Below are 72,089 nucleotides of genomic sequence, written 5' to 3' on the forward strand. Positions count from 1 at the left end.
TCATCCAGAGCATCTGTGTACTGCAACCAGCAGCAGCGACATATTCTGCTTCTGTTGTTGAAAGAGCAATAGTTGCTTGCTTCTTGCTATACCAGGAGATCAAATGACTTCCAAGAAATTGGCAACTTCCTAAAGTACTCTTTCTTACAATTCTGTCTCCAGCATAGTCAGCATCGCAGAATCCTACTAAGTTGTATTCTTTAGATTTTCTGTAAACTAAGCCAACATTAGTAGTACCTTTCAGATACCTTAGAATTCTCTTAACAGCAGTTAAATGAGATTCTCTAGGATCTGATTGGAATCTAGCACACAAACAAACACTGAACAGAATGTCAGGTCTAGAAGCAGTCAAGTATAGAAGAGATCCAATCATACCTCTGTATAATTTCTGATCTACCTTCTTACTTACCTCATCCTTACCTAGGATGCATGTTGGATGCATAGGAGTTTTGGCTTCTTTGCAGTCCAGAAGATTAAACTTCTTCAGAAGTTCCTTCACATACTTGGTTTGGTGAACATACGTTCCTTCTGATGTTTGATTTATTTGTATTCCAAGGAAATACTTGAGTTCTCCCATCATGCTCATTTCAAACTCAGCCTGCATAGACTCAGCAAACTCCTTTCCAAGTGTAGCATTAGATGTTCCAAAAATAATATCATCTACATATATTTGACAAATTAGAATATCCCTTTTAAAGGTTTTACAAAAGAGAGTAGTGTCCACTTTTCCTCTAGTGAAACCATTATCCAGAAGGAAAGAACTTAAGCGTTCATACCAAGCTCTGGGAGCTTGTTTCAATCCATACAATGATTTCTTTAGTTTAAAAACATGATTCGGAGACATAGAGTCTTCAAAACCAGGAGGTTGATGGACATAAACTTCTTCATCTATATAACCATTTAAGAAGGCACTCTTAACATCCATCTGATAGAGAGTGATGTTATGTTGAGTGGCAAAAGAAATTAATAGACGAATAGATTCTAACCTGGCCACTGGTGCAAAGGTTTCTGTATAGTCAATCCCTTCTTGCTGACTATAACCCTGAGCCACCAGTCTGGCTTTGTTTCTTATCACTTCACCTTTCTCACTGAGCTTGTTTCTGAAGACCCATTTTGTACCGATTATATTGAATCCATCTGGTCTAGGAACAAGATCCCAAACATCATTCCTTGTAAACTGATTCAGTTCTTCTTGCATAGCAATTATCCAGTCTGGATCTTCTAGAGCATGATCAACAGAAGTTGGCTCGATCAAAGATACAAGACCTAATTGACAGTTTGCATTGTTCTTAAGGAATGCTCTTGTTCTGATTGGATCATCCTTCTTTCCAAGAATAACATCTTCTGAGTGACCAGAAATGAGTCTGGATGATTTTCTGACAGATGGTTCTTCAGAAATGCTTAGATTGTCCAGAGAAGCTGATATTTGATCTTCAGATTCTTTGCCTTTGAGAAGCTCTGCTTCTGATGCGTTGCTTCTTGGCTCAACAACTTCTGATATGTCAATATCACAATCTGCAAAATTATCAAACTGCTTTGGTTTTTCAGAACCAAGCTTATCATCAAACCTGATATTGATTGATTCTTCCACAATCAATGTTTCAGTATTGTATACTCTGTAGCCTTTTGAGCGTTCAGAATATCCAAGAAGGAAACATTTTTGAGCTTTGGAATCAAACTTACCAAGATGATCTTTAGTGTTCAGAATAAAGCATACACATCCAAAAGGATGGAAATATGAAATGTTGGGCTTTTTATTCTTCCACAATTCATAGGGAGTCTTATTTAGAATAGGTCTGATAGAGATTCTATTCTGAATATAGCATGCAGTGTTTATTGCTTCTGCCCAGAAATGCTTAGCCATATTGGTTTCATTGATCATGGTTCTGGCCATTTCTTGCAGAGTCCTATTCTTTCGCTCTACAACTCCATTTTGCTGTGGAGTTCTAGGACAAGAGAAATCATGGGCAATACCATTTTCTTTGAAGAATTCTTCAAAGGATCTGTTCTCAAATTCACCACCATGATCACTTCTGACCTTTATGATTTTACACTCTTTTTCAGATTGAATCTGAATGCAGAAATCAAAGAACACTGAATGAGTCTCATCCTTGTGTTTCAAGAATTTTACCCACGTCCAGCGACTATAATCATCTACGATGACTAATCCATATTTCTTCCCTCTGACAGATGCTGTTTTGACTGGGCCAAACAGATCAATGTGCAAGAGTTCTAATGGCCTTGAGGTAGAAACAACATTCTTGGACTTGAATGCAGGTTTGGAGAACTTGCCCTTCTGACATGCTTCACAAAGAGCATCTGATTTGAATTTCAGATTAGGGAGTCCTCTGACAAGATCCAGTTTGTTAATCTGAGAAATCTTTCTCAAACTAGCATGACCTAATCTCCTGTGCCAGACCCACTGCTCTTCAGAAACAGACATAAGACAAGTCACCTTCTGACTCATAAGATCTTGCAGATCTGTCTTATAAATGTTATTCTTCCTCTTGCCTGTAAATAGGATTGAGCCATCCTTCTGATTTACAGCCTTGCAAGACTTTTGATTGAAGATTATATCATAACCATTGTCACTTAATTGACTGATAGATAAGAGGTTATATGTTAATCCTTCTACAAGAAGTACATTAGAAATGGAAGGAGAGTTACCAGACTTTATAGTTCCCGAGCCAATTATCTTGCCCTTCTGATCTCCTCCAAACTTGACTTCTCCTCCAGACTTAAGCACCAGGTCTTGGAACATAGACCTTCTTCCTGTCATGTGTCGTGAGCATCCAGAGTCCAGGTACCATGACATGTTGTGCTTTGTCCTTTTTGCAGCCAAGGATATCTGCAATAGGAATAATCTTATCCTTAGGTACCCACATTTTCTTGGGTCCTTTCTTGTTAGATTTTCTCAAGTTCTGATTGAACTTGGGTTTGACATTATAAGCAATAGGAGGAACAGCATGATAATTTTTAATGTGAGTTTCATGATATTTCCTAGGTTGTGTCACATGCTTTTTGGTGTGTGTTATGTGAAAACTTTGAGCATGTGAAGTGTGCCTAATATCATGAGAGTGGCCATACTTGAACTGATCATACAATGGCTTGTATGTGAATTTCATTTCATCAACAGGTTCAAGTTTGTATGGGGTTTCACCCTCAAAACCAATGCCAACTCTTTTGTTTCCTGACACAGCGTATATCATAGAAGCTAGCTGACTTCTGCCAATACTTCTAGATAAGAACTTCCTGAAACTTAAATCATATTCTTTCAGAATATGGTTTAGACTAGGAGTGGATTTTTTCTGAATCAGAGGGAGATCCAACATTATTGGATAATTTTAAAAGTTTTTCTTTTAATTCAGAATTCTCCAACTCAAGCTTCTTTGTTTCAAATTCAAATAGCTTTTTCAGCTTTTTGTATTTGATACAAATCTGAGACTTGGATTCCAGAAGTTCAGTTAACCCGGAAACTAACTCATCTCTAGTAAGTTCAGAAAATACCTCTTCAGAATCTGATTCTGATGTAGATTCTGATCCGTCATCTTCTGTCGCCATCAGCGCACAGTTAGCCTGCTCATCTTCAGAGTCTGAATCATCTTCTGACTCATCCCAGGTTGCCATAAGACCTTTCTTCTTATGAAACTTCTTCTTGGGATTTTCCTTCTGAAGTTCTGGACATTCATTCCTGAAGTGTCCTGGCTCATTGCATTCATAGCACATGACCTTCTTTTTGTCAGATCTTCTGTCATCAGAAGATTCTCCATGTTCAAATTTCTTTGAACTTCTGACGCCTCTGAACTTCCTTTGCTTGTTCTTCCAGAGTTGATTTAGCCTTCTGGAGATCAAGGACAGTTCATCTTCTTCTTCAGATTCTGATTCTTCAGGATCTTCTTCTCTAGCCTGAAAAGCGTTAGTGCATTTCTTGATATTTGATTTTAATGCAATAGACTTACCTTTCTTTTGAGGCTCATTTGCGTCCAGCTCTATTTCATGACTCCTCAGGGCACTGATCAGCTCTTCCAGAGAAACTTCATTCAGATTCTTTGCAATCTTGAATGCAGTCACCATAGGACCCCATCTTCTGGGTAAGCTTCTGATGATCTTCTTTACGTGATCAGCCTTGGTGTATCCCTTGTCAAGAACTCTCAATCCAGCAGTAAGAGTTTGAAATCTTGAAAACATCTTTTCAATGTCTTCATCATCCTCCATCTTGAAGGCTTCATACTTCTGGATTAAAGCGAGAGCTTTAGTCTCCTTGACTTGAGCATTTCCTTCATGAGTCATTTTCAAGGACTCATATATGTCATAGGCCGTTTCCCTGTTAGATATCTTCTCATACTCAGCATGAGAGATAGCGTTCAGCAAAACAGTTCTGCATTTATGATGATTCCTGAAAAGCTTTTTCTGATCATCACTCATTTCTTGCCTTGTCAGCTTTACGCCATTTGCATTTACTGGATGTTCGTAACCATCCATCAGAAGATCCCATAGATCACCATCTAGACCAAGAAAGTAACTTTCCAGTTTATCTTTCCAGTATTCAAAGTTTTCACCATCAAATACCGGCGGTCTTGTATAACCATTGTTACCGTTGTGTTGCTCAGCAGAGCCAGATGTAGATGTAGGTGGATTTGTTGGAATTTCACCAGCCATCTTTTAAAAGAAGCGTTTTTCTCTTCCTGAATCTTTTCTAAACACGGTTAAGTGCTTGCACCTTAGAACCGGCGCTCTGATACCAATTGAAGGATAGAAAAACACTTAGAAAGGGGGGGTTTGAATAAGTGTAGCTTTAAAACTTGACAGATAAAAATAAATTGCACAGTTATTTTTATCCTGGTTCGTTGTTAACTAAACTACTCCAGTCCACCCCCGCAGAGATGATTTACCTCAACTGAGGATTTAATCCACTAATCGCACGGATTACAATGGTTCTCCACTTAGTCAGCAACTAAGTCTTCCAGAGTCTTCTGATCACACACTGATCACTCCAGGAACAACTGCTTAGATACCCTCTAAGACTTTCTAGAGTATACAGATCAACACGATCACTCTAGTTACAACCTGCTTAGAAAACTTCTAAGACTTCCTAGAGTATACAGATCAACACGATCACTCTAGTTCCTTACAACTTAATGTAATCAATTCTAAGAGTATTACAATTGCTTCTTGAAAGCTATAATCACAAACTGTGATATTTCTCTTAACGTTTAAGCTTAATCTCACTAATATATTACAATAGCAATGTAGTGAGCTTTGATGAAGATGAAGATTCTGAGCTTTGAGTTTAACAGCGTTTCAGCAAGTCTTTTTGAATAATCTTGTGCAGAGTTATTAACCTTGCTTCTCATCAGAACTTCATATTTATAGGCGTTGAGAAGATGACCGTTGAGTGCATTTAATGCTTTGCGTGTTCCGTACAGCATCGCATTTAATGTTATACGCTTTTGTCAACTACCTCGAGCCTTGTTCACGCTGTGTCTACTGACGTTGCCTTTAATAGCTTTTAACGTTCCTTTTGTCAGTCAGCGTAGCCTGCCACTTGTACTTCCTTCTGATCTGATGTTTGTGAATACAACGTTTGAATATCATCAGAGTCAAACAGCTTGGTGCATAGCATCTTCTGATCTTCTGACCTTGAAGTGCTTCTGAGCGTGATACCATCAGAACTTCAGTGCTTCTGTTCTCATGTTCTTCTGATGCTTCCATAGACCCATGTTCTGATTCTGCTTCGACCATCTTCTGATGTCTTGCCAGACCATGTTCTGATGTTGCATGCTGAACCCTTTGAGACAAAGCTTCTGAGCGCTGAATTATGCATACTCTTTATATATTTCCTGAAAAGGAAATTGCATTGGATTAGAGTACCATATTATCTTAAGCAAAATTCATATTATTGTTATCATCAAAACTAAGATAATTGATCAGAACAAATCTTGTTCTAACATTAACACCCAAAACATAATAATTACACACATGGAAAGTAATAAGTAAAATATTAACATAATTAATATTTACCGACTGACTCGACTCAAAAACGGTAAAATTAGGGAAATGTAGCAAACATCACAATTAATCAGAAAAACACATTTACGGGCGTTACAACCCTCCCCCACTTAAAAGATTTTCGTCCTCGAAAATAAAGGTTACCAGCTACAAACAACTCAGGATAGGAGTCTCGCATCTTACTCTCCAACTCCCAGGTCAAACTCTCCCCTACTGCACTTAACCATACGACTTTCACCCAGGCGATCTCCTTGCCTCGCAGAGTCTTAGTCTCACGATCCTCAATACGCACCGGTATCATCTCAACCGCCAGGTTCTCACGCACTTGTACATCATCCATTTGAATCACATGGGATGGATCCGCAATGTATCTCCTCAACTGAGACACATGGAATACATCGTGCAGATTAGCAAGACTTGGCGGTAACGCCACCCGATACGCAACTTTGCCAACTCGCTCCGATATCTGATAAGGACCAATAAAACGCGGAGTAAGCTTCCTTGATTTCAAAGCTCGTCCAACACCAGTCATAGGCGTAACTCTTAAGAATACATGATCACCAGCTTGGAATTCCAAATCTTTCCTTCGCTTGTCATGATAACTCTTTTGCCTACTCTGTGAACTTCTCATCTTCTCACAAATAAATTTCACCTTCTCTGTAGTCTCTCTTACCATCTCAGGTCCGAGTATCACACTCTCGCCTGATTCGAACCAACACAATGGAGTTCTACACTTACGACCATATAGCGCTTCAAAAGGTGCCATTCCGATACTAGAATGAAAACTGTTGTTGTAAGTGAATTCTATCAATGGAAGATAAGTATCCCACGAACCTCCCTTCTCTAGAACACATGCCCTCAACAAGTCTTCTAACGATTGAATAGTCCTTTCGGTCTGACCGTCTGTCTGAGGATGATAAGTCTTCTAACAATTTTCTTTTGATATAATTTGGTTCATATTTGTTGGTTTTTGCTTTGAAACTCGTTTATGATGTGATCATATGACTAATCATGCGAAGTAAACTTGTTATACACGTAAATATAACTTCGACAGAAATGTGAAAGAAATGTAAATTGCAGAAATGTAAAATACAAGAATGTAAAGTGCAAGAATGTGAAATACAGGAATGTAAAGTGCTTCGAATGAAAATTACACAAAAGATAAAGAAATTAGAAAGATGCTTGAATAAAGGAAAATACAAATGTATTTAAAGTGGTGTTGGTGTCATACGTACATTTCTCAGCGAACTCTTTCTCTTAACACTTGATACTTGAGTAATTTTGTGAGTGATTTGTACAAAATTAGCACACTGGAATCTGATACTAAGACCCTTATTTATACTAATTCGACCCTAACGGTCCTACGCTAATGAAATGCCACATTTCTTCACATGCATACGCTTCGAATCTTTGGGCGCCATCTGTCCTCATGCGGTTATTCAGAGTGTTTAGAATTTCAAATCCTCCCGCCTGAATTCTATTACGATACGTGGCAACGTGATCTCTAATGAGAATGCCGCGAAATACACCAAGTTTCAGTACTCTTTGTATTTCGAAAAAACGCTTAAGTCCTAAAGACAACCTATCTCGATTCAGCTTCGATTTCAATCATCTTCATCTTGACTTAAATGACATCCTCGAACCTGGCCATCAGGAGCCATTTTTATTCTCGCGAATGGCCATCAGAAGCCACTCTTCTCCGAACTCTAATTGCTTCAAAGAACATTTTCTTCAATCGAAATCTCAAGCTAACACCCCTCCCCCTCATTTGAACCAAACAGGCCCTTATAGTTTTGGGTCATGACATGAAAAATCTAAAATCTAAACAGGGCATGAGTAACCAGGAGAGTTTAACCACCATAGACATGACCAAATCCTAAGAAAATGCTTTAAATCCATATTCACTTAATTGATTTTCTGATTACAACACAGATGCTTGTGTTGATAATCCTGTTTTTTTAACTTACTCTCTCTAAACTGAAATCAATATAACTGCAACAAAACACCGATAATAACAAGTGCACCTACTTGTTAACAATGATAAATTTCATTCTCATGAAAACCCTAGTTACAAATCATCCTCGAATCTCACGCATCATAGTTTCAACCCTAATTCAATACTAACTTCCCTCTAATCTAAACCAAACTGAAATTGATGAAATAAAAAACAAAGTTAAGAAAACGAACCGTCTTCCCCTTCTTCTTCCTCCTCTTCATCACTTGTATCAACTTCAACCTCTTCATTGAAGAAATTCGAAGCAAAAACTTTCTTGTATTGGCGCTTGCGGCTAGCTTTTCCGCCGCCATCGTAATCGTCGACCCCATCATCCACTTCTTCCTCGTCTTCATCAACCGCTTCCTCTTCATCGAAATCCTCATTGTCTTCGTCGTCGAGGTCCATTCTTCAATAATGATATATATTAATATAATAATATTTTTAATCATATAAATTAAAGTTAATGATAATTGACACACATTTTTGTATTTTATCCAATAACACACCTTTTTAATTATATTTTTAAATTCATTTTAATTGAAATAATTTTTTTAAAATAATAATTATTTTCTTAAAAAATATTGTATTTTAAAATAAATTTATTTCAAATTATATTTCTTCGCTATTAATATTCAATTACTAAAGTTAATTTTTAAAAATTAAATACTATTTTAAATGTAAATTAACAATCATTTAAAATGATCATAATAATTTTTTTATTAAAAAATTATTTATTATAATATTTTGATTAATAATTTATTAGAAATAATAATAATAATAGTAATAATAACAAAGTTAAGAAAACGATCTGTCTTCCCCTTCTTCCTCCTCTTTATCACTTGTATCAACTTCAACCTCTTCATTGAAGAAATTCGAAGCAAAAACTTTCTTATATTGGCGCTTGCGGCTAGCTTTTCCGCCGCCATCGTAACCATCGACCCCATCATCCACTTCTTCCTCATCTTCATCAACCGCTTCCTCTTCATCGAAATCCTCATTGTCTTCGTCGTCGAGGTCCATTCTTCATTAATGATATATATTAATATAATAATGTTTTAAATCAAATAAATTAAAGTTAATGATAATTGACACCCATTTTTGTATTTTATCCAATAACACACCTTTTTAAGTATATTTTTAAATTCATTTTAATTGAAATGATTTTTTTTAAATAATAATTATTTTCTTAAAAAATATTGTATTTTAAAATAAAATTATTTCAAATTATATTTCTTCGTTATTAATATTCAATTACTAAAGTTAATTTTTAAAAATTAAATACTATTTTAAATGTAAATTAACAATCATTTAAAATGATCATAATAATCTTTTTCTTAAAAAATAATTTATTAGAATATTTTGATTAATAATTTATTAGAAATAATAATAATAAAAATAATAATAATAATAATAATAATAATAATAATAATAATAATAATAATAAAGTAATAAAAAGTCAAAAGTCAAAAGTGAAAAAGTAAAAAGTGAAAGTGAAAAGTGAAAAAGGGAAAAAGTGAAAAGTGAGTTGGAAAAAACCAACAGAAGACATTTTTTGCCCTCAAATTATTAATTTATACTAAGATAACACAAGGGTATTTTTGTGATTTTTAGAAGGGGGATTGAATAGATCCCTCGTTTCCTTTTCATGTTTTAAAGAGTTTAATGCGAAAGCTACCCGGATTTGCGAAATCGTCTAAAAAAGACCCTTTATTGGAAGGACCGGATATGCATAAACCAAAGTGACGAAAAAGTGAACTAACGCGTTGTATTATCAGTTGAATTATTAGTGTTACTTTAGAATATTACTTCCAATGCTTTATAGACAATTAACAACAATAATTTATGTATGAGTGATTTTATCAAACACGTGGTGTGCAGTAGTTACCAAACTCTAACGGTTCACACAAACACAAATTATGCTAGACGAAAGTAAAAAGCGATAAAATAAAAGAGACACACAATTTGTTTATGCAGTTCCCCTTGTCGTCCTCGCGTAGGGTACGTCTGCCCCTAATTCTAAACTTAGAATTAGGATATTCAATATTGAATGCAAAGTGTTTACAAGAGAAGAAATGATACCAATTAACAACTACAAATGCAGGAAAAATTAAAACAATGTTCTTCTCTTCCCTTGATTCGTGATAAACCAAGTGTGCCACGAATCTTTGATAAACCTCTGGTTGTAGCTACCTTGTTGAGAATCCAATTCGATTCTCAAACCCTCTGCTCGGCTGATTTAATCCCAAAGATCGTGACCCCGATTCTTCCTTCTCTATCCTTTGATTGTTGCTACCTTGTTGAGCGAACCCATGATTCCTCAATCCCTTAAGCACGACTGAATATTGATGAAGCGAAGAATCGTCAAAAACCCCCAAATCCCAATGATCTTGGAAGATAAAACCCTAAGATTTTATTCAAGAAAAACCCACAATCCCTTAACTCGAACAAGAATTGAATCTACCATCGAACGTTATCAACACACGCTCCTCACCTAGATTGACAAAAATTGTTTTGTGTAATTGTCGATCGATGAGCGAGAGGTTCAAGATGATAAGAGCTTTGCGTATATCTTTCACTTTTCTTGTTGTTACCAAATGAATTAACCAATGAACCTTTTATATGTTATCTACAGTTAAAGCAATAAGGAAACAGCAAAAAACAGCTTTTCACGGCGACAGGTCGACCTGAGCAACTGAAAGGGTCGACTTGAGCAAACTCGTGGGTGCAGCAAAGGAGTTTTGTCCATCAATGCATTGACCTGAATAAATCATGCTCGATCTGAACACTTTGTGAGTCGACCTGAGGGTCGACCTGAGCAAACCTGTGGCTCACTCAAAGTTCCTTGGGTCGACCTAAATAGGACCATGCGTCAACGCATGCTGTCCCAACATGACTTCCATGATGCGTCGACCCGAGGGTCGACCTGAGCAAACCCATGGCTCACTCAAAGTTCCATGCGTCGACTTGAAGAATCCATGCATCGACTTGAAGAATCTATAGGTCGACCTGAAGAATCTATAGGTCAACCTGAACTTCTGAAACATCCAAAATTGTCACTTTTTGCATTATGAGTCGACCTGTGTAGGTCGACCTACACTTCAAAAACAACCAAAAATATGATTCCACCACCAACAGGATACGGCTACTTCCACTCACTAATTCCACACAATGGAAATTAGCTACCGCTGATCCAACACCACCAGGATACAGCCACAAATATGATTCTGAATGCATGCACCACCTTAAGCATGCTAATCATCAACACCAATTAATTATGAATAATCATTATCATATTTCAACTCACCGAAGCAACACCAAGATAATGCATTTATATTTCAACAACATTCAGAAATTTCATTATGCATAATCAACATCCAAATACAACATCCACAAGCAATTACATTACCACAATTCCACCATAGTGTTACACTTCAATGACTTGGCAGTCTATTTTAGATTTAATTTATAATAGGCACGTGAAATTTATTTAATTTTTTACTTTCTTTTATTAATAATTTTTAGAAATTATTTTTTAAAATTATTAAAATATTACATCTGAGCTTAGGCCCATTTACATTTCAACAATTGTCCACTTACTCTCACATCATTTTTAATTCATAAGTCTATATGTTTGATGGGTATATAAACACAAATTCTGATTTATTGCCAAACGACGTGGGACTAAAGACACCAAAACAGTAGCTACAATGGGAATGAAGATAACTTATTATTTTCAATACTGCATGCATGAAAATAGTCATATATGAAAGAGTTGTTATTTTCAACTTATTATTTTCAAAGCTCTAAACATTCCTCTATGCTCCTGAACGATTCTCCGGTATATATACCGCTAATCACTGCATTTTGAGATTCTATTGTTAAATAAGCAAAGAAGATGATGAACTGAACAAATATATTGTAACAGTACATGCAATTGTTTTGCATGCAATTGTTTTTGCATCAGTACCATGTGTTCACTCTATTATTTACTTTAAGTTAAAAAGCTAAGCAAAATTATTCATAGGATCTAAAATGGATGTACCAAATTTAGGAGAGGAATGAACCATTTCGTTTGCTTTTAAGTGGTTGAACTTGAAAGTGAATCTGTTAAAGTTATTTTAGGAACCATTTAAGCGAATTCTTGCAATGGAAAGTGTTGATTCTCACTTTTGTTTAATCATTTGCAAGTGACATGCATCGTCTCATTGCAAGTAAATCTGCTATTTTTAATTGTACGAAATCATGACATTAATTAAATATCTATGATTAATAATGGTTCCATTTAATTTCGTAATTAGTCAAAACAAGTATTATATATATATATATATATATATATATATATATATATATATATATATATATATATATATATATATATATATATATATATATATATATATATATATATATATATATATATATATATATGGGACAACTCAAGTGAGAACACTTGGTTATTATGAGAAATGAGAACAATGAATCACGACCATTAGATTTGATTTTAATGGACTGGATTGGTTTCTCTTTCCATGATTTAAAATCAAATCTAATGGTCGTGATTCATTGTTCTCATTTCTCATAATAACCAAGTGTTCTCACTTGAGTCGTCCCCTATATACATATATATATATATATATATATATATATATATATATATATATATATATATATATATATATATATATATATATCTTGAAAACTCTTATCATATAAAGCAGGATAGATATAAATAAAAAATTTCTTTACCCACCTCCCTATGGGGGGTCACCCCCAGCGAAATTCCCAAACTACCCCTGCTTCGGAAATGAACTTCCGAAGCGCTTTTTTTTTAAAAAAATTTCCTTGATTCGGAAGTTCATCTCCGAAAACACCTCATGGGGGGTGCGTTCGGAGATGAACATCCGAAAACACCTCATGGGGGGTGAATTCGGAAGTTCATTTCCGAATTATGCAGAAACTGTGTTTTTTTTTTATGTTTTTTCTTAAACGCAACCGCATTTTAATTAAACGTTACCGGCAAATAAAATAAACAATAGATAGACTGAAAACACTAATATGATAAATAAACAAAAAAAAAATACTAATATGAAAATATTATATACAAACCGAAATAAATAAAAATAGTGTGCTAAATATACAATCCAAAATCAAAAAATGAATAAACCCCGCCACTACTGGGTGTGCCTAACCCGCTCACCCTGGGCCCTCCTCTGCCGCCTGTACCCCGCCGCACGGCCCGCATCAGTGACGATGATCTCCATCACGGCGACTGCCTCTGGTCCGCCCTGATGAATGACACCTCGATCCAACGCGTCCCGTCCAAGCATCTCTATCCGCTGGCAGATCGGAAGGAGATCAATGGCGTGGTCATCCTCCGCCTGCCGGTTCTCCAGGATCTCCTCGTGTGCTGGCCTAGGAGCGCCGGGAACGTCGGGTCTCAAGAGAGGATGGGACACCCGGTAGAACCATGTGACGTACCCCTCTACACTGTGCCAGTCCTGGGTGACCCGCATGCGACGGTACTCCTCCGGTACCACATGATGCTGCCACTCCTCCCATATGGCAGTGAGCTGCACTCTGGTCACTGTGTCAGGAGCAGCCTCGAAGGGTGACCTGGGTATGATCTGCACGAACCCAAACTGCCGCATGCACCGCTCCGGGAGATACCGGACCATGATGCCGGTCCCGCATGCCAACCAGCCTGAATATAGAGCAACCCCGTCGAAGGGGACAACCTGAGCATAGTCGGCGAACGGCCTCCAGGTGACGTCGTCGTGCATCGTGCGGTCCAGGTACAGGCGGTATGGTCCCGCCGCATCGTTCCCCCTCTGGAGGGCGTATCTGGCGGCCCTGGGCATGGCGTCAACGTACGCATAATCCATGTGGAAGCCGTGGATGCGGGAGAAGTAGGAGATGATCCAGCTCTGAAACACAAATACGATAATGTATTAAAAATAAATACGAAACATAAATAAATAAATAAATACGAGAATGTGTTAAAATCAAACGTACCGTAAGCAGAGTGCAGGATCCGACCAGCTGCCTCGTCCTCCAGTTGGAGGCCTCATTCAGCTTCTGGTAGAGATATGCCAGAGTAGCTGCCCCCCAGTTCCACTGGTGAACGGTATCCAGGTCCATGAAATAGCGGAGGTAGGTCACGTCGACGTACCTGGCGCTCTTGTCCACAAAGCATGCAGCGCCTACCACATGCATGTACCAGCACCGGAGAGCGCAGCCGCGGTGGTACTCCCTGAATATGTCGTTATCCTCCTGCTCGGCCTCGGCCGCCGCGTCCAGGTGGAACTCAAAATAGATCTTCAGTGTAGTGAACCAGACATGAGGCCCAGATGTCGTGGCGCACTCAAAGTGAACAACCTCCTCCTCCATGCCCAGATAGAGCGTCATCCACTCGATGGCCTCGACCCTCTGGATCCGGGAGTGGTCCAACAGCGGCCCCCTAATCGGCAGGTGGAGAAGACACTGCACGTCGTGCAAGGTGATCGTCATCTCCCCAACCGGCAGGTGGAAAGATGACGTCTCCTTGTGCCAGCGCTCCACAAATGCCCCTGCATGCCGGTGCTGATGGTGGTGTACCCGGTCATGCAGAGCCCGCTAAGCCCTGAACCTCGCACATGGTCGTTAAACCACTGAGCTGCTGGTTTAAACAGACCGAAAAATCTTCCTGGAGTGGTTCACCATTTTCAATGGCTCTCTCTCCTGTTAAAAAAAACAAATAAGCGAGAAATAAACGGTAAAATTATAAAAAATGGTGACAAATAAACGGCTAAGTTAAAAAAAATACCTCTCCCTCCCAGATCCGCCGAGCGACGTGATCCTGGTAGTGAATCAGCAGGGAAGTGTCAAAAGGCCCTCCCGGAAAGCTATCCACCTCCTGCTCCTCCTGCTCCTCCTCCTCCCCGACTGGAGGGTCAACATCCGGTATGACCTCCTCCTCCTCCTCATCCTCATCCTCCTCCTCTCATTGGCGGGAAGAAAATACCCGAGCCAGCCTACTCCTAGAGCCTGAAGCAGATGAACTCTCCACCAAGTCCTGTGGAACGCGGACACAGCGTCCCCGTCCCTGCCCCCGTCCCTGGGTCGACGCCAGCTGCGCCGCCGCCCGCTCGCGTCTAGCCGACGCAGTCTGGGACTCTCTCCCCTGTCTGATGCGTGCTGGCTGGTCTGACATGATCCTGTAAACAATCGAAACCGATTAATATGCGAGACAAATGAAAAAACAAAAAAAAAATGAACTTCTGGTACAGTTCGGAAGTTCATTTCCGAAAACTGGGATGGAGGTGTTTTCGGAAATGAACTTCCGAAACACCCCCACGCAGAGCTTCTCTGCAACCTCCAATGGCAAACCCAAAAACCTAAACCAAATCCATTTTTTTGCCTACTAAACATCCTAATATCAGTATTAAGCTATCTTAATGTCATTTTTTCAGATTCTAAACACCCTAATATAGTTTAATCAAATAGATCTAAAACTTGAAAAAACAATGATAAACTTACCAATTAGTGTTTAATGATGAGTTTGGTTGAGTTTGGAAGAAGAGTTTGGCTACTTCACACTTGCTTCTGCAGAAATTTCGCCTATGGAAGTGTTTGATGATGATTAGGGTAAATGATTTGGGGGAGGGGGAGAGTTCTGCTTAATCTGCAGAACGCGTTTTATTTCGGAAGTTCATTTCCGAAATTGTAGTTTCGGAAATGAACTTCCGAAATAAGACATTTTTTTCAAAAAAAAAGGCGCTTTCGGAGATGAACTTCCGAAAACACCTTTTTCATGCATTTCGGAAGTTCATTTCCGAAGTCAGGGGTATAATGGGGTTTTCACCAGAGGTGGACTAGAAGATAGGGAGGTGGCCAAAGAATTTCTCTGTAAATATACATGTGATAAACCATACCATGCATGTGAAGCAAACAACTGCGATATTGGTAAGTATTGAATTAAGTAGCAGAGAACTTGGGGTTTGTTCATTTGTTGGGTTGACCATGTTGGATGAATGGGATTATGAAGAGAGTAATTAAACTTCCAAAAAAATTCATTTTACAAAGAATAAACTTCAGTTTTTGTAGAAAGCGTGTGAGAAGAAAAAACTGCAGTTATGGTTGAAATAGAGTCCCACATCGAATGTTTCAGAGAAAGTTTTAGTGTTTATAAGCCTACCACACATTAAATTAAATGAATTGAAAACAAACTGTGTAAAATGGACTTGTCTTTAATCAAAATTTGGAATTGGCCCAAAATGTAAAGTTTTTATAATTTAAAAAATAATAATTAAAATAAAAAATACTAATTATATTAATATAAGAAAACATAAAAAAATAAAAATACTAATTAAATTAATATAAGAAAACAAAAAAAATTAATATAAATAAGTAAAAAAAATAAAAAATAAAGAAAATATACATACCACGTGGACTGCCTCGTATGCAAACGAGGGGCTAAAACCTGAATTCACCAGGGGGTTTTATATTTAACCCTTATATAACGCCTTTACGTCAATGTATTCGCTATTTTCAAAATGTGTCTGTAATCGATTACAACATGGTGGGTAACCGATTACAGTAATCAAAATTGCCCAGATTATTCATTTTTCCATGCGGTAACCAGTTACAGCAGGGCTGCTACTTGGTTACAGCGTGCACAGAACCAAAAACATTCCTCATTCCAACTCCAACCCAAATCATTCCCACATCAGTAATTCACCAATACAATCCCAATTCAAACGTTCTAACATCATTCTAACATATTTAGGGGTCCATTAAAATCAAGCATCATTCCAATTCATCCAATTTCATCACAATCCAACAATTGTCCCACATTTTTCAAAAACCCCAAACCTAACATATACTATCAATTGATTCAACAATCTACATACTCAATCCTACCAATATTAAACCGATAATAGAGAGTAAACGGATTAGTCACCCCTTACCTTAGCAAAATTCTTGAGATTCTTCCTCTTCTCCTCTTCTGCTATTTCACGTACTTGTTCTTATCCTCTTCTGGCTCTTTTGCTTTCTATTTTTCATTTTTCCTTCTTTTCTTATTTTATGACAAATAGAGCCATTAGTTAGTAAGGTCTACTCAACTTAACACCTCCCTTCTACTAACTACTACAACAAGCCTATTAACATTATTTTCTAAAATTCTCCATTAATTAAATAAAAGCCAAATTAATCTCAACAATTAATTTAAATCTCAATTAAATTAATAAATGGAAAATATGGGGTGTTACAAGTGAGACATGATTCATCTCTACAGAAGAGAATTTTCTCCTATTACACCACATTCAAACAAACATTATCAATCATTTTAAAATCATTTTTCCATTTAGGTGATGTAAGTGGCATGTTCTGTTGATTTCAAATTCAGACTTGTTGTCCTTCCCCGATGGTTGAAAAACTGTCTTTTCATTCAAGAGATTGTGACTGGCATACTTGCTTCATACAAGTAAGGTCCCTCTCTTATGAAAAGAACCTCCTTTTTGTCACTTCAAAAAAATATTTATGGTGGAATAGTAGAGATATCTCTCTATTAAGATGACAACTTGTCTCTTTTCTGTAAACAGAGCTCACTTTTCAGCTTCAACCTCGAGCTTTGAACAAGGCACACAAAATTCAATCCATTTCTCTATTAGTTCCCCGAACTACAAAAGCTCTGACTAGGGATATGTAGGCATGAGATTCACAAGGAATCTTTGCGAGCAAACAAAACACCAAGGAGAAAATTTCCAACAATCAAGTAGCAAACAAACCAAAGTCAAACACAAACAGCAAAGGGTTCCCGTAGAGTACTACGTATGCGTAGGGTGCTAATACCTTCCCTATGTATCACCAAAATCCCGGACCCCAGATCTCTATTAGGTGATATCCCCACACCTAAGTACCCAGGGTAAATTTATATTTCCCCTTCGTCCTCGTTAGGATAAATTAAAAGCTCTACTGTACCGTGAAAAATGTGGCAACACCAGAAGAAAAAAGGCACGAACACCGAGGTTAAATGTTTTTCGCATTCGAGATTAAATGTGTTTTTTTTAATAGTAATGACACAACTATTGAACCAAAGACTTATAAAAAAGCCTCTCAAATTGATTGTTGATATCGAATAATATTTAAAATAATACTAGTTAATTTGTTATCAATTTAAAAAAATATATATTAAAATGTAACTTATGACAATAAGTTGTAGCATGTTTTTTAGCATAATTTATACTAGTTTTAAGAGCTTTTACTTCTAATCGTTTATGTTTTTACAACTTATACTCCCTCCGTTTTTTATTATAAATCATTTTAGACTTTTCACACAGATTAAAAAAAAAAATAATTGTTGTATGAAAATGAGAAATTATGAGAGTTTTTACAAAATTATCCTTCATTAATGACATGTGGAAGATAAATTTATATAATTGAAAGGAGAGAGAATAATAAATATTTAAGAATATAATAGGAAAAATAGCATTAATTATTCATTGGAATTGTAAAGCGACTTATATTAAAATATAATTTTTTTTCCAAAACGACTTATAATAAAAAACGGAGGAAATATTATATATATATATATATATATATATATATATATATATATATATATATATATATATATATATATATACATATATATATATATATGTATATATATATATATATATATATATATATATATATATATATATATATATATACATATATATATATATATATATATATATATATATATATATACATATATATATACATACATATATATATACATACATATATATATATATACATATATATATATATATATATATATACATATATATATATATATATATATATATATATATATATATATATATATATATATATATATATATATATATATATATATATTAAAATAGACTCCAAATTATTTTTGCCACATAATCCTATTTCTTCCACATCAACAAAATCCTACGTGTAAATCTCTTAATTCATCTTTCTCTTTTTCCTCATATCTACCATTAATCATCAATCATCAATATATCATAAATTAGTGAAAAATAACCATTACTATTTCATTAATATATATGTAAATATATATGACAATATATATCTCACTAATTTATATATGTAAATATACACGGCAATATATATCTGAAAAATATTAATATACATTTAAAAAAAATATTGATTTTATTATATGCAAATATGAAATATTATAATTATAATGAAATATAAAAGTTAGAAAATATTGATTTTATTTTTTTTGCAAACATGTGAATAAAGGTAGCAAATAAAAATTATAAATTAATTAAATAAAAACATAATTTCAAAATTTTCTTATAAATTTTTTTCTTTTTTAAGTTTGCAAAATTGAAACTACTATCATAGTATCAAAATTGCCTTATTTTTTTTCTTTTTTATTTATGCATAATTAAAATCATCGAATAATATATTTTTCAAATATAAAATGAATAAAAGAATTTCATTTTTTTATTATGTGTTATCCACACAACACATTGTATTTTTTTAGTTTATATTGTTATATTTTTTAAAGAATTAGTTAAAATTTATGTTAGCTTAAAATTGACTAAAAATTATGGTAAATAAATAGTAAAGATAGTGTCATGGTAATGAATATGAATAAATATCATAAATGAGGGAAATAATATTTTTGAGATTTTTTTTATCGAGTAAACAAAAATTAATATTATTTTAATTAAAAGTTATCATATCACACCAATTTTTTAACTACAATTGCCAGTATTCTTCAATTAGGAATGCCATGCGGTTTTTTTAAAAATTTAATAGTTATTGTATTCTTTCCGTTTCTTCTTTCTCTTCCTTTATCAATTCTTTGTTTTATTTAGTTTACATCTTTTCATTTTAGTCATATTTATAAATGTCCTATTTCAATTACAAATTATAAATTTATGCAGTCTGGATGTACATGTACCATATACTTATATCATTTCTTCTAAATCACATGTTTGTTGTGTTTGTGTGTGAGTTTCAAAACAAGATTTGTTGAAAGATTGACTCTTCAATATAAAATATTGTATTGTATTTATATTATAATTTCAGTTTTCTTCCATTATTTCTTATTTTAATATGTTAACATTGTGTCACTCTCATCTTTTTATTATAGTATGATAAAGTATTATTTTTGGGAGACTATATTTTTCACCCTCTAAAATCACATACTACAATCTTTTTATGTCAATTCATTTTACGTAATAGGTATGTCACTGCCAAACACTCACTACAAGAAAAAAGCCATATTGTGACACTCATTTACAGTGATGGCTCAATATTTGTCACTAAATATCACTTTTACCTACAGTTTTACTCTATCACTAGTATTTGTCACTGAATACAACTTTTACCTACAACTTTACTCTATCACTATTGTCATACTAGACAAATAAACACCACTTTTACCTACAGTTTTACTCTACACTAATGTTTGTCATTAAATACCACTAGTAGGAAACCCGTGCTGTCGCACGGGTCTGGTCGGGATTTCACATTACATGTATCTAGTTTTGACTTGTAAAGTTTTGAGTTGTAAAGTTCCTTTATATCTATAAAAAATTTATGCAATAGCTAGTATCTCATAAATACGTTCACATCTACCCGTTAATTCAGATAAGCTAAAAACTCAGTCGAATCCAAATGACAGATCTCGTTAAACTTATGAATTTTACAAATCTAAAATGTATAACAGGAATTAAGAAATAAATAATAATTATGAGGAATTATTTAGTTTTCAATTCAATAATAATTATTTTATTCAATAATAAAATTTTGTAAAGTCTATATTAAATGATATAATTTTGACCATTATTATTGTAATTATCATTTAATTGTCTCTAAGATGATAATAAAAATATTGAATTGAAATCTCCAAAAATTGGACTCTCCGTATCTGCATTAAAAGTCACCCGTATTTTTTATGTTAGATGAAAGTAAAAGTCATTTAAAAAAACTCTTTTTGACTTTTAAAATTATGAAATTAAGAAATAAATAATAATTATGAGTAATTTAGTTTTCAATTCAATAATAATTATTTCATTAAATAATAATTTATTAAATGATAATTTGACCAGTATTCTTGTAATTATAATTTAATTGCCTTTAAGATGTATGAGAATAAAATATTTGAATTGAAAGCTAAAAAAAATTGGGTGTCTAGAAGACTTTTCATCTCCCCATGTGAACTTTTAGATTAGTTGCAACATATAAAAGAATTGAATTTGCATTTAAAAGTTAAAAATATGAGTTTTAATAGATATGGTCATTTGCATTTTTATTGTTTCAAAAATGCTATATTATTAATATAGGACAACTAAAAGTTAGGAAAAACAAATAAAAACAGTCACCCATATTTTTTATATAACATGAAAGCAAAAGTATCATTGTTAAATTAGTAAAATAAATTTGAGATCAATTGTTCGTATACAAAACTTAACATAGGGGCTATTGAAATAACTACATATTGTAAATACAACAATAAATTAACAATACATTTTTTTCATTTATAAAAAAAAAATCAAATGATTAATTTAAATATATTTGTATCAACAATAAAAAAAATTCGTTTATAAAAATATTTGCATAAAAATAAACTTTTTTCCATTTTAAAAAATATCTATATCAAAGATACATTTTTTTACGTATTTAAAAAGAATGTCGTTTTAAAAAAAATATTGGACCAACAATAAACTTTATAAAACATAGAGTAACACTTACTTATGCACCAACTATAATTTATAAAATGCTCTGCTAAGGAATGTCGTTTTATAATTTAATATTTTATTCTTGGCACCCACTATAATTTATAAAATAGTCTAGTAATTGAGGCCAAGTTTTTTTAAATAGATGGTATTAGACACATAAGGACAAAAATATATTAAAATAAATAAGTAATAAATTGTAATTACAATATTATGTTAAATGATAATTTAACCTTTATTATATTTGTTAGCATTTAATTGCATTTAAGAAATAAAAAATTAAAAATTGAAATTGAAACTTAGAAAACTGCATTAAAAATTTGTATTTATTATATAATTTGATCATTATTACAATATTAACTATTTCAATTTGAATTGAAAAGTAAGCGCACTATTCATAAATATGGTAATTTGCATTTATTATTACTTTAAAAATGCTATAATATTAATAACTTTAATAAAGTTTTAATGATATACATTTTTTCCATTTTAAAATAAATAATTTTTAATATTTTTATAAGCATTTAAAAATAGAGTAGGTAATATTACGAATTATATATTAATTGTTTTATTTTCACAAAATAAAATTTTTAAAAAAGTTGAGGGTAGAAATAAAAATTTATATTTAAATTATCAAATTTTTAATTATAATTTTAGTAGAGATGTTTTCGATATATCTGCAAAAGAACAAAATAAATTAATCAAATATTGTCTTTATAAGACTATTTTTTATATGATTAAGTACATATATAAAAATTAAAAATCATATTGTATAATGCAACAAATGAAGTCATATAAAATATATAAATTTATTACGTAGAATGCATTTATAAATAAAAGTGACAAATTTAAATTAAAAAATAATGAAACAGATTTTAAAAAATTAATAATTTTATGATATAAATTTATTCTATAATCATATCATGTAATTATAAAATATGTTCTATTTGTTTCATATTTTTAATAGATATCAACACTAATTTTAATTTATCTTTTACTTATACTATATCAACAAATTCTTTTGAAACCCTCTTTGATAAAAATAGAGTAAATAAAAAATATAATTTTAGTTAAAGTCATTCAGCGAATTTAATTATTGCATTAACCAACATTAATATTCACTAATCCTAGTAGATATTTCCAAAGTGTCGATGAAGTAGCATTTAAATAGAAATTAAAATTAGAATAAAAAAAGAGGAGTTTGTTTTTGTAAGGATTCTAAAGGCACTTTCAGAGAAAAAAAATCAATTCTTCCCCAAAAAAGGCCATCCAAACATTTATGAGTAAGTTCCAATAAAATCATCCCAAAGCTGAATCTTCAAAAATCATCACATTAGAGATAGCATCACACCGCTTTTCTTTTTCCTCTCTAAATTATAATTCAACTACCTTCTATAAAATCAATTTCAACAATTTATAAACCAAAACAAAACCAATGTCGCTGCCACCGTGGCACCAGTATGTCAAACATTGTCTATTCTGAAGTTGCATTTTTCTTGTTGTTACATTCGCTTCCAGTTTTCTGTGGAGCTTGAGCTTTCAATCGAGACCTTCAACTCTTCGATCGCTACTGCAGTATAGTCGCATCCAATTAATTCCTGCCACGACAAAATTACTAACATTAATGCTCATAGAAATTACAGTAACTGGTCCATCAGTTCACAACAGCAAATGCAAGTTTAAACATTCATTGATCATGGAATTCAAATGAAGGTCCAAAGAGGGAATCACATAGCCAGTTTCAAAATCCAAACATTCAAGAGCCAAGGGCCATGCACGTTTAAGCTTTTACACATTGCATACATTTAACTTACACACAATCTTGAGTCATTTTCTAACCTACATAACTTAACAAAACCATTCAGAACAATAAACTATCACCATTCATCATTCATGTCAATTCACCATGCAACATCAAAGGAAATTCAATTTTGATACAAAACAGTCCCAAAGCTAACATACTAACCGTTGATTGCAGATTCTCTAATGTTTTTCAAACTACTTCAATTAGTATAACATTTCTAACTAACAGGAAATAGTATTCAAAATACACATCCAAACCCAAGCATTAATCAAACATCCTCTTATTTGAAGTCAATATGCAGAGGCAGCGCAATCTGGTGTTATATTCAGAGTACCTCAATGGTTCACATAAAACCAAAGGGGCATACGGTTCAGAGATCTATGCATATTAAACATGTACCAAACTTGCTGCAACATACCTATTGTGCCAATGAACCTACTCCAGTTTTGAGCCATGCTCCAGTCCAAAAACCGACTTGCCACGACTCTGCAAAACAAAATAACCAAATAACATGAAAAAATAATAAGCACTCAACCTCATCAATTTACTTCATCATATACTTTCCCAAACAAATCAAAACCATATTGTTTAGAGAAACTCACTATGACAAAACTTACATTTAGAGAAACTCAACAACGTCTAAAATTCACTATTTATGAGCAGCATCATATTTTCAAGGAAATAAAAACAAAAATACATGAAATAGAATACCAGATTCATCCATGTTCGAAGTCTGAGGTCTTGAGGTGAAATTAGAATCAAACTCTTCTTATTATTTCCTCTTCTTCTCCACACCTAATAGCATGCTCCTCAATTTCCTGGCGAAAAACATTAAGGAACAGAGAAGAAAATTAAAGAAAGAAAGATGTAGATCTTCACCTCCCTTTCAACCAGCACCGTCATCGGCATCAACCATCTCAAACAGCCAAACAATGCCCTAAAATTTACTACCCATTACAAAACAAAAACAAAAACAAAAGAAATATAGAAAACAACAGAATATATTAAGCATAATTTGAAAATTGAAAATTGAAAATTCAAAACATCTATTAATATGGTTTAGGCAAGATTCAAATGAATGAATCTCGGGAAAGGATTTTTTGCAATGTAAATAGTGATTTTCTCAAGAATAAAATATTTATGCTGAATGTTCAATTTTGTCTGCCACCATAAATGCATCCATACATCCCTTATTCGTTCAATTCAAGTTATTTGTTAATGGAATATAAATGGAATATAAAAAATAAAAAATATATATAAAATGCAACAAAAATTCTTGGTGTGCCACATCAGCGGTATTAAATACCAAATCAATATAAATCAAGTAATGTGCAGTTAGTCTGTTTTACCCTTGTAATTAGATTAGATTAAGCTTTTAATCAGTTGGATTAACTTGTAATTATCAGGTACTTTACATTTTATATATTTATATTAGACTTTTACCTTCAACTTTACTCTATCACTATTGTCCAATTAGACAAAAAACATAGAATTGACTTTTACTCTTAAGCAAACAAAATTAACTTTATATTTTTAAAAAATATTACTATTTTCATTAAAAACAATTTAATTATTTATGATAACAAAAATTAAAATAACTTTTTTATTTAAACAAAAATTTTTTTTGACAAAAATAAATCATAGATTGTAAAACAATTATTATAGATAAAAAATTATTATACTTTATTCTCACCATAACAATTTTTATTTATTATTAAAATATCTTTCTATTGAATACCCTTTTTCCTTTTATTTATACTCGTACCCTTTTTCCTTTCTGGGGTAGATCTAGTAATCAGGCCCAATGAGGTTTTTTGTTTGATCCACTATGATTATTCAATTTTAATATCAGATTTTAATTCAATTAATATCAATTAACTCAATTAATTAGAAACTAAACCTTATATTATATTCCAATTATCGATTAATCAAAATAATAACATTAATAATTAATAATAATAAAAAGAAATGAAAAGGGGATTAGAGTTGCTGTGTCGTTTCACATTCCTCGTGCTTCACCCTATCCTCTCTCACGAACGGCGCTTTCTCACCGTCTCCAATCAACCTGCAGCGCCGCCGTGAGATTATTCCGGCCACCGTCTCCAATCAACCTGCCGCGCCGCCGTGAGATTCTTCCGGCCACCGTCTCCTCCTTCTTCAAATCATCTACCTCACACTATAAACCTTCTCAATTTCAGTCTACCTCGCTTCCTAACATCTACTACGAACACTAACCCTAGCAGCGACCAAAGCCAAATTACATGAGATTAGGGACGAGTCCGGCTACGATTGCTTAGGGTTTTCGTTCATAGGAACCTGTTCTACACAACGGTATGAAGAAAAGCGGGAATCAGAACTTACCGGAGTCACAAGATGATGCAGATCGTTGAGGAAAACCAGAGGTGAAATATTAAGCGTCCGAAGACGATGACGCACGCGAAATAAACGCGCGGAAGGGGAGGGCTTCAATGTCAGGTAACTTCGATCTTTTCTCGTCTTCGACTCTTCTTCTTCTTCTCTTAACTTGCGCGAATGCTGTTGTTCAACTGAAGATGATGATGGTGTCGAAGTCTGAATGAAGATTGAAGATTGTTGTTTTGTGAGGGAGAAGGATTATCATGCGAAGGAGAAGGATGAAGATTGGTCGTGGTTGGTGATTGAATGAAGATGATGAAGCAGAGAGATCCAGAATGATGAAGAATGGTGAGGAGTGATGAATGTTGAAGTGTGGAGATGGATGAAGATGGTGATGGAAATAGGCTCAGTTAAAAGCTCAGTGAGTCATCCATAACTTTTGACTGTTGCAACATTTCCTGCCTTACAATATATTACAAGTTATAATCAAATAGTAGTCAGCCTTGATTGGGTTACCTTTCTGGGGGTTAAATATTTATCTTTCGATCAAATTTACATAGACCTTTGCCACGAGAACTCTCACCCACCCCACCTGATGCAGTGGTTGGTTCAGAAGGTTCAAAACTTGTAAGCTCTCTTCAACACTACTTGCCATGTGATTGTGATTGATCTCGCCTTCTTAATGTTTTTTAATTAATCATATATGTGGATAGTTGATTTTGTATACTTTCAGGAACCTCCTAAAGGTTTGCCATAGTTCCTAGACTATGTTTCATGTATGGCTCACTTAGCTGTTTTTGGAATTCTTGGGGTAATAATATGATAACTTTTCACTTACCTTGAATTTTTAATTATATTGATATTGATATTGATGATGGTACTTATATGCTAATACAGAAATTGTCACAATAACTATGCAGGTCCTCACGAGATATTTACTGCAAAAGTTATTTGGCCCTCGGGTTGCTAATTTGACAAGCAATCATAGTATTCTTTACCTTGACCTTCCTTCTAATATGGTATGTCCTCTTAAACAATATGGTAATAACATTCTTAAAAGCGCAATATATATCAAATTCACCATATCTATTGCTTTTTTTAACAATACAGTTAATGATTAACGCCTTCGGTTGATGGGTCCATATTGGAATTTTCTAAATTTTGAGGTTGAAGTAGTTAGGTATTCTTTTTCTCATGGGTAAGGACAGAAAAATATTGGCTGCATTTGCACAACTTAAATCCATGATCTACAGGATAAGCAATAGAAAGGAATTGTTTTGCATCTTTGTAAAATAGTCTTTCGGAATCAATCAGACCAACACATTGCACGAAACATGCTTTGTTTACTAGTAGAACACAGTTGTAAATTAGTTATGTATCTTGTTTAATATAATCAATTTAGAAGTTTTAAATTGCTGTTATATGAATGTGAAACTTGTTAAGTCCACTTTAAAGTGCACAAAAAAGGAACCTGATTCAGGTAACATGATGTTAATGTGTTTTGTTTATTTTTTTACATATCATTTCAGATTGGTTCATTTCTTATGGGATGGTTTGGTGTTGAATTCAAAAAAGACATATCTTTTTAAATAGGAATTGAGATTTCAATAATGATTATAATAACTCTTGAATTAATTGAAGTAATAATGATTGAATTTTGGTTAAAAATAACATAGGAATGGAATCCAGCAGAGAAGGAACTCATATGAAGACGGTGTGTTTGGAACAACATGTCCCATTCCTCCTGGACAGAACTTCACATACATACTTCAAGTCAAAGATCAAATTGGTAGTTTCTATTATTTTCCATCTCTTTCATTCCACAAAGCTGCTGGTGCTTTTGGAGGTATTAGGATCCTAAGCAGGCCAAGAATTCCAGTTCCATTGATGATCCTGCTGGTGATTACACTGTTCTTATTGGAGATTGGTACAAATCCAATCACACTGTAAGTAACTAATCATTCTGCTATATATTTAATTTGGTACAAGAGGTTTAAGTCTTCTATACTGCTATACATCATAATAAATATTGTTTTTATTTTTATCTTATTATAGGATTTGAAGGTTCAACTTGATAATGGTAAGAAGTTGCCTTTCCCTGATGGAATCCTTATCAATGGTCGTGGCTCTGGAGGATCATCTTTCAATGTCGAGCAAGGTACTCATTTTAAATCACATTCAATAATAATTAGGAAAATGGTCCATGCTATTCTTATTTGTTACTCAATTGGCTGAGACAACCCAGTGTTATCAATATGCTCGCTTTGTACAATGTCCTTAATCATACTCAACCTGCTGGTCCACCACATGGCTATCCAGCTCTCGGTTATTAGATTCATAAAAGCCATGTAGCACCAGTGTCTATTACGATTCGGCCGAGAACCTTCACCACAAATGACGGGCCTCCGGCGAAAATCACGGTGCATCTGCTTGTAAAGTGGACATCAACAATATGTTTCAGTTTAATAAAGTATGTTTCATTTCTTCTCTCCTTGTACTCCCTTCCTAGTAATTTGGATTGTCTTGCTGCATGATTTATTATAAGAGTTTCTATTGTGTTGTTCATCATTCAGTCTGGTGCATGATTTTTCTTCAATCTTCATAACACATTGAGTACATAGTTTGGTGGTTCATAGCTTTGTCATTTTTGTTTTATAAAAAGGATGGTTTAAGGTTTAAGTCTTATATGACTGATTGGTTCATATTCAACATGTTGTGCATGTCTAGTACTAGACACTTATAAAGGATGCGTTTGATAATCATTGATGATAAGATGTCACATATTGAATTTTAGAGATAAATCACTAAAGGTCCATATTAGTTTTTCTCTTTTGATATCTTGCATCTATGGAGAATGGATATATTTGGTAAAGTTGAAAACCTTAATGCAGAAAATGATAGATCTTATTTTCTGATACATATTATGCTCTATGATTCAGGTGGATGACAGCAACTTTGATTGATTTCTATATCAATGTTATAATTTTGAGTGTAAGTGTAACTAATTAACTATTATCATCTTCACTAGTTACAAATACTGTTTACTATTTGGTGTTTCAAATGTATAAAAAACAGCTTAGTTGGAATTAATTATATTCACAAGATGTGAAGTAAGAGGGGTTATTCTGTCAAATCAGGCCTGGGTTGTGTACAAGGAAGCAAATTGGGTCAGCTCCATTCTATGGATGATTTTACTTATCTCCACTGGAAGGTTTCATTTTTCCTCATGATTTGATGTTCATTAATGTTCGCGTTATTGCCTCAATTCCTCAAATATCATGATTTTACTTATAAAGCCTATCTATAATCTAACCATTGAGAGGAATCTCTCTTTCTTTTTTTGTTTTGTTTCAGCATTGCTACATCTGCTTATATTGTGTTGCAATTTTTGAAGCTGCCATCTCAAGAATCTTTAGAGGACCCTATGAGCTATGTTCTTTTACGCCATCTACACAAGTATGTCTAAAAAAACAACTAGAGTAATTTTCTCTCTATATCTGATTCACTATAGTATAGAGTAATGTTCCATAAATATATATTATATGAAAAGGCGCAGGATTATATTATAAGAATTCAATTTCATGTTTTAGTATTTTAGTTTTCCATATGATTTTTAATGTTATGATTTTCATAATCGGTTCTAATGTAATGTGATGTTTTCTATACAGTAGTGGCACAGAACCAAAAACAAAGTGTTCTGTTGTTGCAACTCTAAGAATCCTTTTCAGCGTTTTGGGTGTTGTCATGCTTGGAACCTTGGTATACACTCTTGTCACTGATGGTTCTCCTTTCCGTGGGGAGATATTGACTCCGTAAGTGCTTACTATTTTTACTGATGGTTCAATCTTTATATAGTTTAATAATTTATGAAAACACTGCATTTATATGAATACATTTTCACTCTTTTATAATGACATTTTGATGTCCGCATTTATATGAATACATTTTCACTCTTTTATAATGACATTTTGATGTCCTGTTTTTCAGGCATTTATGTAAGAGAGGACTTATATAACACTCTAGTGGTTGATTTTATGGAGGGTGCAAGTGAGGTAGATATATGAAAGTGAAGATATAAGAATGTTAAAATACATATATATGTGATTTCTTTTGTAAGATTCATATATTTGATTTCTTTTGTAAAATTCTTAGTATATTGAATGAAACTTTCTATGTTGAAATATTTAAATTTAATATAAAATGGGATAATTTTTTAATTTTAGTGATTTAACTTTGTTATGGTTCTTAATGTATTTTAAAATAATCAGTCATTTAATTTTAATATTAGTAATATTTGTCAATGTAAAATTATAAATTTATTATATTTTCATATAATAAAAATTTTGTTCATTGAAGTTTTAGTGGCAGCAAAAAGAAAATTTATATTTAAAAAAAATTAAATTTATATATGTTTTAGTGACACCTAAAAAGTCGTAGGTATAAGTTTTATTAATTATAATATTAGGATAACCTATTGTGACAGTCACATAGCTGTAGGTAAAATTTTGTCTGTAACTTGACATCCAATTTAGCGTCACACTACACCCCCTTAAAGTTGACGCCAAAGATGGGTGTCACTAAAAGTTTTGCAAACATTTAGCTACAGATTATTGACTTTTAGTGACAACTTTTGAGTGTCACGGAAAGTCAATTTTTTTGTACTGACTCTCAATGGTAGAAAGTTTATTATCTTTATATTTTCCGATCATATTATTTGATATGTGCTCTCATAGTTCTCATGATTTTAGACTTTGTCTTTTGTGCAGGAGGAATATATTTTGGAATTATTATATGTCAACGTGTATTGTAAAACATTCTTTTCAAGAATATGAATTTAACTCACAATTTTTACATGTATTTTGATCTATAAAATTAAAATAATTATTTTTATTGAACTATTGATATTTTTCATCCAATGCTAATTAATTTTATTGTGACTAATATAATAATTGAACGATTAAAAATTTAAATGGTACTACCTCCGTTCCTTTATGTAAGAGACAATTCACTTTTTAGATTCATTAAATAATTAATGTATCTAGTCTGTAAATTGTCCAAATACATTGATTATTTAATGAACCTAAAAAATGAGTTGTCTCTTATATAAAGGAACGGAGGTAGTATATCTTAAGATAAAGGAATTGGAAACCTAGCAGAGAGGCGATTTGGGGGCAATGGGAAGAATGTGCGGCCGACCGAGGAAACAGGAGGTGGCGCACACACCACCGGTGAGTGTAAGAGTTTTTACACCACAATCTGAACCAAGGAGCTTCGGTACTCAGCTAGAAGGCACGAGCACAGCAAAATTAGAAACGGTTGAAGAAGAGAAGGCAGCAGAGACTGAAGAGGATATACCACAAGCACAAAATCAACCATGGGTAGAAATTATACGAGGTAATCGTTTAAATACAAATGGACTTGAAATTGCATACACAGCTCCAACGGTCGTAGATGGAGAAATTGAGGTTACTATTGAAGAACAGGATATACAATCGGAATTGAAATTTTGGGAGAACTCCTTAATTATGTATGTTTTGGAAGGGGAGCTAACGATGACCGCCGTGAAGAAGTTCATGATGAACGCGTGGAACTTTGTGTCACTACCAGAATTATACTATAATGAGGAAGGATTCTTCATCATTAGGTTGAAATCGCAGGAAGATAAGGAGGCAATTCTAATGAGAGGTCCTTACACAATCTACCGTAAACCGATGTTCTTGCAAGAATGGAAATCGGATTTCACGTTTAAGGAAGATGCCATTAGAGTGATGCCAATTTGGGTTATTTTCCATCAGCTCCCTTTTATTTACTGGGGAGAACGCAACCTTGGGAAAATAGCAAGCGGTATTGGTAAACCTATGATGACGGATGAATGTACCGCGAAGAAATTGCGAGTGTCCTATGCGCGAGTTCTCATTGAGGTTGATATCACTATGAAACTGAAGGAACACATCACAATTAAAGATCCCCATGACAAGAAATTCACTCAACCAGTTGAGTATGAATGGAGGCCAAGGTTTTGTCTAGAATGCAACTAAGTTGGACATGATTGTGCAATGAAACAAAAAGTAGCAAATCCACCAAAACGATGGGCAGTGAAAGCTAATCAAGTGCAACTGCAGGAGAAACCAGAAGAGAATAAAGAGCCTAATTAGGAAAGTGAAGTAGAACAACCTGACTGGATATAGATTGACACAACTAGCAGGATTAAAGGCAGAGGAAGTTCCACTGATGTCAACTTGAAGGGCATTAGTGTTGGATGTCAAAATGGATTTGAAATTCTGGGAAATGTGGAGGAATATCTCCCCCCATGATACTTGCTTGGAACATTAGGGGCTTAAATAAAAGGGCAAGACACATTGAGATTGCAGCCCATCTCAAAGCCTTGAATGTGTCTTGTGTGGCTTTATTGGAGACTCGTGTTAAAAGAAATAATGCATCTAGGGTGAGACAAGTTTTTGGTAGTATTTGGAACTGGTGTGATAATTATGAGGAACACCTAAATGGAAGGATTTGGGTTTTGTGGAAGAAGGATAGCATGGAACTGATCAAACATATGTGTTCAGATCAATTTCTGTATTGTGAAATCCAAAATAAATCAGGGCAACAAGTCTGTTGGATGACTGTGGTTTATGCCTAAAACCAATTACTAAACCGCAGGAAACTGTGGAAAGACATTATGAAATTAGCAGATAATATAAAGGAGCCATGGATGGTGATAGGTGATTACAATAATGTACGCACGACGGAAGATAGAATTGGAGGGAAGATGGTGCAAAAAAATGAATATGAAGATCTTGAAGAGATGATGAACACAGCTAGTCTGTTTGAACATGACACTCTTGGACCTCACTTTACATGGACAAACAAACATGTGAATGGAGTCATTTACTCTCGAATCGATCGGATGATTTGCAACAAAGAATGGTATACAACTTTTGAGGAGTGTGTTGTTGAAATTTTGAATGCTCACATCTCAGATCATAATCCCCTCAGAGTAAAGATACAAGGAGAAAAAATTGAATTCACTCATAGCAATAACCGCGATTCAAATTTCTAAACATTGTGGTTGAGAAACCTGCATTTCTGGCTGTAGTGCAAAGAAATTGGAAAACTGAGGAGACAGGTAAGCCTATGTACATATTGTGCAGAAAATTGAAGCAACTGCAACCTATCCTTAGAGGTTTGAACAGACAGGTGTCTTCCGGAGCCAAGAGAATCGAGGAGTATTGCACAAACTTCATGACTGCCCAATAGAAACTAGCATATGATTGCCTCAACCGAAACTTGATTCAAGAAGTTAAAAACTGGACTGAAATGGTATTGCGAGCGATTGATGAAGAAGAAAGCTTGCTGATGCAGAAGGAAAAAGTAACTTGGTTACAGCTCGGCGACGGAAACAAAGCATATTTTCATGCGGTGGTCAAAGGTAGGAACAAACAAAATGGTATACACAAAATTGTAGATAGTAATGGTGACACAATGACTGAATTCAAAGAAATGGAGAAGGCAGTGTTGAATTTCTATGGTGACTTAATTGGCCCACAACTTCATGAGAGGTTCCACCAGGACCTAATACATCCTATCACTGAGACAAAGGTATGGCAAGCCTTGAAGAGTATTGGAGACACAAAAGCACCGGGAATGGGTGGCTTCAATGCTAAATTTTTTAAAGCTACTCGGAGAATTACTAAGGATGATCTGATGAAGGTTTTGAAGGATTTCATTGAGAAAAACAAAATTTATGCTGCAGTCAATTGTGCTTTGGTGACATTGATCCCGAAAACACCGGATGCAAAAACCATGAAAGAAATGCGCCTGATTTCCTGTTGTACAACAATTTACAAAATCATTTCAAAAATCCTTACGAGAATACTTAGTTGAGTGATCAATGAAGTAGTGGATGATAGTCAGTCGACATTTCTTCCCGGGAAGGTGATTCATGATAATATATTGATGACGCATGAGCTTTTGCGGGGCTACAATAGAAAACATATATCACCAAGATGTGCGATACAAATGGATATCCAGAAGGCGTATGATACGAAGGAATGGACGGATTTAGAAACAATTATGCGTGAACTTAATTTCCCAGTGAGATTTATAAATTGGATTATGGTTTGCGTAACAACTATGTCTTATCGTTATTCCATTAATGGGAAAGTTACGGACCTGCTGAAAGCCAAACGAGGACTACGACAAGGCGATCCTATATCACCAATGCTATTTGTTCTCATTATGGAGTATCTACATCGCTGCCTGAAGAGTTTGCATCGTGTTCCTGATTTCAATTATCACCCGCGATGCAAAAAACTGCAAATTGTTAATATTAGTTTTGCTGATGACTTAATGTTATTTACAAGAGGAGATGTCATGTCTGTTAGAATTCTGATGTAGGTGTTCCAAAATTTCTCAAAGGCAACCGGTTTGAAAGCGCATCCGGCTAAGTGCAAGCTCTATTTCGGGGGTGTCAAACCAGAAGTGAAATAGGAGATTCTTGCTGCCACTGGTTTCTCAGAAGGAAAACTTCCTTTCAAGTAGCTTGGTGTGCCGCTATCAAGTAGGAAAGTGACAATACAACAATGTCAACCCCTTGTGAATCGGATAGTGGAAAAAATCAAACACTGGACAGCAAAACTGGTGAATTATGCAGGGTGCTGCCAATTGATTCAGAGTGTGTTTTTCGCCGTAACAGCGTATTGGATGCAAGTTTTCCATTGCCTCAAAAAGTAATAAAACAAATAGAAGCGGTTTGTAGGAGTTACTTGTGGAGTGGTTCAGAAGAAGTGAGTAAAAAAGCCCCAATTGCCTGGCAAAATGTTTGTGAACCCAAAAATGTTGGTGGATTGAATTTGATTGCGTTACAGATTTAGAACAAATTAAAGCTATAATTGCTAAATTGTTGTGGAACATCCAAGCCAAAGCGGACAAACTTTGGATCCGATGGATGGACACATACTATTTCAAAGGAGAGGACATCATGGAATGGCATGTAAAATATAATAGCTCTTGGATATTGAAGAAAATAATGAAGATAAGAGATCAAATTGAAAACCAATAGATATTGGAATGAGGCTATTCAAGATGGAAAATATAATACAAGGAGCATGTATAAAGACCTTCTTGGAGAGAGAGAAAAAGTGGAGTGGAGGAAGATCATGTATACAAACTATGCTAGACCAAAAGCCCAATTCACTGTATGGATGACTCTTAAAGAAATACTGCCAATGAAAGACCGTTTGAATCGTTTTGGTATACCCACGGATGGAAGATGTGCCTTTTGTGATAAAAATGAGTCGTTGGAACATCTCTTCTTTGAATGTCAAAAAGCTCAACAAATTTGAAAAGATGTGCTTGAATGGCTCAAAATCCATAGGACACCCATGGGATGGAAAGAAGAGGAACAATGGAACATTAAGGAAACTAATAAAAAAGGGTGGCGGAGACATATGTTGAAGATTGCTGTGACCGAAACTATATATAAGGTCTGGAGAGGTAGAAATGGGATCATCTTTGCTCAAAAGAACTTGAACCCCATATTGAAAGAGGTGATTACAAACAATATCATAGCTAGATGTAGTTTGAACAACAAACTTAAATCCCATGTAATAGCTAGCTAATTAGTTGTCATAGTGAGATATGACTTAGGGTATGTTTGGTAAAAATAGCGGTTGACTGATAAGCTAGCTGATAGCTTATAGCTTATGACTGATGGCTGATGACTTATAGCTTATAGCGGATGGTTGAGACTGATAGCTTATAAGCTAATTGAAGTGTTTGATAAAATTAGCGGTTCAATCAACTTATAAATGTAAAATGACAAAAGATAGTTAATATATAATTATTTGATTTTAAATTAAAATAAATTATAAGGTTAAAAATTGATTTTAATTAAAATAATAAGGATAAAAAAGGAAGAAAAAATAATAAGCTATAAGACATAAGCTAAAACGCTATTTGAAATAGCGTCTGGAAAATAAGCTATAAGCTAGTAAAATAAGCTATAAGCTCGTGATGAAAAGACCGTTACCAAACGAGTCTAAATTATCATATGAGCTTATAAGACATAAGACATAAGTTATAAGCTCGAATACATGTCTTACCAAACAGAGCCTAGATCTTCGGATGTACTTATTGTTTTTTGGATAAATAAGAAAGTAATGCTTTGACTCCAACAACAAAAAAATTAAATGGTATATATTATGATAAAAGAAAAATCTTATAATCTCCATACATTAATATTAAATATAATTAAATAATTATATTTTAAAATGCATTCCACCATAACTATATGATTAACTTACCAATTTTTTTTAAATATTTGTATGGTCTAAATAGTTTTAAAAAGCTTTTCTATATAAAAAGTAAAGATAGCTCGTTATTATATTTAAACTATGCATAAATGTTTCTTCTAAACAATAATTCTTAGAGCTTAAAGGTAGTGCACGGTGTGAAAAGAAATACTTTTATTGTGATTTAAAGAAAAATTCAAATGTTTATAAAAATTAACGGTTATAATTTTACTGACGGTGTAAAACTGTTTTATATTATCGGTGTATTTCCATTAAATTATATTTCTTATAATATTTTCTTTAATAATTATAGTAACTTATATAAATTTTAATATTTTCCCGCTCCTCCTTTGTAATTGGGTTGGAGAACCCTTAATTCTCCGTTTAATATAATTTTTTGATTAAAAAAATAAATAAAATAGTTAAAACACAACGTTGAATAAATTTAAACTAATTTGTATCCTTGCATCGACAAAAGTTGAATTATCTTCGTATGTGTTCTAACTCTAATCATTTAAAAATGTTTGAAATACTTATAAAACAGTGGTTCATTAACAATTCTAACTTCGATCCATTTAATTTTCATTTGATTTAAATAAATTTTCTACCAACAAGAATAAAGAAAACTTGGACACAGACATGGAAGAAAATAATACAAATTAACAAAGTAACGAAAGTCCATGAGGCTGAAATTCCTAGTGACACTTCCTAGAATAAAAACAGGCAGTACCCTTCATGGCACCGCAAAATGTAATTGATAAAACGCACTTAGTAGATATGACAGTGCAACCGTTTTACTCTGAAAGTTCGAAAATCTCTATAAATAACAAAAACTCATTCAATTCATTAAAATAAAATTCAATTAGCTGATCTAAACATATGATAAAAATATTGGTTTTGATAATAAATAAAAAAACCTGCCATGAAAACAAAAACTTAAAGTAATTACAAATGTAACGATTAAACTTTTTTCATTAAATTAAAAAAAAAAACAAAAAAAACTCTTCCAAAACCACGTAAAACAAGATGATATAGAAATGTTTTAACAAGAATCTTATCTTAGGCTAAAGTTAAAAAGCATAAAATAACCTTCTTTTACTTACTTAAATTGGAAGTAAGGTAAAAATTTGTTGTATATATTCATGATGTTTATTGAATTGTAGCAATCATAATACTATATATTCTTAACTTGTAGATTTTAGAAACAAACTTTCCTTTAGAATCTATATTTTTCTTTTTCTTTTACTTTACTAGTTCGGTTCTTCTATATTTTATGGAATAATATCTTTTCTTTTTCTCTTATCCTTCAAATTCACTTATAACAAGAACTACAAGCTGCATGCATTGGAATATATATATATATATATATATATATATATATATATATATATATATATATATATATATATATATATATATATATATATATATATATATATATATAGGGAGCATATCAAGTGAAAGCATTTTAAAATGAGAGATGAGAGGAATAAATATCAATTATTGGATTCATCAAGAGAGAGAAGGTTAATGCATTAATGTGGCTATTACTTTCTTTCTCTTGATGAATCGAATGGTTCATATTTATTCCTCTCATCTCTCATTTTAAAATGCTCTCACTTGATATGCTCCCTATATATATATATATATATATATATATATATATATATATATATATATATATATATATATATATATATATATATATATATATATATATATATATATATATAACATAAGAGTTAAACTTCTCTTCCTCAACTCACATTGTTCTTTCACTCTTCAATTCAACATTATTGAAATGCGCAACTATATTGATATGCTAGACTATATTTATGACACATTATACTTATCGGATTCGGAAGGTAACATCGAAGGTAAACCTCTAATTTCATTGGCAATTTTATTTCCAGTAGTAAATTAGATTGCAACCAATTATTAACTCTATGAAATGTGTGTATCTAGCGGACACGCTACGACGGTATACAATAGAAGGAAATTGGAAAGAAGTTGAGAATCTATACAATTCAGATCCAAAATTCAGCACAATAAAAATCAACAAAAGTAGAGGAACAGCACTACATGTGGCAGTAAATGAGGACAATGAAGAATCTGTTAGAAATCTTGTTGCTTCAATCATAAGTCACGAAATTGAGGAGGCCCTTGAATGTGTGAATGAAAAGGGGGACACTCCATTGCACCTTGCAGCATCAAGAGGATTCAAAGATATATGCAAATGTATTATAGGAGAAAATGGTGAAAGGAAGCATTTGATTGATATCTATAACAACGATGGAGAGACTCCTTTATTTCTTGCTGCATTGTCTTGCCAAAAACAAACTTTTGTTTATCTTTTCAAATTGTATGATTATCATAATCCTTATAATTATTATAAATTTATTAGATGCAATGGAGATAGTATTCTTCACTGTGCCATCAGGAGAGAAGTTTTCGGTAATTAATTTTTATACTTAATTTGCATGTTTGCTTCTTCTTATATTGGATTTTGCATCCATTCATGAGAATCTAAATCTGCATGTGAATCTAGAGCGTTAGAAAAACAGTATCTAGAATACTAATATTTGTGTATAATGCAACAGATTTGGCGCTTATAATAATCAATAACTATTCGTTTCTTACTGTCATTCCGAACGAAGAAGGATTTAGCCCTCTCAAACTTCTTGCTACTAGGCCCTCAGCATTCAAAAGTGGATGCAAGATGATATGGTGGAAGTGGATTCTGTACCATTGTAAGTGTGCAATATATCAATATTGTGTACATTAATATCCATTATTCGTTGTTTTAATACATTTATGCATTACAAGGTATACCCGTGGGAACCCTAAATGTGGAAGACGCTATGGAATATTATGGCATGAAACAAGATAAGTCAAGCTCCCCCAACAATTGTCCAGCGAACTATGACACGTGTTATCTCTTTTTTCAAAAATGTAAAGAGAAACTGAAGGGAGTGCTGACGAAACAAACTAATTGTACTGCTGAATATGGTATGTGTGAATTACATCTTACAGTAGTATAGTAAGCACGTAACCCAAAAATGAAACGGTTATTGAATTGCAGGATCTAAAGATATGGGAGAGAAACCCAAACCCAAAATTCTTCGAGAATACTATGCTACATGTCTTTTGTTTATGAAGTTAGCATTCAGCTACATCCTTGGTGTTTTAGGAATAGGTAATTAAATGTCTCATCTTAGTTGATTATATGAATATTCAATGTTTGTTTTATTGTTCTATGGATTATGTGTTAAAAATTTCTTAAAAGGGGTTGAAGAAATTAAAAAGATGAAGCAAAAACACAAATGGAGTGGTCAACTATTGAACAGATTTATGGAGTCGCCTTATCAATCGTATTCGCCAATCGGCACCAAACAAGTACAATATGTTAAATCTGCTTGCGAGAATAGCCCAGGTAAGTTAAATCTGCATTAAACCAAGTGGGTTTTAAGATATTACTGAAAATAACTAATGAAACAGCGTTTTTGACAAGAATTTTTAATACACCAGAAAGGGAGACACTTTGTAATAGATTCAGAAATTTATATAATGTGAATCTGTTTTTGATTGATTTTGAAATGGAGCATGGTGCTCTATTTATACAAGAAAAGTTTGATCATTCAAATTCTACATTTAAGGATGACCATCCTTATTCTATTAGTTTAAAGCCCAACCTCCACTAGTGGAAGTTTAATGCAAAACATGACTTTTCTTATTCTATGATATTAAAGCCTAACATCCACTAGTGGAAGTGTAGTGAAAAACAGGACTCATCATATTCTCTATTACTCCCCCCACAAACTCAGTGGTGTTTGACACTCTGAGTTTGTCTCGAAGGAAACAAAATTGAGGACGAGCCAAAGATTTTGTGAGAATATCTGCAATTTGAAACTGTGCAGGAACATGTTCAACTAATAGCGATTTGTTGAGTACTTTTTCCCTGACAAAGAATATGTCTAACTCCATATGCTTTGTCCTTGAATGCAACACCGGATTGTGGCTAAGAGCAACTGTACTTTGATTATCACAATAGATGACAGGAGTAGGAATAGGCAAACACAATTCGTGAAGCAACGAATGAACCCAAAGAATTTCAGAGGCAGCAAGAGCAAGGCTGCGATATTCTGCTTCAACAGAAGACTTGGCAACAAGAGTTTGCTTTTTAGACCACCAAGAGATGAGGTTAGGTCCCAAAAATACACAAGCACCAGAAGTTGAGCGTCTGTCATCCATATCTGATGCCCAATCAACATCACAGTAGGCCCTGAGATGAATAGGAGCAACAGAACTAGCTGGTTTGAACACCAATCCATAATCACTTGTACCTTTAAGATACCTTAAGATTCTCTTTACGGCAGACCAATGAGAAACCAGAGGTTGAGACATAAATTGACACACCTTATTCACAGAGTAACCGAGCTCTGGTCTGGTAATGGTAACATATTGTAGAGCACCTACAATGCTCCTGTAAAGTGCTGGATCTTCAAAGAAATCAGTACCAGCTTTAGAGAGTTTAAGTGCAGCTGGGAGAGGTGTAGTAATACTTTTGCAACCATCCATCTCTGCTCTCTGCAGGAGATCTCTCACATAATTTCCTTGAGACAACAGTAAATTACCATTGAAAGTGCGCTTAACCTCAATTCCAAGAAAATAGTCTAGATCACCCAGTTGTTTGAGAGAGAAAACACTGTCTAGTTTGGTAATGAGTTGTTGAATCATAATAGGTGAGGAACCAGTGAGGATAATATCATCGACATAGATAAGCATGTAGATGCAACAACCTTTGTTGTTGAATATGAGCAAAGAAGGATCACACTTGCATTGTTGGAAACCAAAACTAATTAATGTTTTTGTGAGTCGATCATACCATGTCCTTGGGGCTTGTTTTAACCCATAAATTGCTTTGTTAAGTTTACAAACCAGAGAGGCATCACTGGAGACAAAACCAGGAGGTTGAGTCATGTATACATCCTCATCAAGATAGCCATTAAGAAAAGCATTATTTACATCAACTTGCTTGAGAGGCCAACTGTTTGTGAGGGCAATGGTTAGAATAATTCTAACAGTGACGGGCTTGACAACTGGAGAGAAGGTTTCTGTGTAATCACACCCATACTTTTGAAGGTAACCCTTAGCTACAAGTCTTGCCTTGTATTTGTCCAGTGGGTAGAGAAGTTAGAGTCCAAGTGTTGTTTCTCATAAGAGCATTATATTCAGTTTCCATTGCTTGAGTCCATTGAGGTGAGGTAAGGGCTTGTTTCACAGTGGTAGGTTCTACAGTGGTTAAAAGAAGGGTAGGAAACTGACGGGGTCTAGGATTTCCAGTTTTGGAACGGGTCATCATAGGATGGTGATTAATAGTAGCGGGTGGTGAGGGGCTTAGGGTAGGGGAATTAGGATCAATTGTGCTAGAGGCTGTAGATGGTAGAGAGGTGGAGCTGTGACTAGTAGTGATGTGAATAGGGCTCTGGTGAGATGGAACAGGGGAGTATAGTTGAGGTGTGGTAGCTGGGGTAGGAGAATTGGGATCAATGGTGCTGGAGGCTGTAGATGGAAGAGAGGTGGAGTTGTGGCTATTAGTGAGGTGAACAGGGCTCTGGTGGGATGAAACAGGTGAGTATATTTGAGGCGTGGTAGCTGGGATTGTGTTTGGGCTAGTGGGTGGGATAGATGATATAGGAACAGGAGACACGACTCCAAGAGGAGAGGTGGAGGGTGTGGAGGAGGGTACAGGGTTGGACGGTAAAGGTAGTTTAAGATAATTAAAGGGAAATACATACTCATTGAATAACACATCTTTAGAGATGAATAACCTTCCAGATGCATCAAGACATTTGTAGCCTTTATGCGATGGTGAATAGCCAAGAAAAGTACACTCCGAGGACCTGAAATGCAGTTTATTATTGTTGTAGGGTCTAAGTAATGGAAAACAGGCACAACCAAATACTTTGAGGAAAGCGTAGTTTGGCGGTGTTTTAAACAAAACTTGGACAGGGATCAGATTAGTGTGTGAGGCAGGCAACCTGTTAATTAGATAAACTGCAGTATGGAATGCATGATCCCAAAAATGATAGGGAAGAGAAGCTTGAGACAACAAGGACAAACCTTTCTCAACAATATCTCTATGTTTTCTTTCAACAACCCCATTCTGATGGTGAGTGTGAGGGCAAATAAGTCGGTGGACAATGCCTAGATCAGCTAGGAACTGTTTGAAAGGTCTAAACTCACCCCCCCCAATCTGTTTGTATGGCCTTTAGCTTAGTGTTTAATTGAAGCTCAACTAGATTCTTAAATTCCTTAAATTTAGACAATGTTTCATCCTTTGTTTTTAGAAAGTATATCCATGTATGACGACTGAAGGCATCAATAAAGGACACATAGTACTTATACCCCATAGAAGACAACATTGGTGCTGGACCCCACAAATCACAATATACAAGTTGAAGAGGCTCAGTATAAACAGTGTTAGAAGCTTGGGAAGGTAACCTGTGAGACTTTCCCATGCAACAAGCAACACAAAAGTCAATATTATTTCGTGGAATAGTAGTGAGATTACACATCTTCAAAACAGAATTTAGAGTAACAGAACTAGGATGTCCTAGTCGATTATGCCAAAGTGTGTGAGGTGATACAGTGTAGTTCACTTGGGAAGGGGAAACATTATTCAAAGATGAAACAGACTTGAAACTGGAATTATCTAGAGGATATAGGCCACTGGTAGCTACGGGACCTTGAAGGAGAGGAGCATTGTCAGCCTGTGATTTCACAACATAGTGAAATGGGTGAATTTGAAAATAACAATTATTATCATAAGCAAATTTGTGAACACTAATTAGATCTTTAGTGATTGAAGGAACATGTAGAATATCTTTGAGATGCAGTTGAATTTTAGGATTAATGGGAGATGGAAAGGACTTAGAGCTAATGGAATGAACACGCAAACCTTGGCCATTTCCTAGAAAAACGTTTTCTAGGTGAGGAGGGGGAGGCACTCCAGTATTGTTAGGTGCTGGCTGAGAACTCACATTGTTTGTGGCACCTGTATCAAAGAAAGGAATGGGCGCAGCAGGATTAGTAGCATTGGTAAACATAGCCTGAGGAACCAAGGCAGGAGGACCTAAAGGCACAGGCATGGTCCAAGCAGCTGGTTGTTGTAGTTGAGATGTAGCATTAGTAGTGTAATTGACAGCAGTAGCAGGTCTCATATTTCCATAGTTACCATAAGCAGGAGCAGCGGGATACTGACCATAGTTACCATAAGCAGGAGCAACGGGATACTGACCTTGTGGAGCGTATTGAGTATTGAAGCGATGGTAACAAATGGATGCATCATGACCATACCTGTAGCAGACTTGGCACTAAATATTCCCACGGCCAAAGCCACGGCCACGACCACGACCGAAACGACCGCTGCCTCGGCCACCACGACCACCATAAAAATTACGACCAGAATTGGCATTTTCAGATTTAGAGCTGTCATTTGACTGAGTGGCAGCAGTGTAGTTTGCTTGAGGAATGACATTCTGGTTGCTTGAAGTTGCTACTTGAGTTACATTCAACGAAGCAACTTCTTCAACAATTTTCTGTTTGATGACTCGTTGTTCATGCGCAAGTAATAATGGTTTGATCTCATCAAAATCAAACCAATCAACCTTACTGTTAATGAGCGTAACTAAATATTCATATTCTGAAGGTAGTCCTTCAAGAATAACATCCAATTGCTCAGTCGTATAAACTGTTTCACCGATTGACATTAGAGAATCGGAGATTGCCTTGATTTTGTCAAGAAATTCAGTAACACTATTTGTACCTTTCTTGAGTGTCCGCAACTCAGTTCTCAGCTGCCGTGCTTGTGCCTTGACTTTAGAATGAAAATTCTTGTGAATCCGATCCCAAAGCTGCCACGTATGCCGGCAGCCAATGACGCTAGGGAGAAGCGAAGTGGAAAGTGATGATTGAAGCCACGAGAGGAGCAATTGATCTTGCACTTCCCACGCAGTGAATGCAGGATTCACGTTACCAGCAAGACGATCTGCTTCGGATAAGTACTGCTCAGGAATTCGCGGAGCAACACAATAATGATGAAGACGGTGCGCTTGGAGCACCGGTTCAACCTGCTGCAGCCACACTAGATAATTCTTATCATCTAGTTTTTCTGTAAATTTGTAGTTGAAAGTAGCAAAAGGAATACTCGATGCCGTAGATGAGAGCGTCGGTGATGACGGACTCGCCATTAGAGAAACACAACAAGTTTGTAGCGGAAGACGGAAAGATAGGATCTATGAAGCCACGGTGGTGGCGAAAAAAGCTCTGAATACCAAAATAGATTCAGAAATTTATATAATGTGAATCTGTTTTTGATTGATTTTGAAATGGATCATGGTGCTCTATTTATACAAGAAAAGTTTGATCATTCAAATTCTACATTTAAGGATGACCATCCTTATTCTATTAGTTTAAAGCCCAACCTCCACTAGTGGAAGTTTAATGCAAAACATGACTTTTCTTATTCTATGAAATTAAAGCCTAACATCCACTAGTGGAAGTGTAGTGAAAAACAGGACTCATCATATTTTCTATTACTTTGAAGCAGGGGTACTCCATATTTGGTGAAGTACCGGTACCGGGTACATACCCGGAAACAGTACGCGTACGGTACTCACCCGATACGCACCGAAGGAGTACCAATTTTTTTTTTTTTTAAGTTGCTACATCAACCGGTACATATTTGGTACCACATACCAAACTTTTTAAAAATTTTCGGATGATATAATTTGAGCTTTTTTTACTCAGAGAAAGAGTAAGGTCTATAACAAAGGAGCAACAAAATGTAGCATATTGGTGGAGATGAATGAGATCTATTTGATGGAGTTGATAGTTTTGAAATTATTAGTCTTTTTCTTGATGAAACTTGAATTAGAAGTCATTTTTTTAATGATATTGGAGAGAAAAATATTAATATTCATTCATGATTTCATGATTTATTGATACTTTTTAAGTGTAAGATTTATTGATACTTTTTAAGTGTAATTTATTTATGTTGTTGTGTAGATATTAAATTTTTTGAAACAAATTATTTTTTAATTTTAATGTTTTGTTATTATTTATATAATATAGGGGAGACAGAGTTTTTGACAAGAGCGGAACGTGGAAAAGCAGTTTATAAGAAACTGGAAAGTGAGACAGCAATTTTGACAGCAGCAAAAAATGGCATAGTTGAAATAGTGAATGAGCTTATAACAAAAATACCAAGTTCAATATACGATGTTAACTTGGAAAATAAAAATGTATTACTTCTAGCAGTTGAGAACAGAAGAACCAATGTTGTTGAGGCATTAAGAAAACGGTTTAAAGAGGGTAAAACAGAGGCAATATTTGATAACTTAATCCAAGGTGTGGACAAGGAAGAGAACACTGTGTTACATTTAGCAGCTACAATGTATGATGACTATAATCAAGATGGTTACATTTCTGGATCTGCCTTTAAAATGATGTGGAATATCAAATGGTTTGAGGTATTTATATTTTTATAGACATAAGTTCAACTCCAAGTTAGTTTGAAACGACTTATTTGAGCTTATTTTTTGACACAAGCACTTGTGGTGTTGTTTGGAGAGTTTATAAATGTTTTTCATAATCCGTGATGCATTATGAAAATATAGGTTATAACTAGCTTAATATAAGCACTTAAAAAATTAATGTTTATCCTATAAACTCTGAATTAAAACTATTTGTTCAAATAGGGTCATATTGTGTTTGGTTTGGATTAACTTATGAAGAACTTATTTAGAAGCTTATTTAACGAGTCCTATTTTTAAAATCAAAATGTTTTTCATTGATAAAACTTTTCTACTTAATTTAATATAATATAATATTCTAACAACTTTTGTATCATGAAGCAGTACACTAATGGACTAGTGCCAGAACATTTCACAGTTAGAACAAACAAAAAGAACAAAACAGCAGGAGAAATATTCAAGAAAACACATGCAACGCTGGAAGAATATGGTAATGCATGGTTCAAAGATATTTCTGAGTCTTGTTCTGTAGTAGCAGTACTCCTGGCCGGCGTTGCCTTTGCTACGTCAAGCACAGTGCCGGGCGGCAACAAAAGTGATACAGGCGAGCCAACATTGAAAGGAAAGCCTGCATTTGATACATTTGCCATGTCTTCACTAATTGGTCTTTGTTTCTCTGTCGCTGCACTCATAATGTTCCTTGCTATAATCACCTCTAAAAAAGAAGCCAAAGATTTCAGAGTTGATTTGCCAAGGAAGCTTCTTTTAGGATTGAGTTCTCTTTTCTTGTCGATGGTTGCATTGTTTGTTGCTTTCTGTTCTACTCATTTCTTTTTGATTGACGACAAGTTCAAACACATTGTGTTTCTGATTTATTCAGTCACGTGCTTCCCTTTGACTTTGTATGCAGTATCACAACTTCCACTTTACATTGAACTTCTGAGAAATATTTTCATCAAAGTTCCAAAGACAGGTGATAAGGAGAAGGACGTTTAACGGAGAAATGCAATGAAAATGTGTTTGGCTTGAGTACTACTTACTACATATGTTAAGAGCAGTATAAATATTTATTTGTATGCTTAATGTTGGATTGTGGTTTTTTTGTGAGACTCTTATACTATGTATTATGTCTAAAATAGCAGGAGTAATGAGAATTTCAAATTTCAACATAGGGTGGCCTTGAATTCATGAATGTTACATATCAAAGTAAATTTTACCATTCTTTTTTTGACGAAAATATGGTTCCATTAAAAAGCACCAGGCATCTGGTTTGAAACAGAAAGAACACCGATACTAGAGTCCACACAAGGTAAACAACCCACCCAAGTCCTACATCCTAACCTCTTCCCCATCCCAACTAAACCGTGGGCATCACGATTAAACAATCCGCTAACAAACAAAAGAGAGGCATCCCTACACGGTTCTGTCAAGGGCCAACAATGTTGGGGCCATTAGAGTATCTTCACTCGTCACACGCCGAGCATCTTTCAAACTTTGCCATTGTATATAATTTAGAACTTTTGGATGTTGCATGCCACACGGTTCACATATAGTGAATAATGTCTGCATCAATCCGGCACAATGCATTAAAATAGGCAGTATGTTACAAGACCATAGGTAGCGGTAACTATATTTTTTGTTTAAATAAAGAAAACAAAATACTATGAATGAAAGAAATCTATTAACAATATATAAAATTTAAAGTACCTGGAAATTCCACGTATATCTTAATTGAGTTTAACTTAAACTAATTTAATAATTAAGGGCAAATTAGTTTATTTGTTAAATACTGCAATATGGTTGATTGTAATCTTAATTTTGCTGACATGACATCACTACAAAAAACTGCACGATTAATTTTTCCCACTCTTCACTTTTCCTTTTTTTATTATTCCACATTATTCCACATTGCATGCATTGAGAATTACAAAAAATAATGATTAAAGATACTAACGTGATTTGTTTTGTATTTGAGCAATGAGCACCCTAATTAATTAAATTTTTTTTATTGGAATATGAAAAAACTTGCAACACGTTTTATGTTGCCCAATGCATTTCATTTATTTAATAAATTTTATTTAATTATTTGAAGATTTTAAATAATTTTCATTGGTCCATTGGTTTCCCACATACACTCTTTCACGTTTTTTTTAAACCCATTCATTTACCTTAATCATTCCCAGCATTGGGAATTATCACAGATTTTTTACCGTAAAAAGTAAAACCTTTGTGTTCCAAGCATGCTTCATATCAATTTTCTACGAATGCTTTCTCTTTCCCATGTGAATATTTCAACTTTTTGTTTTCCAACATCATCCGATACCACCACTATAAGAATGGTCTTTCTAGGTAATGAACATCATATCACCAATTTTTTCTTTTGCACACCACTAAGTATAATCTCACCAAGAGATTTTATTTTTCTACAATAGATTTTACCTCAGATCTTAATAACTTCATTTGTTTTCTATTTTTTGTTACGATGTTTTGTGTTAATGTTGTTGTTTATATGTTCTTCTTCATTGTTCATCCTTTTACACGTTTAAAATATTCCTATTTCATTGCAAAAAAAAATTGTTTCCATGCAATTGGTTTCACCTCAGTCCTCAGATCTTATTTATGTTTTTTGTTTCGTGTTAATAGATTGGGATCTGTCCATCGCAACAAAGTCTCCCTAAAACAAAATACAAAAATGCAGCAACTATAGCATCTGGAAAAAAAATTAGCTTTGAAGCTCCTCTAAGAAAGGAGAACAGATTTACATAAATAGTGATAAGCACACTATTGATAGGTGGTTCATTGATGTTGTTGGTTATTGTTTTCGTTTTGATGATTTTTTTTCTTCATTTTTTTCTTCTGTTCCTATGTTTTTAAGATAATTATTAAGATAATGGTATTATTTTTACCACTGTTTGATTTTGGATAGTTATCAGTATATTATCAATATATTTGAATTATATTTAGAAATATTTCTCTTTCTTCACAACAATATTTGATTATTTCGGTCTGCAATATAATCTCTTCATATTTATCTCATACCGAAACCCTATAATATACCATTTCAAATCCAAAAGCTGAAGCAATATCCTTTTCTGCAACAAAGACTTCCAACTCGAACAAAATTTTCAACTTCACCGACAAGGCCATCTTCATCTGTTACTCCTTTTTTAATTCACTTTTTTCAATCGTTTCGTTACTGCAGCATATCTCATTAACACTCTGTTGATTATAGGCATTGAAAAAGTTATTTATTTAATTTTATGTTTATTTAACAAGGATGTTTCGTTTCAGTATTGAGTCTTATATTATTTGTTTTTTTTTATTTATATAGTTATATTAATGAATTATGTATAAATCCTAGAATATCTTTAATTTTAAATAGATAATTTTTTTTGACGTCTATATAATTGGAACTAATAACCTACTATTTCTCTGCATTCTACGAAAAAAATTATAGCTATTATTTGCTGACTGTATGCATTCCAATATATTCAAAATAAATAGTAGGTTCTATTTCGATTCAAAACGGAATACAGGAAGTAAAAATTGACCTAAACCTTTCTAATTAAGATAATTCATTTTTATTTTAAATCTAATAAATAAATAAAAATATTGATTTAATTTTGAATTCAAATTATTTTAAATAATCGAGATAATGTTAATTTAAAAAACGTTGAATTTAATATTTTGTTTTGCAATAATTTATGTGATATATCTTTCAATAATAGATTATTTTATGATCTCTCCTTCAATAATTAATTTATCTTTTAATATATATATTTTGTTGACTTAAAAAAATAATTTTTTGATATTTATAAAAACGAAAAAAATATTTTATGAGAAAGGGAAACTTAATTGAACGACAATAATAATCTTATTTTCTTATAAAATATAATTAGTTATACAAAAAAATATTACAAATTTTTATTTTTGATAAAAAAAACACGGGACGATAAAAATTTGCCAAGATAATTTTGGTACTATAAAAATTGATTCATTCAATTAGTTATGACTTTTCTTATAAAATATTTATTTAAACCAATGTGATAAACAAATTATATCTAATATTATGACATAATACAAGAAAAAAAAAACTTAACTCATTATGATTTGAAACAATAAAAAATAGAAATTCCTATAGCTATCAATGCTATCTTTCTCACTTTTCAATATAAATTTAATTTTTTTCAATATAAATTTAATTTTTCGCTGTTTAAAGCAATTTAATTGGGAAGACGGAAAGACTTAAAACTAAGACAGGGATCCAATTTTTATTTCTATTCGTATTTTGATTTTTATATATATTAAAGGCAATTAAATAATAATTACAATAATTATGGTTAAATTACATTTATGGTAGACTTTATAAAATTTTATTATTAAATTGAAAACCATTTTATGACTATAAAATAAATTAAAATTCCCACGTTATACTTTTCTATGCATAAATCAATCACTTTATACTTTTTCTATGCATAAATCAATCACTTTATGATATTTGTACATATCCCTTATTACTACAATAAATATTTTATTCATTTATTGAGGAAATTTAAATTTTTCCATATAACCACTTATTTGAACCATAACTATTGTGATGCTAATGTAATGTTTATTAGACTAGAATATCATTATCACCGTACATTTGCATCGTTGGAAAAATTCAATTTAATAGTTTATATATATATACAAAATTATTTTTATACATAATATAAGTTAATACAAAAATAATTTAATGTGAAAAGATAACATTTCAGTATTATTGATAAATATAATCAAATGTAATTATTTGCTCTTGCATACGTTTTACTTTGAACAGATATTGATAAATTAGTAGCAACTTCTTTTCTTTTTTTCAGCCCAAATTACGCATTTAAACTAAATTTTTTATAGTTTAGAAGTTAAAAAATTATTTTATCATAAATTAAAAGTAAGTGTTACTTTATTTTTTAATGTATATTGTTGATTCAATTTTTTTAAAGCGACATTCTTTTTAAATATGGGAAAAGATGTATCTTGGATATAAACATTTTTATAAACGAAAAAGATCTATTTTTGATGCAAATATTTTTATAAAGGAAAAGTTATTGTTGATACAAATATTTCTAAATTAATGATTAGGTTACAAATATTTTCAAATAAGTTACAAATATTTTATAAATTTGAATAAGTTACAAATATTTTATATTTTATAAACGAAGAAAAGTTTACCGTTAACTTATTTTATAAACGGAAATAAATTACAAATATTTTATAAAAGGGAAAATACTATTGTTGATACACTTATATTAATAAAGGGAAATAAGTTACAAATATTTTAATAAATTAGAAAAAAAATATTGTTGATACAATTATATTTATAAGCTGGAATAAGTTATAAGTATTTTTATAACTGGAAAAAAAAGCTATTGTTGATACAATTGATTTTATAAAAGGGAATAAATTATAAATATTTTTATAAATGGGAAAAAGTAAAAGTCTAATGTTGATACAGTTGACTTTATAAACCGGAATAAATTACAAATATTTGCATAAACGGGAATAGTCAACTATTGATACAATTGATTTAATAAACGGGAATAAGTTACAAATATTTTTATAAACAAAAATAGTATATTGTTGATACAATTATTTTTATAAATGAAAAAAGACTATTGTTGATACAATTATTTTTATAAACGAAAATAAATTGCAAATAACTTTATAAACGGGAAAAGTCTACTATTAATACAATTATATTTATAAACGTGAATGCGTTAAAAATATTTTTATAAATGCGAAAAAGTATATTGGTGATACAATTATTTTTATAAACGGAAACAAGTTACAAATATTTTAATAAACAAGAAAAATCTATTAATTATTTTTATAAAATTATTTTACCCAGCATTGGATCAAATAAGTGTTTTTATAAATGGGTTCTAAGTATTTTTATATTAGATCAAATAAGTATAGTGTTGTTATATTACTTTAATCAATGCATAAAGGTTGCTACATATTTTTTGTTTATATTTGTGATTATGTGAATATTTATGACCCGTAAAACAAATTTAAAAACTGACAAATGACATATTGCGACGTGTAATTATTGTTTTAGTTAAATACCTAAAATTTAGATGTATTATTAGCTCTTACATCATTAACTATTATTTAACATACTACATGTTTAATTTTTATTCCGATAGTCATCCAATTAATATGTGTATTGTTTAAATATATACGAAATAACTTTATAAGATAGATCTTATCCACGTAATATTAAATTCAAACGGCCCCGTGCGATAGCACGGGTATCCCGCTAGTAATTATAGAACTCTCTAATGAGGACAATGCTCATTATGACAAAGCTCATAAAGTACGGTATCTACATTTTTTTTTAAAAGTTAACATGTGTCCCAAGACACAAGATAATAGATATTTATAAAAATATTTTCTTGAAACCCGTGCATTTATCGAAACTTTAAATATAATTTTATTGTATTTAATTATATTTAACTTTTTAGCATGACCTTTTTTTTTTTACAGAGTTTTTCAAAAATCCCCAATATAGCAAGGACAAAATAGAAATTAACTCAAAGATTTATTATTAATACATTTTTAATTTTTAAAATATTATAATAACATAAATTAAATTAAAAGCATTTATGTATCTTTAAAATTCTGAATTACATTTTTTTAGTATTCCAAAATTTTAGAAAAATGGAAAACTTCAAAAATTATATCGAACGTAAAATTGGTTGTATTTATTCGTGATCTTTATTGAATTATAACAATCATAATATAATATATACTTAACTTGTAGATTTGAGAAACGAACTTTCCTTTAGAATCAATTTTTTTTTTTTACTTTCCTTTAGAATCTATATTTTTTTACTATAGTAGTTATGTGGATTAATATCTTTTCATCTTCTCCTATCCTTCCATTTCACTTGAAAATATAGTGTATTGGACACATATTACAGGGAATGTGTGTTTATCTTGTAAGGGCAGAGAGACTTAGAGGTCCTTGTAGGTATATTAAACATTTCGATGACGAGACTTGCTTAAGGTGGTGAGAAGCCGTGTACAGTGACTATTGACACTATTTAAGGAACCCGCTCACATGAGGTGAAAGATCTTTTAAGTGACTGGCGGTGCTGGGTTGCAGGCGGGCGGTTACTTTTGTATGTTATGGGGGTTACGAGCATAGTGCTCTTTGGATAATGGAGAGTTAGTATTACTTACAGTCTCTCTTTTATCCCTTTTACAGGTAACGTATTTATAGAGACCTCAAAGACCTAGGGTTTTTGCCGCCTAGACATGGTCTTAACCGCCCCCTCTTACTGGGGGAGCTTATTGACTACCCAACTCCTCAGAATCACCGACAACTTTTCTAGCTTGACTTGCATGTTGGTGGTGCCTCTCGGTCGATTCACCTAGATTCTTTTTGGGCGGCCCAATTGTTGTGCAAGGGCGCCCTAGTCTAAGGCTTGACCTAATACAACATTACGCACTCGCGCAAGCATGATTGATTTCCTCTAAAGAGCGAAGTGTTTAAAAATACTTTCCTTTTCAAAATGTGCCCCTCTCAGTTTGAGGTAATGGAATGTCGGGAAGTAATTAAGCTATGGCGAGCAGGTGGCGGACACTTAGCTGCTTTTATAGTTAGACGTTTTTTTCTTTTTGTTGGCAGGATCATATACCCTTTATGATCTGTGTTTCGCTGATGAACACCAATTAGTATAGACCACAACCCAAGAGTGCAGGCAAAGAAGGAAAAAAATTAAGTTTTCTAGTTCAGGTGTTAACAGTCCATAAGGCCACCTAGGGGTGTGATCATCTGAGGGCAGAAAAGATCGTATGAGACGTCGGCCTAAAAATTATTGGAGGCTAAAGCTCAATGATTGAAGGAGGGGTCCCATTATGTTGTTTTCCAAGAGAAGGATCCTACTAGGGGCGACATTATGACGCCCTAGTATAATGATGTTAGTCCCGACCTCCTCCGCTTCAACAGTTTAACCTCCTTTTTTCCAAAGAGTTCCTTATTGAGTACCAGGGTCGTTGTTCACAATCCTCTTCGGATATCATGAATATAAAAGATACCCTTTTACTAAAGGCTTTGATGCTTCAGGATTTTGAACAGGGGAGGTATGACAAAGATGCTAGTGACCTAGTGGTGAGGCTCCATGAGCAGACAAAGACTTATAATGAGGAAAATGATGAAAGAGGTTGGAGGATGCTAATGCTAAAGATAGAGAGATCTCTACTGAGTAAAAATATCTGCAGGATTCCTTGGATTTAGTTCTCCTCTACCAAAAAGGTTTAGAAAATGAGGTATCAAATTTGAACGACAAAGTGTGTTAGCAGCCAGTGATAACACGAAAACGTATCGTATATTTAGCTTAATTTACATGCATTATTATTCTATTTTATTTTGGTTTTATTATTTTATTTTGTATTATGCCGGTATTTCTATTTGTTTTCAGAAATTTATTTAATCGGAGCTCGCAAAAGAAATAGTCGAAAAAAGGACTTAAAATGGAGAAGAATTGCTTAAAAGAGCATTTAAATAAGGAGGTGCAAATAGAAGAAGGAAAAAGGCCTAGAACACAAAGGAAGCCCATTGCGCAAGAGTGAGTGAGCACGTGACGGATGGCATCCCTTGCCACCTTCCGTTCGGCGTCACCCCCTAGGCCGTTCGACACCCCTCTAAAATATGGTGTGTGACGTAAGTCACACACCCAGGCCCAGAGGAGTCTGTTTCTATTTTCTCTCCTCCATTTTCTTCGCCGTGAGATGCTGTTACGAGACATTTCAAAACCTAGTGCTGCTCTATAAATACAATAGAAGACCTGAATCAAAGGGGACACAATTTTAACCTACTGCCGTCAAATTCCCTTTCTCTGCAATTACTTCTAGCACGTTCAAGTCTTCTTCCCAAAACCATTTTCTGCAATAGATTTCCACACCGGAAATACTATTGCAATTCAATTTCTTTTTCCAGCTTCAGAATTCATTTTATTTTTAAGAGTAGATTTTGTTTTCGTCATTTACTTTCGTCCCGGATTCAAGATTCGGTATTGCAAGATACAATTTTTCAGTCTGCAATTTAATTCAGGTTTATTTATTTGCATTTAATTACTATTGCCTGTTTATGTTAAGTTTATAGAATTATGCCCGGAATACTATTTACCTGCTGTATCCATTCTTTTCCGTTTAGTAAAACAATGTCTGGCTAAATATCTTTTATCGGTATGTAAGGTCACATAACCGAGGGAATCGAGTAACACTGTCGATGTAGTTTATTAATTAAATTTATTTGTCTGGCTGATATTTCTAAACGCTTAATTAAACTGTTTTGTAACGAGAGTTAAAAACAATGGAAGTTAGGATCAATAAAAACGAGAGTTTGAGATTTTAACTGGACCTTAGAAATTAGGCATTAACCTTAAATACATCGAGAGCTCTTTAAGGGTAATTAGTTTTCATTGGTTTTCAAAAATCACTTTGAACTTTAATTGATACAGCGAGAGCGCTCACTTAGGTTTAATAGTAAAGTCATAATCAATAAACACGAGAGTGTGAGAGGAGGGTTTTTAAACTAATGATTTCTACAGAAAAGTGATTTTAAAATTACGATCCGCATTGATGGCTTACTAGATCCCCGAAGTCCGACCATTGCATACCGATATTATTATCCTTGATTTAATTTAATAATATTTCTTTTTAATTCCCGTCTGATCAATAATCAATTGAATATTAGCCTTGGATTTACGTAGTAGCGATTAACTACATTAGGTCGATTCTTAGTCCCTGTGGGTTCGATATCTTTTAAAACTACGGGATAGACTGTGCACTTGCAGTCATAATCATAGACATACCCCATTGTCGCGATCAAGTTTTTGGCGCCGTTGTAGGGGACTAATTTAGTCGACAATCGTAATTAACTGTTACGTTGTAGGGACTAAGGCAACTTAATTATTCTAATCCCTTTGTGCATGCCAAGTACTTGCTCTCGAAGTGTAGACTTAGTGCTGCCAATTCCCGAACCGGAGCATTCTATCACTGTATCACGTCGATTACGACGTACTCGCACTCTTGTTCCTACTCCTACTTCTGAACCAGTTGAAGAATCAACCATGGGAGAACAGCCGCGTCCTCTCAAATCTTATGCTATTCCTTCGCAAGCTGAACCTCACAATAGCATTGTTGCTCCTGCTATTGAAGTGAATAATTTCGAGCTTAAACCATCGCTGTTGTCAGCTGTACAACAAAACCAATTTTCTGGAAATGCGCGGAAGATCCTAATCTTCATTTGTAAGTGTTCCTGCAATATGCAGACACTGTAAAAGCAAATGGTGTCAATTCGGAAGCTATCTGACTGTGCCTTTTTCCTTTTTCACTGAGGGATAGAGCTAGAGCCTGGCTCCAGTCTTTACCTGCCAATTCTGTCACGACCTGGAACGAACTTAAGAAAGTCTTCCTGGCGCGTTATTTTCCACCTAGTAAGACCGCCATGCTAAGAGCCCAAATCATTGGGTTTAGACAAAAAGTCAATGAGTCTTTATTCGAAGCGTGGGAGAGATACAAAGACATGCTTAGACTTTGTCCATATCATGGTTTAGAACAATGGTTAATCATCCATACCTTCTACAATGGTCTCCTCTACAATACGAGACTTACGATTGACGCCGCCGCAGGTGGCGCACTGATGGATAAAGAATATGCTGATGCCTACGCACTTCTCGAAAGTATGGCTCAAAACCATTACCAATGGGGAAGCGAGAGAGCTCAATCAGAGAAAACTTCTAGAGAGAGATCTTCAACGAAGAGTGGAATGTACGAGATAAGTAGCCTCGACCGCGTTAACGCCAAATTCGATGCCCTAACTCAGAAGATTGAAAACCCCACTATAGCACCTGTAGCCGCCGTGGCTGCTGTTTCCCCCAATTGCGAAATATGCGGGATGTCTGGACATGCTGCCCCTGAGTGCCAACTCTTGGCAGGAGTTTCCCCCGAACCAGTAAACTATGCTCAAGGAAACCCCTACTCAAACACGTATAACCCAGGATGAAAGAATCACCCTAATTTCTCGTACAAGAACAATAATGCTTTGTGCACACCTGGTCAAGCACCCAGTGTACCACCTGGATATCAAAAGGCACCATTCGCTGCTCCTAACGTCCCTAGGAAGTCTAACTTAGAAATAAGGATTTCATAAACCATAACGTGCACACTAATGAGCAAATCAAACAGTTAGCGACTAAAGTAGATGCGTTGGCCACTCACAACAAGATGCTCGAGACACAAATCTCTCAAGTGGCACAGTAACAAGCACCTATTACCGCACCTGCTGGGACATTTCCAGGACAGCCACAACCAAACCCAAAAGGACATGCTCATGCTATTATTCTGCGAAGCGGTAGAGAGATGGACGAACCGACTGAGGCTTAAAAACCCTGCTATGTTCCAAAGCCCTAGGAAGATAACTGAGGAGGAAAGTAGACCCAAGGATAAACTGAGTGATCCGAAAGAGAAAGAGGACAAAGAAGGCGAGATGGAGGAAAAAGAAGCGCCATACATACCTCCACCACCTTACAAACCACCTATCCCGTACCCTTAAAGACTCGAGAAATCTAAAAACATGGGGCAATTTAAGAAATTTGTCGAACTTCTTAAATAGTTAAACATCACCATTTCGTTTACAGAAGCCATTACCCAAATGCCCTCATATGCTAAGTTCCTAAAAGAAATCCTATCTAATAAGAAGAAATTAGAAGACAACGAGACCATAACACTCACTGCTGAATGTAGTGCAATAATTCAAAATAAAATGCCACCTAAGCTGAAAGACCCAGGAAGTTTCTCCATACCCTGCAATATAGGAAAATTTGTCATAGACAAAGCTTTATGCGACTTAGGAGCTAGTATTAGCCTAATGCCTTTGTCCATTTGCGAGAAACTAAACATGGGAGATCTAAGACCAACCAAGATGTCAGTACAACTTGCAGACCGATCTGTCAAGTATCCTGTAGGTGTTCTTGAAAATGTACCCGTCCGCATCGGACAATTCTACATCCCTACGGATTTCATAATTATGGACATAAAAGAAGACGTCAATACTCCTATAATCTTAGGAAGACCTTTCCTAGCCACCGCTGAGAACTGATATCTATTGTGAGAAACGAGAACTATCAATATTAATCGTCTGATTTAATTGACGTCTAAGATTTAAAAATTCCATATCAAGAACAACATATTGGATTATTTTCTATTATGCTTAACATTTCAATATTCTATAAAAAGAAATTCTTACCATAAATATATTTATTTTTTGATTAAATCACTATTAAAATATTTTTCATAAACATATTTAATATTTAGTTAGAATATTATATATACAAAATATAACTCAAACGTAGTATTTAAATTTATTTACCCAAAATAAATTGTGAAGAAATATAGGTATATAAAATGCGAGATACAATGTTAAAATATGTTTTTTTTAAAATAAATTATATAAGAGTTAATATTTAAAAAAATTTAAATGAAATAATTTTAACACTAGAAGCATAAACTATTTACTTATCTTCCTAATATTAAAAATAAAAACAAAACAAAAAGATTAATACTAAGTTGGTGCCGCGTGCTGTTCGTGATTGAGACATTTTTAAAAGTTTGAAGATGTATAACTTTTTAACCGTTGGTCCGTTTGATGTGCCGTTTCGAGCTAAACGAACCTTATAAAATAATTTATATGATGATGATGATTGAATTGTTTTAGAATGATGTGGATAAATGTATGCTATTTCTTATTGATGATGATGATTTATGCGAATACGTGCATGTTCTTTAATGAGGATGATGATGATTGAATTGTAATTGAATGATGCTAATATATATGAACATACTTGATGATGATGATATTGATGATGATGATGATGATGGTATAAGTATGTTGTATATGTTGCATTCATTCATGTTCATTGATGATACTGTATCCATGATGATGTGTTGGATCAGTGAAGGGCATGATTCCCATTGTGTGGAATCTGTGCTGGCAGGGCCGTATCTTGATGATGTTGGATCGGTCATGGGTTATTCTCATTTGATGATGTTGGTACCACATGCATAGTGTCAGTTCATACATATGCATATTTTTATAACATGATTGGATGTATTCCAGTGTTGTAAATATTGATGATGTGTTGGTTGTTTGTTTGTGATGGAAACTTGTTTGAATGTCTGTTTATGAAACAATTGGGTGAACGATGCAAATGTGATGTGTTATTGCTTTATAACCTTATAACATTTGTTAATTACGATGAGACTCACCCTTACATGTTGTCATTTTCAGATTGAGGATAGCGGTTGTTCGACTCGGTGAGGATTAGCTCATGAGTCAGTTATTTAGTTAGTGTCAGGTGTCATGCTCTGGTAGTTGTAATACTGGGGACGTGATGTTTAGAGATTATGTTTTATAACACTAGTTATGTTTTGATGTGTTGAAGGATAAGTTTTAAAGATGTTAACTCATGTTTTAGCTCATGTTTTATAACTCTATTATGATGAGACTCACCCTTAAAGATGTTTTCATGAGTCAGTTATGTAATTCTAGAGTCCGTTTGATTTAATTTCCGCTGTGTTTACATGAAACGTTTTTAATTAATGATGATTACCTCAGTGATTTCATGACATGACTGAATGAAGTTTATTTTATTATGAATTGTGGCACCCTTATTTCATGTACTCTGAATGAATTGTTTAAATTGCCGCGGGGTTAGTAAGGGTGTTACAGTAGTGGTATCAGAGCATAGTCGGTTGTTATGACCAGAGTCTTAGTGTCAGTTTTTTTTCCTGTGTATGCGACTAGTACGAGCTAATTGTCGATACTTGTGTTCTGATTAAATTGGTTGTGATTTAAGCAGAGCAATGGCTGGAAGAGGAGGAAGAAACGACGATGCTATCGCTGAGGCTCTGGGCATGATTGCTGGTGTGCTGGGAGGAAATGCCAATGGAGCTGGAATTGGTGCTGACAGGCAGCTGAACAGTTTTCAAAGGAACAATCCTCCGTTGTTCAAAGGCACGCATGATCCCGAAGGTGCTCAGAAGTGGATTAAGGAAATCGAGAGGATCTTCAGAGTCATCGATTGTGCTGAGAATCTGAAGGTGAGATATGGTACTCACATGTTGTCAGAAAAGGTTGATGACTGGTGGATGGCTACCAGGGCTGAACTGGAAGCTGAAGGTGTAGCTATTTCTTGGGTTGTGTTCAAGAGAGAATTTTAGAGAAGGTACTTCCCTGAAGACGTACGAGGTCGAAAGGAAATTGAATTTCTGGAACTAGTTCAAGGTAGTATGACAGTACCAGAGTATGCTTCGAAGTTTGTTGAGTTGGCTAAGTACTACGTTCACTACAACAATGATGAAGCTAGTGAATTCTCGAAATGCGTCAAGTTTGAGAACGGTCTCCGTGATGAGATTAAGCAAGGTATCAGATATCAGAGGATCCGGAGATTTGTAGATTTGGTGGACTATAGTAGGATCTTCGAGGAAGATAATCTTAAGCTGAAGTCATCTCACTCTCGCGAGTTAGTTGACCGAAAAGGGAAGAAGCCTATGGATAAGGGTAAGCCATATGGTAGGGGTAATCCAAAGACTAGTGGTTGGAAGAAGCCTAGTGGGGGAGACTCTAGTGCTTTTGTCAGGTGCTATAACTGTGGTGAGGCCGGGAACCGTAGGAATGAATGCAAACTGAACCAGAAAAAGTGCTTCAAGTGTGAAGAAGTGGGTCATGTTGTCGCTGATTGTAAGAAGAAAGTTGTGACTTGTTAAAATTGTGGTGAAGAAGGTCACATTAGCCCACAATGTCCTAAACCGAAGAAGAACCAAGCGGGAGGAAAGGTTTTTGCTTTGTCTGGATCAGAGACTACTCCAGAGGATAGACTAATTAAAGGTACGTGTTTTATTCATGGCACACCTTTAGTTGCGATTATTGATACTGGAGCAACTCATTCTTTTATTTCTTTGGATTGTGCTAAGAGGTTGAATTTAGAAATATCTGAAATAAATGGAAGTATGGTTATTGATACTCCTGTGTCGGGTTCAGTAACTACTTTGTCTGCATGTTTGAATTGTCCGGTTGACATTTTTGGTAGAGAATTCGGGATGGACTTAGTGTGCCTTCCATTGAAATAACTCGATGTAATCCTGGGAATGAACTGGTAAGAATTTAACCGTGTTCACATCAACTGTTTTGTGAAGACGGTAATCTTTCCTGAAGAAGTTAATCCTGATGATCTGGAAATGATAGCTAGACAGGTGGATGAAGCTATCAACAATGGTGCAACAGTGTTTATGTTGTTTGCATTGGTGAATTCGAAGGAAAAATTAGTGAGTAGCGAACTACCAGTGGTATGTGATTTTCTAGAAGTTTTTCCGGAAGAAGTGAATGAATTACCACCAGAAAGGGAAGTAGAGTTTTCCATTGAATTGATTCTGGGAACTAGTCCAGTGTCGATGACACCGTATCGTATGTCTCCGTCCGAATTGACTGAGCTGAAGAAGCAGTTAGAAGAATTACTTGAGAAGAAATTCATTCGTCCTAGTGTTTCTCCGTGGGGTGCGCCTGTGTTGCTAGTGAAGAAGAAAGAGGGTTCAATGAGGTTGTGCGTGGATTATAGACAATTGAACAAGGTTACTATCAAGAATCGGTATCCCTTGCCGAGGATTGATGATTTGATGGATCAACTGATTGGAGCATGTGTGTTTAGTAAGATTGATCTGAGGTCTGGGTATCACCAAATTCGTGTGAAAGATGACGATATTCAGAAGACTGCTTTCAGAACAAGGTATGGACATTATGAGTATTCAGTAATGCCGTTTGGAGTTACTAATGCACCTGGTGTCTTTATGGAGTATATGAACAGGATCTTTCATCCTTATCTCGATAAGTTCGTAGTGGTATTTATAGATGATATCCTAATATATTCTAAGAGCGAGGAGGAACATGCGGAACATCTCAAAACTGTGTTGGAGTTGTTAAAAGAGAAGCAACTTTTTGCCAAATTGTCGAAGTGTGAATTTTGGTTAGAGGAAGTCAGTTTTCTAGGACACGTGATTTCTAAGAATGGTATTGTTGTTGATCCTACGAAGATAGAAGCAATATCTCAGTGGGAAGCTCCGAAGTCAGTGTCAGAGATTCGTAGTTTTCTTGGTCTTGCAGGTTACTACAGAAAGTTCATTGAGGGATTTTCAAAGTTAGCATTGTCGTTAACCAAATTAACCTGGAAGGGCCAGACTTTTATTTGGGATGCAAAATTTGAGGAAGGATTCCAAGAGCTGAAGAAGAGGTTGACTAGTGCTCCTATTTTGATTTTACCGAATCCGACTGAATCATTTGTGGTTTATTGTGATGTTTCATTGATGGGTCTAGGTGGTGTATTGATTCAAAATCAACAAGTGGTTCCGTATGCATCAAGACAACTCAAAGTGCTTGAAAGGAATTATCCGACTCATGATTTAGAGTTGGCAGCGGTGGTTTTTGTTTTGAAGTTGTGGCGACATTATTTGTATGGTTCGAGATTTGAGGTGTTCAATGATCATAAGAGTCTGAAGTATCTCTTTGATCAGAAAGAACTGAATATGAGGCAGAGAAGGTGGTTGGAATTCCTTAAAGACTATGATTATAGTTTGAATTACCATCTGGGTAAGGCAAACGTGGTTGCTGATGCTTTGAGTAGGAAGACTTTGCATATGTCTATGCTAATGGTGAAGGAATTGGATTTGATTGAACAATTTAGAGACTTGAGTTTGGTATGTGAAGGTACTCCTACTAGTGTTAAGTTGGGTATGCTGAAGCTGACCAGCGGTATTCTTGAAGAGATAAGAAAGGGTCAGAAAGCTGATGTCGAATTGGTGGACAAGTTGACTTTGATTAACCAAGGCAAGAATGGTGAATTCAGAGTTGATGAGAATGGTATACTGAGGTTTGGTGACAGAGTTTGTGTTCCTGATGTTGCTGAACTTCGGAGAAGTATTTTAGAAGAAGGACACCGTAGTGGATTAAGTATTCATCCTGGCGCTACCAAGATGTATCATGATTTGAGGAAGCTGTTTTGGTGGCCTGGAATGAAGAAAGAAATTTCTGAGTTTGTGTATTCTTGTTTGACGTGTCAAAAGTCAAAGGTTGAACATCAGAAGCCATCTGGGTTTATGCAACCGATGTTTATTCCTGAGTGGAAGTGGGAAAGCATATTAATGGATTTTGTTTATGGTTTGCCAAGGACGGTTAAGAATTGTGAAGCTATCTGGGTTGTTGTGGACAGGTTAACGAAGTCTGCCCATTTCATACCGGTAAGGATGGATTATCCGATGGAAAAGCTGGCTCAATTGTATATTGAGAAGATAGTTAGTCTACATGGTATTCCTTCAAGTATCGTGTCAGACAGAGATCCGAGATTTACGTCTAAGTTCTGGGAAGGTTTGCAGAAGGCTTTGGGTACCAAGCTGAGATTGAGTTCTGCTTATCATCCGCAGACGGATGGACAGACTGAGAGGACGATTCTGTCGTTGGAAGATTTGTTACGTGCTTGTGTGTTGGAAAAAGGAGGTGCTTGGGATAGTCATCTGTTTTTGATTGAATATACCTACAACAATAGTTTTCATTCGAGTATAGGTATGGCTCCATTTGAGGCATTGTATGGTAGGAGATGTAGAACTCCATTATGTTGGTATGAAGCTGGTGAGAGTGTTGTGATTGGACCAGAAATTGTACAATAGACTACGGAGAAGATTAAGATGATCCAAGAGAAGATGAAAGCTTCTCAGAGTCGTCAGAAGAGTTATTATGACAAGAGGAGGAAGACACTTGAGTTTCAAGAGGGAGATCATGTGTTTATGAAGGTTACTCCTATGACAGGTATTGGTCGAGCTTTGAAGTCAAAGAAGTTGACTCCGCGCTTTATTGGGCCGTTTCAAATTTCCGAAAGAGTGAGGGAAGTAGCATACCGTGTCGCTTTACTGCCGATGCTTGCAAACTTGCATGACGTATTTCATGTGTCTCAATTGAGGAAATAAATTTTGGATCCGTCCCACATGATCCAAGTGGATGATGTGCAAGTGAAAGACAACTTAACGGTTGAAACGTTGCCTATGAGGATTGAAGATAGAAGACTGAAGCAATTGCGGGGCAAGGAAATAGCTTTAGTCAGAGTAGCTTGGGGAGGACCAGCTGAAGGGAACGTTACCTGGGAGTTAGAAAGCCATATGAAAGATTCTTATCCGGAACTATTTGCTTGAGGTATGTTTTCGAGGACGAAAACTCTTTTAGTGGGGGAGAATTGTAACATCCATTATTTTCCTTAAATTAATTTAATTAGAATTTAAATTATTTTATTGGAATTATCTTGGCTTTTCTCTAAAAATTATGGAAAATAATAGAATTGGGCCGAGGTAGTGTTAGTAAAAAGAGGGGTGTGAGTCACAAGGCCTTTTTACTGAAATTATATTGTTTTTCATAAAAGAAGGGAAAAGAAGAAAATTGGGAAAAAGAACGTGAAAAGAGAAAAAAGAGGAGAAGAGAGCAAGAACGTGAAAGTGTAGAAGAAGAGAAAGAGGAAGAGTTCAAGAATTTGGCTAAGGTAAGGGGGACTTATCTGATTAGCATCTATTATCGGGTTAGGAGTTAATAGCATAGAATAGATGTGGAATTCGTATCAATTGAGTCATATGATAGGTTTAGGGATTGAGTTAAATTGTGTGATGTTTGATCCCTTTGTTGAATCCATGATGTGTATGATGTTATGGTGTTAATTGATGCGTGAATAGTGTATTCTAATGTGCAATTTGTGTTGTATGTGTGGTTCTTTTTCTGAAACTCGTACTGGTATGATTTTGATGGCATTTGGGATGTATAGAATGTTGTTTTCTCTAGGTTGGGGTTTCTGAAATTTCCGGTTCGCGCCGAGTCCCAGGGTTGGCGCCGCGAACAGCTGGGCAGAAAGCCAGGAAGTTTGGATACGCTCAGGTCGCGCCGCGTACCAGTGTTGGCGCCGCGAAGGCGTACTTTTTCCTCGTTTTGCACCGCATGCATAGGTTGCACCGCAAACTGCTTGGCAGAGAGCTGAGGATTTTTGAGACGTTCAGTTGAGGATGATGATTGGTGCCGCGTGCTGTTGGTGATTGGGACATTTTTAAAAGTTTGAAGATGTATAACTTTTTAACCGTTGGTCCGTTTGATGTGCCGTTTCGAGCTAAACGGACCTTATAAAATAATCTATATGATGATCATTGATTTGTTTTAGAATGATGTGGATACATGTATGCTATTTCTTATTGATGATGATGATTTATGCGAATACGTGCATGTTCTTTAATGAGGATGATGATGATTGAATTGTAATTGAATGATGCTATTATATATGAACATACTTGATGATGATGATGATGATGATGATGATGATGGTATAAGTATGTTGTATATGTTGCATTCATTCATGTTCATTGATGATACTGTATCCATGATGATGTGTTGGATCAGTGAAGGGCATGATTCCCATTGTGTGGAATTTGTGCTGGCAGGGCCGTATCTTGATGATGTTGGATCGGTCATGGGTTATTCCCATTTGATGATGTTGGTACCACATGCATAGTGTCAGTTCATACATATGCATATTTTTATAACATGATTGGATGTATTCCAGTGTTGTAAATATTGATGATGTGTTGGTTGTTTGTTTGTGATGGAAACTTGTTTGAATGTCTGTTTATGAAACAATTGGGTGAACGATGCAACTGTGATGTGTTATTGCTTTATAACCTTATAACATTTTTTAATTATGATGAGACTCACCCTTACATGTTGTCATTTTCAGATTGAGGATAGCGGCTGTTCGACTCGGTGAGGATTAGTTCATGAGTCAGTTATTTAGTTAGCGTCAGGTGTCATGCTCTGATAGTTGTAATACTGGGGACGCGATGTTTAGAGTTTATGTTTTATAACTCTAGTTATGTTTTGATGTGTTGAAGGATAAGTTTTAAAGATGTTAAACTTAGTCCGTTTGATTTAATTTCCGCTGTGTTTACATGAAACGTTTTTAATTAATGATGATTACCTCAGTGATTGCATGACATGACTGGATGAAGTTTATTTTATTATGAATTGTGGCACCCTTATTTCATGTACTCTAAATGAATTGTTTAAATTGCCGCGGGGTTAGTAAGGGTGTTACAATAACCATATAAAAAAATTAGTAGAGAGTAGTAAAGTTATTAACTAATAAGTAATTCATTAAAAATATTTTTAAATAGACATAAGTCGTTATTATAATTGAATGTATGATATAAAGAAAAAAAATAGGAAATAAATGAGAGTAATGGAAAGGACGTTATATATTAGATATTAAAACTCCTTGGGAAACCTAAAGTTTATTAGTTGGGAAACGCAATTGGTTAGAGGAAACAAAGATATTTCACTGGATTGTCTATCTGAGTTCTTGTGTTATATTCATATTCGGAACGCACGGGTTTGGAGACAGTATAATTTGAAGTTGTCGGAGCATCTGTGTGGCACAGCATGGAAGGAATCCCACTCAATCGATCTCCCGCTACGGTGAACACCACCATTTCAAGGCAAGATGTTATTCAGTTGTTGTCGTTATTCAGTCGAAGCTTTATTACAATAAATGACGATTTGGGGTTTTTGTTGCCGTTGCATGTAGTCGTAGTTGCCATAGATTTGTGTTAATAGTTATTCGTTCGCTTTTCGTGCATGTATATTGATGAACCTTCAACGGCGGAGTTGACATTAGAAAAGTGACATGGTTTAATATTTTTCCCTGCAATGATAAAAGATGAGGAAGCCATTAATTATTAAAAAAAATGTTATTGTGAAGAGATGAAGAAGGTCATGTTGGAATCCAAAAGACTCCAAAACGCACACGGAGTTATGTGCTGAAACAAATGTTGGAGGAGATACGTCGTGTGAAAAAAGAAAGTACAGATGCGACAGAAGAAATCGAAGCATCGAAGGTGAAAACTGAACCTGTGACTGAGGAAGGAGAACTGTGTGGAATGGCAAAAGATGTTATGGATTGTGAAGAAATTGGAGGAGGCAGTAAAGGGAAAGGGACCCAACGGACCCCAAGCATTGCTGCAGGGCATCGAAGCAAAAGCTATCATGCAGCCGTCTACCTTGCATCTTTTCAACCATCTGTAACCCTAAGGTATTTGTGTCTTGATTTTTAATTGCTACAACCAACTATTTTAGTATAAAAGTAAAATTTTGTATATATACCAACTCTGATACTAAGCATGATGTATTTGATGGGCCTTTGTGTGACAGACAGCGACGTAATACGGGATCGGGAAAACAAAACAGAAAGGCAGTAGCAGTTGCAATGAGCGGTGATGTTGGAAGATTGGGACGTGAAGGCAAGAGGAAAGCCTGTATACCTGGAACGGCTGGCATTGGTGAATGGGGCTCCCGACAAAAGAATGATCACATATCAACCTGGACATCAAGGTAAATATGTTGTAAAATATAGTAGACATATGTGTGTAAGAATATATTCATCGCTGAATGAGTAGGTACAAAGGTACAAAGGAGGACATTAATCCTCTCCCATTTCTTATTGCATCGGTGTAGGAATGGAGGAGCTGAAAGATTGTCGCAGAAGGTGAAAGGCAAGTGAAAAGTTGTTGGAAACAGTGTGGCAAAGTCAGCAAAGTCGCAGGAAGACAATGGTAAAGGTGGAGTTTCTCACAGGGGTGTCAATCGTGCTAAATCTGCAAGGTATAAATTTATTGTGGATGAATAAATTGGTGAAGGTGTGTGATATGTTGTTTATGTTGCTAAATTACTGTGTTTTAATGGTTTATATAAACCTGTTGTGTTTAATTTATGTAGGATATCCACACCAGGATCAGTGGTTGTGAAAGAGCAAAGCTGGACCAGGGTGGTTGACAATCCAATGAAGTTGAGAAACAATGTTCTGGTAAGTTACAATGCGACAGGTATAATTAAATCCAACAATGCGGCAAAGTAAGTAGTAATGTAAAGTTGGTGTTGATTTGTTCTGTTTCAGCATATTCTAAGAGCGGTAATTCGTGAATGTATTCAAGGTAAGATTCCAAGAATAACCCTGATCGATCGCAACAACGATGTTCCGTATTACTGCGAGATGATCAAGAGTGAAGACACTGTGGATATGTATTTATGCGGTGGATGGTTGGACTTTTGCAAAGACCGCAACCTTCAGAAGGGAGACACACTGTGTTTCTGCATTAGATATCCTCCGGTGGAATCGATTTTGGTGGCCGTAGAGCGTGGATAAGCAGAGTGACTAACGTGTTAACGAATGTGACGTGTGGTTTGTCGTAGACAAAGTAGTATTTATGAATGTGTTAGTTTTAAAATTTATGGACAGATGTGGCAATGTTTTGGTAGTTTTTTTGTTGGGATTCTACTTCAAGTTCAAATGGTGGTTATTTTTGTTGTATTGATTGTATTATGCTGCGCTGCATGATTTATTTAAAATTCTGTCAATGGCAGAATGAACTATTAAGGTTTTCAAAAACTCAGTGTATTCCAAAACATGTTGCTTTTTGGAAGTATATGTGGATTGTTATAAATATTGTCTTTTCTACATTAAAAAAAAGATGAGGCTTAATATAAAAAATAGCAAGAATTTGTACAAAAAGTTAATGCCAAAAATAACATTTAAACATGTAGAACGATGTATTAAAATTTTCAAAAAATAATAATTTATAATATGTAGAACGATGTTTTTGCTTAAAAATACGATTATTTTATAAAAATTATTAATTACGCATCTACTTTGCAAAATAATTAGGAAATAATCTATAAAAATGACACATTAATAATTAGATATGTAATGCAATTAAATTTCTCAATTGTCAACACATCATGACAATCAAATTCAAATTTATTTTGTGGTATGTATTTAATGTTACATAAGTGTATTCAGTTAAATATAACTAGTAAAGGACCCGTGCGCCCGCACGGGTCACGTAAAGTCGGTATAAATAGTAAATACATTTAATATGGTTATGGTTAAAGAATTCTAATAAAATATATAATAAATAAGCAAAAAAAATTCTTAATTAATGATTAGCATATCCATATTAATTTAATGTATCAAATTGTATTTGTTTACAATATGAAAATTATGTTGGATAAAAAATAAAATAGTATTAGAAATAATTAATTATTATAGTTGATTACAAATTTAACTATGAAAAAATAAAGTTATTTAAAAAAAAATCAAATAAATAAATATTTAGATACTGTAGTAATGATGTACTATTGTGAAATAGCGGGTCACGCAAAGTCGGTAGAAATAAAGAATCAAAAATAATATATTTACGGTTAAAGAATTATATAAAATAATATATTAATTAAGATAAACAATTTCTTCAATGATAATTATAAAATTAATATAAATTTAAATAGGTATTTTTAATTTGTTTTTTGCTATAAATATAAAGACATGTTAGATGGACTAACATGTTTAATAATCTATGCAATCAAATAATTAAATATTTGTATTACATTATATAATAAATATAAATCAAGCAAATATTTTCCCACCCAATAAAAAATTTTGACTTTTATATTATGGTGTGAAATTAATTATTACTATTAAAAAGAGATGATTATATTTACTTCTGCATGTACAGAAAAAGGCATTTAAACAGTTTCCAAAAACTTGTGCACATTTACCTACTAAAAGGAAGTCTAACAGGTAATGGGACTTTGAGTATATATAGTAGAAACGACACAGTAGTTTTCCACTCTTCAAGTACCAAATCCTGTAACCTAATCCGTAAGTGGGAAGAGAAATGGGTAGCTTCTCCCAAGTTGCGAAAGCTTGCAGGTACTCTTCGTCATTTTTTTTCTGTAATCGAATCTCTGTTTTTCGTTTGTTTTCTATGAAATGTGACTTTTGTTCATGATTGTTTCTGATTATGCAGAACTATGAAATTTGTTGTGGTTCAAGACCGTCTCCAACGATTGGCGATTAAAAGGAGGATGAAGCAAAGATCGAAGATGTTGCGGATGAGGTTGAAGATGAAGAAAGAACGCATTACCAAGTTGTGCACTGAGTGGGCTTTGCATGTGATGGATGGTGTTGCATGCGCCTGGCAAAGGGGAAGTAAGATTCAGAACATAGCAGGGGTGTGGCAGGATGAGATGCTTGGAATCAGGTGGTCGGGAAAGCATCAGGAATTGAGGGCTGGTTTGAGGTTCGCTGTACTTGAAGACGTCGAATTTTTAACTGATGTTCTTGGAAGTGTTGGACTGGAGATAAACCCCAGAATGATAGAAATATCCAATTCAGTGTATATTGGGAAGTTTGTCTTTGAAAATGAAAGGTATAAGAATCTTATTATACGATTTTTCGAAAAGGCATGATATTAGGTTATATGAATTCAATTAAAATTTAAGCATTAAGTCTGTGTATGTTGTTTGAATGACAGAGAATGGATGATATGGACAGAGTTGGTGGAGAAGCTGAAAAGAATGGTTAGTAATATCTTTTACATGTTAAATTATTTGTTGATGTCATTGTATGTTTCTGGAAGTTAACAGAAAAATTATCATTCTGTTGTATTGCATGTTTAAAGAAGATGTATTGTTGGGGTATTGATGGCTATGGTGAATGAAGAAGTGCAAAGTTTTGGAAGAACAGTAGATTGTTTTGAATGATGTTGTTGGGGTTTTTTTTTTCTATTTCAGTTGTATGTGGATTAATGTTATGTTTAAGACTTTTTGTGTTTGTTATTCATCAATTCTCTTTGGATTGAAACAGCTAATGTTATCCTGGCTACTTTATAATTGCAATATAATACTTATATGCTTTGCAACAATGTGTGAAAATCAAATGGATGAGCATGGTTTAAAATTATCCTTTATGTACTCCTGTTAGTATAATTTGGTTATGTTTAATATTTTACTTATTTTTCAACATAAACTTCAAGTTAATAGGAGAATGGGGAATATATATATATTGAAATATGCACATAAGCATATCAATATGTGTAATAAATCTTGAAACATGAATTATAGTTCAGTTAAGTATGTATACAAAAAGATATATAAATTCCCAATGTTTTTGAAACATATTAGTAAGTGTTGAAGAATAATAATAACAATGTTTCGTATAATATTAAAATTAGTGGGATCAATAAGCAAAGTAATATTATAAACTATAAATTTCATATTATATTGTATAATTAATTTTTATTTATTAGGCGAGTGGGAAAAAAACAACTTGACAACTTTTGTTAGTAAAAGATATTCTAAAGTGTAATTAATATTTTTAAAAGAATTATATATGGATTATTTATCAACTAATAATTGCATAAATTTTAAATTATGAATAATATATATGTTGATAAATACACATAAGGATGTCAATATGTGTAAAAAATATTGTAACATGAATTATAACTGAGTTAAGTATGTATAAGAAAAGATATATAAATTCCTATTGTTTTTTTAATATATCACAAAGTGTTGAAAAATAATAGTAATAGGCTGTTTAAATTTATTGATAGAAACTATTTATTGTTCCTAAAAAGTGGATTTTAATTAAAACTTAGAATATAAATAAAAAATATATAATGTTTGTATTTTAAAACGCGGGAAAAATTAGAAAAGAGTAAGTAATAAAAAAAACAAAGGAAATCAAAATAAAAAAAACGTGTACTGCATGGAATAGGTAAAGCTTAAAAAAAGTGTATGCATGTATGTTTGGAGTTAAGAGATAGAGATAACTTAAATGCCTTTTTTTTCGTTAGACTACAAAGTGTTGTTTCCAAATGAATTAGTAAATGCTTTGGTTACACGGTGGATCATAGGTAACAGTCATGATTGATTGAGATAGGGGTCATTTACTGAATAAGTCTAGGGAAAAGGAAAAGGAAGCGTGCAAAGTTGAGTTACAATATATTTTGGACTGTTTACATTACACAACTTCTCTCGTTCTCATTCCGGTCTTTAGGAAAAAACTGACATCACTTCTGGAGATAGCAACAGACGACGACGATGAGGCTTGGAAGAAAGCCAACGTATGGGTGGTTATCAGATGAAGAAGAAGAAGTCATCAGGTTAGATACATGAATTCCTATTTAATTTATTTGTTTTGGCATAAAGTTCATGTGCGATCTAGTTAGGTTTTAGGGTTTTTTTGATTTCTGATGCATGCTAAAATAGATTTGTTTAATTAATAGAAAATGATGTGAATGGAGTTTATTGTTTAATATTTCCCAGATCAGGTCTTCGTAACATTGTGGGGGATCAACTTGTATTGAATGTTTATTTGCCTGGTTGTGTTAATCTATAAAGTATAAGTGTTTTATTCTGGGCCAATAGTGTGGTCT

General features: G+C 34.1%; 2 protein-coding genes, 2 long non-coding RNA genes and 1 other non-coding gene across 8 annotated transcripts; 3 read left to right on the forward strand and 2 right to left on the reverse strand.

The window, feature by feature from the left end:
* Window positions 1-22,754: 22,754 nt before the first annotated feature.
* Window positions 22,755-24,695, reverse strand: LOC131656521 (uncharacterized). Its single transcript, XR_009300133.1, has 3 exons — window positions 24,233-24,695; window positions 23,940-24,007; window positions 22,755-23,315 (listed from the first exon to the last, which is right to left on the reverse strand). It is a non-coding gene; the product is annotated as an uncharacterized LOC131656521 (long non-coding RNA).
* Window positions 24,696-25,512: 817 nt separating this feature from the next.
* On the forward strand, window positions 25,513-28,345 carry LOC131662284 (uncharacterized). Of its 4 annotated transcripts, none has more exons than XR_009301499.1 (7): window positions 25,513-25,996; window positions 26,074-26,503; window positions 26,610-26,687; window positions 26,797-26,895; window positions 27,553-27,822; window positions 27,932-28,034; window positions 28,122-28,345. It is a non-coding gene; the product is annotated as an uncharacterized LOC131662284 (long non-coding RNA). The 4 variants fall into 4 exon arrangements; XR_009301500.1 differs by having other exon boundaries at window positions 28,196-28,345; XR_009301501.1 differs by having other exon boundaries at window positions 26,074-26,297; window positions 26,437-26,503; window positions 27,932-28,345.
* A 9,582-nt stretch (window positions 28,346-37,927) lies between these two features.
* LOC131662285 (uncharacterized) lies at window positions 37,928-46,875 on the forward strand. The gene is made up of 8 exons (XM_058932025.1): window positions 37,928-38,045; window positions 38,134-38,622; window positions 38,769-38,918; window positions 38,995-39,177; window positions 39,251-39,364; window positions 39,455-39,601; window positions 45,304-45,701; window positions 46,089-46,875. The coding sequence occupies exons 1-8, from the start codon at window positions 37,970-37,972 to the stop codon at window positions 46,698-46,700; spliced, it is 2,169 nt and encodes a 722-aa protein (XP_058788008.1). The 5' UTR covers window positions 37,928-37,969; the 3' UTR covers window positions 46,701-46,875.
* A 9,324-nt stretch (window positions 46,876-56,199) lies between these two features.
* On the reverse strand, window positions 56,200-56,306 carry LOC131593793 (small nucleolar RNA R71). The gene has a single exon (XR_009281173.1). It is a non-coding gene; the product is annotated as a small nucleolar RNA R71 (small nucleolar RNA).
* A 1,099-nt stretch (window positions 56,307-57,405) lies between these two features.
* LOC131658768 (uncharacterized) lies at window positions 57,406-57,852 on the forward strand. Its single transcript, XM_058928028.1, has one exon. The coding sequence runs from the start codon at window positions 57,406-57,408 to the stop codon at window positions 57,850-57,852; it is 447 nt and encodes a 148-aa protein (XP_058784011.1).
* Window positions 57,853-72,089: the final 14,237 nt, after the last annotated feature.

This window comes from Vicia villosa, linkage group LG3 (genome assembly GCF_029867415.1).
Source record: "Vicia villosa cultivar HV-30 ecotype Madison, WI linkage group LG3, Vvil1.0, whole genome shotgun sequence".
NCBI classification, from domain to species: domain Eukaryota; kingdom Viridiplantae; phylum Streptophyta; class Magnoliopsida; order Fabales; family Fabaceae; genus Vicia; species Vicia villosa.

What these genes read in the sequence shown, in the direction of transcription:
- LOC131662285 (XM_058932025.1), top strand. Translation starts at nt 37,970, where the DNA reads ATGCGCAACTATATTGATATGCTAGACTATATTTATGACACATTATAC. An exon ending in GAAGTGGATTCTGTACCATT is followed by an intron (nt 38,919 to 38,994) that starts GTAAGTGTGCAA and finishes ATGCATTACAAG; the next exon opens with GTATACCCGTGGGAACCCTA. An exon ending in CCTTGGTGTTTTAGGAATAG is followed by an intron (nt 39,365 to 39,454) that starts GTAATTAAATGT and finishes ATTTCTTAAAAG; the next exon opens with GGGTTGAAGAAATTAAAAAG.
- LOC131658768 (XM_058928028.1), top strand. Translation starts at nt 57,406, where the DNA reads ATGCCCTCATATGCTAAGTTCCTAAAAGAAATCCTATCTAATAAGAAG.